General features: G+C 37.7%; 6 protein-coding genes across 6 annotated transcripts in view; 1 reads left to right on the top strand and 5 right to left on the bottom strand.

The window, feature by feature from the left end:
* Positions 1-1,497, bottom strand: part of LOC121786800 — a 2,017-nt gene extending 520 nt beyond the window's left edge. Inside the window, exons 1-3 of the mRNA XM_042185418.1 lie at positions 1,308-1,497; positions 942-974; positions 111-856 (exon numbers count right to left, since the gene is read on the bottom strand). Of these exons, the coding sequence (XP_042041352.1) occupies positions 111-856; positions 942-974; positions 1,308-1,497 (969 nt within the window). The remainder of the gene's footprint in view (positions 1-110; positions 857-941; positions 975-1,307) is intronic.
* Positions 1,498-31,122: 29,625 nt separating this feature from the next.
* LOC121788087 (grpE protein homolog 2, mitochondrial-like) lies at positions 31,123-34,557 on the bottom strand. Its single transcript, XM_042186960.1, has 6 exons — positions 34,328-34,557; positions 33,651-33,840; positions 33,383-33,570; positions 33,136-33,303; positions 31,744-31,872; positions 31,123-31,560 (listed from the first exon to the last, which is right to left on the bottom strand). Exons 1-6 carry the CDS (start codon positions 34,457-34,459, stop codon positions 31,477-31,479), a joined length of 891 nt encoding a protein of 296 aa, XP_042042894.1. The 5' UTR covers positions 34,460-34,557; the 3' UTR covers positions 31,123-31,476.
* Positions 34,558-36,222: 1,665 nt separating this feature from the next.
* On the bottom strand, positions 36,223-38,378 carry LOC121786471. The gene is made up of 4 exons (XM_042185114.1): positions 37,814-38,378; positions 36,967-37,416; positions 36,612-36,891; positions 36,223-36,524 (listed from the first exon to the last, which is right to left on the bottom strand). Exons 1-4 carry the CDS (start codon positions 38,228-38,230, stop codon positions 36,388-36,390), a joined length of 1,284 nt encoding a protein of 427 aa, XP_042041048.1. The 5' UTR covers positions 38,231-38,378; the 3' UTR covers positions 36,223-36,387.
* A 3,624-nt stretch (positions 38,379-42,002) lies between these two features.
* Positions 42,003-43,075, bottom strand: LOC121785727 (ethylene-responsive transcription factor 3-like). Its single transcript, XM_042184145.1, has one exon. The coding sequence runs from the start codon at positions 42,919-42,921 to the stop codon at positions 42,271-42,273; it is 651 nt and encodes a 216-aa protein (XP_042040079.1). The 5' UTR covers positions 42,922-43,075; the 3' UTR covers positions 42,003-42,270.
* Positions 43,076-55,190: 12,115 nt separating this feature from the next.
* Positions 55,191-58,929, top strand: LOC121786799 (endoglucanase 11-like). Its single transcript, XM_042185416.1, has 5 exons — positions 55,191-55,385; positions 55,452-55,664; positions 56,142-56,342; positions 56,641-56,895; positions 58,291-58,929. The coding sequence occupies exons 1-5, from the start codon at positions 55,191-55,193 to the stop codon at positions 58,927-58,929; spliced, it is 1,503 nt and encodes a 500-aa protein (XP_042041350.1).
* A 6,058-nt stretch (positions 58,930-64,987) lies between these two features.
* LOC121787388 (GDP-L-galactose phosphorylase 1-like) lies at positions 64,988-67,283 on the bottom strand. Its single transcript, XM_042186098.1, has 6 exons — positions 66,826-67,283; positions 66,608-66,735; positions 66,463-66,522; positions 66,114-66,356; positions 65,593-66,027; positions 64,988-65,518 (listed from the first exon to the last, which is right to left on the bottom strand). The coding sequence occupies exons 1-6, from the start codon at positions 66,929-66,931 to the stop codon at positions 65,177-65,179; spliced, it is 1,314 nt and encodes a 437-aa protein (XP_042042032.1). The 5' UTR covers positions 66,932-67,283; the 3' UTR covers positions 64,988-65,176.
* Between the last annotated feature and the right edge of the window lie 4,806 nt (positions 67,284-72,089).

Below are 72,089 nucleotides of genomic sequence, written 5' to 3'. Positions count from 1 at the left end.
CAACTGAATACACAAGCCCCTTAAATAACTAATGTCAACTATAGTACAAGCTATCAACTACACATACAAGTCATTTCAATAAGTAATGTAATGCAAAATGTAAAACATACCATGAGGAAGGGAAGTGGTCCTGCAAAGGCGTTCTTCTCTGTCTTCGACCAATTATCAATAGCAAACTTGAGCACAGAGATTGTATATGAGCACCAGTTGATATTTCTAACATTATCCAAATCATCAACTATCTCTCCAATCTTAGATTTTATCATTCCACATGTTGAAGGCTCAATCAATGCAGATTCTAATAGGACCAAGAACAATCTCTTGAACTGTGGTCCTCCTTCCTTATCTGCTAACATAAGTTGTTCAACAGCTTTATGGTTCACATTTCCTGGTTTTGTATCGCATTGTTCTGCTAACTCCCTCATGAAAGGTGCATTACTTTTCCACTTCTCTCTATAGTAAGTAATGTTACCTCTTGGAAATCCATACACAAGCTCCACATCCTCTTCCGTGATATGAATTTTTTTCCCATTATAAAGCTTTATCTTACACTTTTCTTCATCAAAGCTCTTCAACAAAGAAAATGCTAATCTACTAGGAATGTATTCAATTTTGTAATGCAAGACACTCTCAAAACCAATCTCCTTCACAGAATTAATCTGTGCCTCATTCAATTGGCTTATTGCTTCAACAAAAAACAAAGGCTTCCTTTTCACTAGAAGCCTTTGAGATACATTTTCAGCATTCTCACTCTGTTTTTCATTCTCTATGCTTTTCTTTTGTTTTTTCTCAATATTCATTAACTCTTTCTGTGATACCGAGGTACGCCTTTTGCGCTTTGATATTTTTCTGTTTTCTGGTTTAAAATGAATCACAATTAATCTATATCAATAATAAGTTCAAACATTAAGTATACTCTGTTAATGAATCTATGTCAATACCTATGTCAATAGCCATGTTAAACAAATCATACTCTGTTCAAATAAGCATATACTCTGTTTTATAGCTATGTCAATAGCTATTGTATGAAATGAAACACAATAAATCTATATCAATAACTCTTTCTAGTTTACTCTACAGTCATCCTAACAGCTATTTAAACAAGCATATACTGTTATTATAGCTATGTCAGTAGTTATTGTATGAAATGTCAATAATCTTAAGAATTTAACCAAATTCCTAACTGGTAGGAGGTGATGCTTCCAAAAAAATCAACACAAATCAAATTCATAAGAAAACAAATCCAGATTTAATTTAATAAACTAAAATCGAAGCAATATATTTCAAATTTGAATCAATTGGTAAACCTGAAGAAGTCGGAACCACCGCGGAAGAAGACGGAACCACCGCGGAAGAAGGCGGAACCACCACTGATGTGGAACACCGATTTCCTTCAATTGGCTCTTCAATCGATTCAGCTACGGTCGGCGCTTCAACCGATTCAGCTACAATCGGCGCTTCAACCGATTTTCTTCGAATTTCATCTTCAATCGTCATTGTAGAAATGTATGTTTGAAGGAAGTTCAGCAAATTTGTGTTTGCACAGAGAAACCGAGTGTTTTAGAGAGTTTTGGAAAATGATTTGAAATAGAATTTTTTTTGCACCATTTGATTACTGAAATGACAGTTATACCCCCGTGTTGACATAATGTAATAGCTGTTGACATTTAGTTAATCTTGTGGATTAGTGGCTGATATTGCATCTCATTTCTCAATTTAGGTAAATAATCTCAACCTAACAGGACCCTATATATATATATATATATATATATATATATATATATATATATATATATATATATATATATATATATAACCCTATAGGGTTTTGATCTATGCAAAACTGGATTTAAATACAGAAACGCAGAATAATATCATAATTAGGGCACTTTTAGGTCATAATTAGGTAATTTGTAGGTCATGCTAACAAAGCATGACCTAAAACGATCTTAGTATGACATTAAATCCAAATATTATAATATGACCTAAAATTGCTTAATTATGACTTTCCGTGTTTTTGGTTAATTATTGACCATTAGATCATCTAATCCTAGGGCTGAGATTTGGTCTGCATTTCTGGATTTAAACACATACTTATTTTGATCATCTCCCTAACCCTATATATATATATATAAACTATTAAAATGGAAAAAGAAAAAAAAAATCGTTGTTAGTTTTTGTGAACCCTATATATATATATATAAACTATTAAAATGGAAAAAGAAAAAAAAATCGTTGTTGGTTTTTGTCCAACACAAATTTATTTAACATCACAAATCAATACAACAAGACTATATGCTCTAGCTAGTAAGGTACTATACCACACTTATACATTATGGGTAAAGATAAATTTACAAAAATTGTATACACAAAATACCCTTCAAATTTAAAAAAGGAAAATACTAATTTATTTTGACTAGATAGCATCATTAATTACATATTTTTGTGACAAATTTGACCTTATTTATATTTTTTTTGTTTTATTCATTTATATTGTTGTACAAATATGTAATTGAGTTTATTCTCACCCTTACTAAAAGATAAAATTTCAGATAGAATAATCATTCATAATATTTTAATAGAATAATATTTTATTCATTTTATCACAATGATAAGAAGATAAATAACTTGTTCTTTTTTTACAAAGTATAAATTAAGAAAACACTTCTATTTGGAAATTCTCTTGTATTATTTTTTAAACCATTAATATTTTATTGTTAATTTCGAACTTTTAAATTTTGCAAATATTATTATACATATTTGTTAATTATTCTATCTAAAATTATTAACAATAAATTATGGGTCATTCGATGATGGGACATTGTTGGACTAAGGGCATCATTAACCCCGGCCCGGTTTCAGGCCCCAAGTCTCATCCACGTCATCATTCATCTACAGTTGCGGCCCAGGCCCCAACAGCTCTAACCCTGCAGGCCACAACCCGGGCCGCAACTAATAAATGACACTATTCACAACTTCAACCTATTTGACTCGTAAATGCAATACGTTGAACAATAAAAACCGGGAAATTGCATTGTTCAGTAGAAATTAACATTACAAATCCTAGAGAAAGCAAATTAAAAATACAAGTCATAGAAACCCGGGCCACAACTACTACTTCTTCATTTGGGCGCAAAGGTAGGCGATCATCTCACGGTGCAACTCGAGATCGAACTCCGACATCGTCGAGGTATCCCTCGATGTCAACTCCGTCAGCTGGCTCATCCGCCATGTAATACTCATCTCCGACAAAGAGTCGGACATCTTATCCAGAGACGGATTGATCGGCGGTGGCACCATAGTGAAGTTGCTTGCAGTTGCCTTCCCCTTTGCTTTCCTCTTTGCCGCCTTTGTTTCCATCGGACGGCTCTGAATGCTAGGAGAGGAGCCGAAGACGTCGCTGTCCGTCACGTTGAGGTCGATCGCCGGACCTCCTTCGCTCGAAGAGTAGTTTCCGGAGGCGGAAACTTTGGTTCTCTTCGCCTCCCCAGTTGCCGTCGGCTCAGCACCGCTGGTGTACTTCGGGCTCTTCTCGACGAGCTTCCAAACGTCGAAGTACTTGAAGGCCTTCTTCCCGTCAGCGAAGAACGCCTCCTTCGCCTTCTCGACGAGGTCCGCCTCGCTGTGCCCGCTTGGCCACATCCGGACTACGTTGGCCCACTTTCCATTCCACTAGCTTATATCCGCCTGGACTCGACCCCAATGCTTACGCAGCTTCACGTAGCTACGCTTGATCGACCCTTTAGGACGCCCAGCGTTATACTTCTCAGCAATCCGCTCCCAGAAAACCTTGTCGGACTGTTGGTTGCCGATGATAGGATCTTCGGCGACGTTTCCTCGCAAGCCACATTGTCTCTTGCGGACTGTACTTCTTCGGCCCATCCTCCTCGCCGACCTTGCCCCACCCTTGAGTGGGCTCCATCTCACTGATCTCGCACTCCCGGCCTAGGCGTCGGCTGCGATGGTGGCGATGCCGGTATGTACCAATTGTTCGAGTTGACGAACTCGTCCATCTGACGTTCATCGCTGTTGAACCAATCCATTGACGCCGAAACAAAGGATATAATAGATGATTGAAATGGATAATGCACGTAAGAATGATGCACAATAGTCTCGTATTTATTGACACAAAATCGAAAAAAAAAATTAATTTTTGGGGACTTGCGGCCCGGCCCGAAGAGCATGTAACGCTGGGCCGGGACTCGCGGGATGCGGCCCGTGCGGGATTAACGCCGACCAGGCCGGGCCGCGGGACCCTCACCGAGCCGCAAATGCAGCCTCAGGACCAGCCTGGGCCATGACTCTCCTCCATCCAACGCGTGGGACGGGCCGGGACTCGCGTTTTGCGGCCCGGCCTCCCCCGTTAACGATGCTCTAAGCACATACTATAATCCAACCTTCAAGTGTATAGCACTTGCTGCATAAATTGATAACATCATGAAATATTATTATTCTATGATAAATAACAATATTTTCAATATTTTAATTATTGTATTATTTTAATAATAATTTTATACTTATTTTCATAGTGCGTTTAATAATATCATAATAGGGATAGTCTGATGATAACAACATGTGGAACCCAACCTGTAATAGATCCTTTAATTATATGACTACCAGATAAATTGATATATTTAAATTATATGATAAACCCCCACAAATTTTAGACCTATATTATAAACTTAATTTATGATTAATAATTTGTTACTATATTTTATAGTGCATCAAATGATACATAAGAGGAAATTCGATGATGGAAGGTCATCGCAGTCGACGTCCACCTTAGCCCGTGACACATTCTTCAAGTGTATTAGTTAAAATATTCAAAACATATAATTATATCTTCATTCATGCAATTTCGATAATAATATTAAATGATCATGTATTGACCCTTCTTACATATTTCTCCATGTGCTATAATATAAAGAAAATATTTGAAATTACAAGCTTCAAATTATATTCCAAATCACAAAAATTAAAGCTGCTGAAAGAAATGAAGTAAATCCTATGTACGTGAGAGATCCAAATGAAAAATAATATAAATCAATTAGTTTTTAGAATAAAAGAATAATTTGAATAAATTTATGAAAAATAAGTTTATAAGAGTACTAAATTGTTTTATAGATTAAAAAACGTTAATTAAGATATAATGTACTAGCAAAATTAATCTACAAATAATTTTATAATCTAAATTATTACTATTATATTCTTTTTAATTCGATTTAATAAATTTAATTTAATTATTATTTTTAAATTTTTTATTTTGTTCTTTTTACATCTTTTTGTTCCAATAATTTTTTTTTTGTTAAAACTAGAAAGATCATGATGTAAAATATTTTTGTTAAAATTATTTAAGCATTTTCTTTTTGAATTCTACCTGAAAGTATTATTATTCATTCTTTAATCAATATAAGGGGTTATAATGTAAAATTGATGCTATAGCTAAAATAGGTAAATTCATTAATTTTTGCATATGATAGAAAATGACAAAGATACCCTAATTTTGTATACACAATTTTGTTAATTTATCACTACTCATACATTATACACTACACCATGCGCTTCGTCACTCACATGCTTTATTTATTGATAACTTGCACTTAATTCTTAAATTATCACAATTAAGCCTCTATAATTACCACAACAACTTATTAATATCTAGTAATAATGATGAAGTTGATTGTTTAGATGTTTATGCCTTTTTTGTTTATTTATTTCAGGAGATATTTCGGCGACTACATCGGATGTAAAGCACTTATAAATCCCAAGACGTTACTATTAAAATCGATAGATAGAATAATTTTTAGTAACAATTTCGACTAAATAATTAAGGAAAACTAACCATGCGTTAGAGCATTCACAATGGAGGATGTCCCGCCATCCGCCGTGCTGGACGTCCGCCATTAGGCATGGGAGGGACGGATGCGGACGTCCGCTGCGGACACTGAATATCCACGGCTTTTCGATGACGCCCGTTGTGACGTCCGCCATTGTGGGTTCCCGATGGACGTCCCGATTTTTCATTTTTTTAAAAAAACTCTATATACGGCTCGTTGAACTTCATTTCATTCGCACCACTTGTTTTAATGAGTTTCTCTCTCTCTCTCTACGTTTCTTTTATATATCCAGAATGACTAGTGGTAGTGGTAGTGGTAGTGGTGCGGGTGGTAGTGGTGGACTTTCTGATGACGTATGTCGGCAAATTAGAGAACAGTTGCGGGCCGTTACGTCCAGTGAGATAAATCGCACGATACAAACGACCTTGCAGCAGCAGCAGCAGCCGGCGGTACCTCGACCCATCTATTGTCGAACTATAGTACCCCGGGACCACATCGCTGCACACAGTCGGTTGTATGGGGACTACTTTGCTCCGGAGCCGCGGTTTGGGGAGAACATGTTCCGGCGACGTTTTAGGATGCATCGTCCGCTATTTCTGCATATCGTGGGCGCTTTAGAGCGTCGATACGAGTATTTCAGGATGAGAGAGGATGCAGTTGGTAAACCTGGCCACACGCCCATACAGAAGTGCACTCCCGCAATCAAGCAGCTAGCATACGGAGGTGCGGCCGACATGTTCGATGAGTACCTCCACATCGGCGAGACGACTGCCCGCGATTGTCTGAAGTATTTTTGTGGGGGCGTTAGGGAGATATTCGGGGATAGGTATCTTCGGAAGCCTACCCCCGAAGATTGCCAGGCTCTTATGGATATGCACGGGAGTCAGCACGGGTTTCCAGGAATGTTGGGGCAGCATAGATTGTATGCATTGGGAGTGGAAGAACTGCCCCGCCGCCTGGAAAGGGGTGTATACTACCGGTTTTAAGGGCAAGAATCCCATGATGATCCTTGAAGCGATAGCTGACTACCGGCTGTGGATTTGGCATGAGTATTTTGGAGTAGCCGAGTCGAACAACGACATCAATGTCCTCCAGTCATCGCCCCTTTTCAACGACCAGTGCAAGGGTGTTGGTCCGGCTGTCAGTTTCGTCGCCAACGACAACCAGCACAACATGGGCTATTATTTGGCGGATGGGATATGCCCTATGTGGCCCGTCTTTGTGAAGACGATCAGATGCCCCACAGAAGAAAAGAAGGTCTATTTTGCGGGTCGTCAGGAGGTAGCGCGCAAGGATGTGGAGCGGGCATTTGGGGTGCTCCAGGCTCGATGGGCGGCAGAGAAGGGTCCATCACGACTGTGGTATATTGACAGCATCGCTGATATCATGTACGCATGTATTATCATGCACAATATGATTGTCGAAGATGAAGGTCCAGCACTGACTGATTGGGCCAATGATGATGTTGATGCTGCCGGTCCAAGCCACGGCGTGGCCACCCCCAAATCCCAATGTACGTATGTGGATACCCCATGAAGAGGCCGATCGAGTCCGTGCATTTTCCGACATGCACCAACGACAAGCCCATATTCGACTCCATAACGATATAATTGAAGAGCTATGGACGCGGAGGGGTCGTCGTTGATATTTAGAATGTAATTTGTTTAGACTTTTTTTTTGTTGAAATGTACTTTTTTTATTTAATGAAATTATCATTGCACTTTCTCCGTCCGTATTCGTGTCGAAATTTTAATTCCGTAAATTGTTTAATTTGGTGAATTTGTGAATTTTTATTATTGTGGATGTCTGTCGGGATGTCTGCCATTGTGCAATGGGATGTCCTTATGACGTGGCAGTGCAGTGGGATGTCCTTATGACGTGACATGATGTGTTTTTGGGAAGTCCGTCGGGATGTCCGCCAGGACATCATTCCCACTGTGGATGCTCTTATACGCCTCGTCCAATGCACATAGGAGGAGATCGGTTTATCATAGATATATATTGTGTTTGATTCAAGTGATAGACACGATTCCTGACCAACTGGGCTAATGACTTCATACATAACAACCTATCTACATATACAATATATAGGCAAAACAAAAATTGATGGGGACCATGGCCCCTGGCCCCAACGTGGCTTCGGCAGTGCACATAATTATTGAATTTGTTTGTCCTCAACTGATATACAATTTTAAATGGGATTATAAAAATTTATATATTTTTATTTTAAGTCATATACATCTTTAATTAATCACACAAATAAATAATTAATCCATACACAACACTAGTTAATGCAAATCATCTAATCTCAATCTATGCTATTGATCTTATCTATCTACCACATTCCCAAATTAGGCGTTCCAGTATATGACCAGATTTTTTGTTGTTTTATGCGTATTATTTAGAGTAAAAGTCAATTTTGATCCTAAATATATGACCAAAATACGAATTTGACTCAAAACATTCACTTTTTAAAAACGGTCCATAACAAATGAAAATGTCACCGAAGCAGTCATTTTTTTGACCGTTTCATCAAAAAACTAACGGTCAACGCTGATTGCAAAATGGCATGACCGTTAGTTTTTTTACGGAACAGTAAAAAAATGACCACTCCAACAATGATTTCATTTGTTATGGACATGTTTATCAAAAAGTGAATATTTTAGACCAAATTCATATTTTGGTCATGTGTTTAGAACTAAAATTAACGTTTACTCTTATTATTTATGGAGTGAAAAGTGGAATAGAACAAAAACGAGCAAATTCAAAGTTGATGGACTATTTACTCTTATTTATTTATTGAAGAATAGTCGACAAAATTAATCGAGGAAGATTATGTGTGGAGCCGTGGAGGTGTTAAAGTTGCAAAAACGTAGCCATCAATCAGCAGATAGAAAGAGGGGAAAGAAAGATTTTGGGGCAAGCGTCGCAGTTGTGCTAGTTGTAATCAACAACTACCTTCACATTGCAAATGGATGCTGCCCCTGCCAAATGTGAAAACATACTCACATCTCTAACATAATTTAGCTGCCGAGTGCACTATAAATTTATTAGCTACTCTTGTTGTTAATACAACACAAAGGAAAACAAAAGGAAGGAGTACGCACAAAAACTAAACTAAAAAACAATCGAACTGAAACTAGAAAACCATAATTTAGTTGAGTCAGGGAAGGTCTATGTCCGCGAGACGAGATACGCTCTGGTACTGCTCTCGGATCAGGAGTGTCGTCTCCAAAGATGAGACAGCTTTGTTTTGATCGTTGTAGCACCTGCACACAGAACAGGTTCCGGTGAACTGGAAGAGGCCAGGGCTGAGGGGAGAACTTCAAAAGAAGAACGATGAGAGGGTCTGAGGGAGTGTGTATGAATCAGTGTGTTTAAATGTATGGAATGACGAACATATTTATATCATTATATGCGTAGTCCACTGTATTGGAGTCAATGAAGAGTTAAGTTTGCCACTATTATTGGCATCTTTCAATTGTGAACTTAACTCAAAGCTATGTTGTTCAATAGAGCACGTACTTAGTATTGGATGATATCAACTAAAATTAGACTTGTCTAAATTTCAACATCTCCCATGACAAAATTAACAAAAAATAAACTTTAACCATTTAAATCAATCTTAAACAAAATTTAATTGCGACTAACTAAGTAATAGTAAATTTGAAGCATATAACCGGACCAAGCAAGTACAGTTTTCTTTATTTTGCTTTTGCATTTTGTAAAGAGTGACTACGTTTGAATCCTGATTAATTTATAAATCGCTTATTTTTAAGAAATACTATTAAGTCATTTATGACACCATGAAAAAAATATATTCATTTTTCATAGCATTTTAATAATTTATAAATTGGTGTGAAGTTAGGAACTCGGTCAAAGTTCATTATAATATTTTTCAATTTCAAATTTTATAGAATAAATTAATATTTTTAAAAGAGGGAACATTTTTTTTGGTACATCAACCATCCCAAATGAGCAAATTTGGTCCATAACATTTAATAATATCTTTTGAGGTTCGTCAACTATGAGTTAATATCAATTCAACTACTTTTTGGCTATTTTCAATATTTTCATGACCAAAGTACCCTCAAGGCAATGAAGGCCATTTCAATCTATCTACTCTATCTTTTTAATTAAAATATACTAATATAATTTATTTCTCCTTCTTTCATCATCTCCTTTCTTCTTTCTAATTTTTTCTTTCCCTTTACCCTAAAAGACCCTATTCCAAAATACCTCAAATATAAAGACCCCAAAATAAGTAATTTACTCACTATTCTTCATTAAAATATGTAATTTTGTACCATTCAAAATTCCGGTCCAAACAAATCGCCGCCTCATAAATCATAAACCTCATTTCAAAGACCCAAAATCTTGAACCAAGATTCCCTAAAAATTCAATCTTTCCATAAGGAATTCCAAAGAGAAGTGAAAGGGCCATGCAGGAGGTAGTATGTTTTGTAGAGAGAGAGAGGGGTATTGAATATATTGTGGTGTGGTGGAGGAGCATTGTGCATAAATTAACATTTGTCTTTAGGGTAAAGAAAAAGAAAAAGAAGAAAGTGGATGAATAAAGAAAGAAAAATAAATTAGTACATACTTTAATAAAAATGTGAGGATAAATAAATTGAATTGTCTTTCATGGCTTTAAGGGCATTTTCATCCAAAAAGTATTGAAAATAGCTAAAAAGTAGTTGAATTGATATTTACTTATAGTTGATGGATCTCAAAAGATATTATGAAATGTTACTGACCAAATTTGCTCATTTAGGATAGTTGATATACTAAAAAAGATTGTAACATCCCAAAATTTTTGTGACTTTTTTTATATGTCGATTGGAAATTTCATTTATGAAATTTAATTGTTGCTACATGATTGAGTTAACTATGTGGAACAATTGTCATGAGTAATGTGGAATGAAGTGTTGTATATTTATATTATCCAATGTGGGGGATTAATTAAGTGAATCATGCATTTTTGTTCTAGCCAAAATAATTGAGAACTTTTGGCCCCCTTCAATTATTGGAATTAATATTTTCTTCTTGGATTTAATTAATTGTTTTAGGATTTTTATCCAAATTAAATCCAAATCAAATTATCCATAAATTGTGCTACATGAAATTCGAACTCTAGCCTATTATTTTTGTGAGTGTCGAAAATCCCCTATTTTAATTAGGAGGATGGATTATTTTCTTTGAATAAATTGGTGCCTTGTTGATTCCCTTCTTTTATTTTAAATCCAATTAAAATCATGCCACATTTTGTTTCCTCACCATAATTAAATGAAGATTTGAATTATTTCCTTGTGGCAATTAGAGCCAATTTTCGGCCCCTTCCTTATTGTAGAGGAAATTATAATTGTTTCCTATTTTGTGGAACCCTTTTTATTCAAATTAATACCTATGTCTAATTAATTGGGGATGTGAATATTTTCCTTCTATTGTGTCTCCATCCCACATGCCTACATGCTTTTGTTTTGCCTTGTGGAAATTTATTTATTTGTTACCTATTTTATGAGAGTCTTTTCCTATAAAGAAATTTCCAAATTTAAATCCTATTCTTATTTAATTGAGGATTTAAATAATTTCCTTGTGCACCCTACTAATTTTCGCCCCCTCCCTTTTTATTTCCTACTTGGAGATTTAATTTATTTTGTTCCCTTGTTTTATGGAATAGTCATTGTTTTATTTCCTAATTTGTGAATCTATTTCTCTCCAAGTAAATGCCAAATAAATTCTTGGCTAATTAATTAGCAAAATTTTTGAAAAACACACCCCAAGTCACACGCCTATTTCCTTCTTTTAATTGTGGAATTTTTGGCCTCTATTTTATTCCTCCACAATTAATTAATTAATTAATTTGTGGGATTAAACCTAGAACTATAAAATCACCTAAACTTAACCCTAGCCCCCATTCTTCTCCCTCTCCCACATGTCAATCTCTCTCTCTCCCTCTCCCTCACACGCCTCCCTCCTCCCTCTCTTCATCCTCTCCAAAATTCCTTCCATCCTTGTTCTTGCATCCATTGGAGTTGGATTTTCAAGAGTTCCCGACGGATCGCGTCAATACTTGCTTCTACCGTTTGATTTTTTATTCAAGAAGGTATAACTAAAATCTTTTCCTCATATTCTCCATTGAAACCTTGTTCTTGATTCCCTCATGCATATAGTGAGTGTAGGAATCATAGATCGCATAATTAATCGGTGGGAATTTGTGTTTTGTATGAGGAGAATTGTGAATATGCGATTTTGAACGAATATGTGTGAAGTTTGAATGATTCATTGGTGAATGATGTGTGATTATAAGGGAACATTATTGTGAAAACCTTTTGAAGCATGTTTGTGTGTGGGGAGCATGAAAAATTTCGTTTGGATGAATGCGGAAGAAACCCTAATTTCAAAATTGTGAAACCTGAAAACTGTGGTGTACGGATAGTGGATTCCGACGTGTGTTTGACTGACCAAACGATCTTATTTTGGTGCGAATTTTTAACTGAGTAATCTTCAAGGTGTTTCTGTGTTGTGTGTAAATTTCAGCCCTTTTTTCACGAAAGGTGAATTTCTAATAAATATTTGAAGTCGACTGCGCAATTCTGCCAGATACTTGTATTCTCGCCCAGAAAGTTTTGTTTTCTATTTGACCAACCAAATGGCCTCTTTTTGATGTGAATTTTGAACTGGAAGAAATTTGAAGTGTCTTCTGTGTTGTGTGAAAATTTTAGCCTCATTGGACATCGGATGAAGTTTTGACAAGTTGTTCAATTGAACTGCGCAGTACTGCCAGAGTTTTTATGTTCCGACCAGAGAGTTGCACTTTTGTTTTGACTGGCCAAATGACATGATTTTGGTGTGAAATTTTAACGGAATGAACTTGAATGTTTCTACTGTGTTGTGACCAAATTTTAGCTTCATATGAGGTCGTATGGAGTTTTGGTGATTTTTACAAACCAACTGCACCGTTCTGCCAGATTTGTTATTATGTTGAAATATCACTTGTTGCCAAGTTTGGGTGAATTATATGATGCATGTATGATTAAGGGATGTATCCTATGACGTGATTATGTGTGACACGTTGAGAAATACTATGGCATGTTTTCCTTATGTTGACGAATGGTTGGGATGGGTAATTTAAGAGAACGATGAAAGGAACGATATGACATGCATGATAATATGAATTGATGGAAGGCTGATTTGTGTTGTGATGTGGCAAGGGTTATTGTGTGTACGTGAGCACGAGGAACGAGGGTTGCCTTAAGTTGGATATTGAATTGTTTAAGCAAATGAGGTGGGCTTTCTTTTACAAATCTCTTTACCTTTCGAAAATATGATGTGGTGTTATAAGGGTGGTTTAACTTGTTATGTCTGCCATGTTGTTTTTGTTTATGAGATTGTTGTCTGATGCCTAGTTCGTCTGAGCTTGCTCCGTTAGGCTATATGGCTGTGTTGTGAAACGAATTCGGGTCTGAGTAGGGCCGCAAACCCTATCAGGCTGTGTACACTGGTGGGATCGTGAGCCGTCCTTGCTAGTCGGCCGGTCTCGTTGGCGAATAGTGTGGCCACACTTTTGTCGCACATGGAATGATGGTTGTGATTGATGGATTGTTGAGAAAGTGGGGAGATTATTTGACTGGCCAGTCTATGAAATATTTTTGTGTTCTTGATGATATTTCTTAACTACATGTAAAACTCGAGATCACTGGTATGGATGACATAACTGTATAAAATGTTTTCGGCATGATCCCATTGAGTACAACAAGTACTCAGCCCTGCATATGTTTTCCCTATGTGCAGGTTGAGCGGGATGATGCGATGGATGTTGAGTCGGCCTAGGGAATTTGGATGCGTTGTGTCTTCATACATAGGCGTCATCCTTGACTCTCTTTACAACCTTATTCCCGCTGTTATATTTTTGAACTATGCCTCAAGACTTTATTTTACTTCGTACTACTTTTGGCATGTCAAATACTTTTAGACGTTAATCCGCTGTTTACTTCGTTACTCTAAAACGGTTTTTCGTAAATTAAAACCTTTGTTCTTTCGGAAATTAATTGGATTTTGATATTTATTTTTCCCCGCCGCTTCCTTTGAAAAATCGTTTACTATAAGTCTTTGCTAATTAATAATGAATTTATGACATTAAGTTTCTTTAAACTAAAATATTATTCTTTTAAGCTAATGAGGTCTTTCTTATGAACTGTTATCCTTAAATGCTATTCTTAATGTTTGTCCCTTGGTCACGATCGCCTCGTTTGTAGTACCCCTAGTATGGGCGGTCGTGACAGAGTGGTATCAAAGCTTCGTTCTTTCGCTCTGGTCCGAGAGTCTTCGTTTACCTAAAGTCTAGATTAGTGAACCCTTATTGACTAGAAGTGTCACGAAGGCTCATCATCCAAAGCATCGCGCTCAACCAAAGTAAGTGAGGTATGTTTTAAGTTGTTGCAAGCATGTGAGATCGATGCATGAAATTGACGATGATATGATGATGATGTTTTGGCAAGAGTATGCATGCGAATGAATGTTATACGTGAAGATGAATTGTGATGATATGATTATGTGGAATATGAGTATGATTGACATGATAATTTAAGCACGTGTTATATATGTGAATACGATGTTGTGATAGTATGATTATGTGAAGTATGAGCATGATTGACAAGATGACCTAAGCACGTGTTGTATGTTGATTATGTATTTGTTATGGTGTGATTATATGGAGAATGAGCAAGATTAGTATGATGACTAAGTATGTGTTATATGTGTGAAAGTACTATGACGTGAGCATGTGAACATAGGATGATGGAGTGTTTTACATGAATGATGAAGGTAGATAGATGAGTTGTTTTGAGTATGTTGAAATTTTTTTTGAGAAAAAAAAGAGTAATTTAAAAATATTGTTTCAAACATTTATGTGAAGTGCATGAGTGTTTTGTTTGGAATACAAATGTGTTATGAGTTTTGAAAGATTTGCATGGTTTGATATGTAGGAAAAAAAAAGAAAAAGGATTTTGTGGTTAATGTTTTGTAATATTAATGACTAGTTGTTCTAGTGGAGTTTGATTGAGGAAAAATGTTTATGTTTTGCAATGTCGTTGAACTTCAAATGAAAACATGTTAGTTCTTTCTTTTGGGGAAAATTAATTGATCAATGGAAAATGTTGTGTTTATGAATTTTTCAAAAAAAAAATTAATTACCTTTTCGTTTGGAAAATTGAGCCATGGAAGTGTGATGTTATGTATGTTATGAGGTGCGAAGTATGATGCGTTATTCTATGGAGTGTTTTATACGAGTGATGAAAGTTGATGCGAAAGTACACTTTAGTTTGAGTCAAAACTTTTACTTTAAAAGTGAGATGTGGAAAAAAACTTTTTTAGAAAAGTATGAAAGTGTAAAGAAATTTTGTTTCAAAAGTTGTGAATATAATTGTGAAGTTCGAAAGTGTTTTGCTATGGGATGTGAAAATATTGTGTGTTTAACTGGAGGTCTGAATGACGTAAATTGTGGTAGATGATGATCTATGAGATGATGAATTGTGTTGTGAACTTAGAGTACCTAAAATATAAGCCTAGTTGACCGCGCGAATCATAGTTCTAAGTTGAAAACTTAATTATTGCTTCTCTGAGCAATGAATCGTACGAGAACATGAAAGAAGAGGCAAACCCTTAAGTCAAAGTGCGGGACAAGAAGAGCTGAAGCTAAGTGATATTTTCATGCAACGACGAGCGGTCATACTCGCGATTTAAATTAGTATAGTGTAATCTTGCGTAAGTGGCAACACGATGGAGATGATCTTCATACACTGCTAAGGAGCACGAGGATGACAACAATATCCTACGAGGATAATGATTATGACATGCAGAGAACTGTAAGAATATATGGACTCCGACTATCATTATTAGTGGCATTGACACGAAGAATCTCAGCGTGGAATCCACAGTTCTTAGAGCGATGTTACTAGTCTCGGCTTGCGAAAGATGAACGAGGTGGTGAGACTTTAATAGCTATAACAAATTAATTTAATCAACAGTTCTTACTTGGATTCTAAGAAGTTATTTTTCAGGACCTTTCAAATAACCGTGAGCCCTTGTCTATTTAACAGCTTGTTTCATTCACCCCTTGCAAGTGATGCACATTATCTCTTTTCTTCCACTGAGTCATAACTCACTTTCAATTCTTGGAAAGTGGTGTTGCCTTCATAACTTTGGACAATTGGATTGATTGTAGTCTTCTTTGACTTATTATTTATACGAACAATATTTTGACTTTGTGAGCCTTTGCTATTGAACTTCATTCCTAAGGCTGCTTGCAGTCATGTCCTTCAATATAGGCACGTTTCACAGACATGTTTTCTATGAGATATTCTTCTTTGAACGTTTGTTCAGCTTTTCATTTTGTAACCATGTCTGTGTCAAGTTCTTTCTCATAGAGTGAAATTTTTTTTGGTTCAGTTCCACTATATGTATTCTTCCCATAATAGAGCCATTCTTTTTACAAAACAAAGTTAAGGCCTACATTTTGTATGTGGCCTTAACAAACTTAATCCACTTGATTTTTTTTTCTCAAAAGCCCCTTTGACTTTGGTTGTCTTTCACAAACATATGAACCCATTGATGTGATTATATTATTCCACATTATGATTTTCGTTGAACCTTGATCAGTACCGCTTGGTGACAACTGCCTACATTCCTCAATCCTCATACAACTGATCATTTTTTTTCTCAACCCTATAAGTCATTATCCATTGATATGTGGACCTTTCAAATTTGGTCGAACAACTGAATTATGTTGTTTGGTAGCCTACTATGAGAATTGACTTTAATTCGATTCCATCCCATATTCATGACCTATCTTATGTTCTTTCAAGCTCCGTGGGGATGATCATAACCAATTGTTATAATTCGAAATCGGTTCATATCCAAGTTAAGACTGTTTGATTAAACTTTGAGTTCTTGATACATATTCAGAGTTCTTGATGCAACATTTGCAAGGAGAGGCAAATTTCTTTTCAAGCCCCTGGCGACGAGCCGACTATCTTGTATGCAATTTCTTTAAATCGACGAACCTCCATAATCTCTGCTTTGCAAGCAACCACCATGATCAGAAAAGGGCGTCCGGCGTATCTTGTGTACTTGAATGGAGAGGAGAAGAAGGACTTGAAAGTGGAAGACGTAGCAGTAGTACGAGACTTTCCCGATGTGTTCCCTGAAACCTTACCTGGACCGCCACCCGACAGACAATTAGAGTTCACTATTGATTTGGAACCAGGGTCTGCGCCAGTATTGAAGGCGTCATACCGAATGGCCCCTAAGGAGTTGACAAAATTGAAGATTCAGTTGCAAGAACTGTTAAACTTGGGTTCCATTCGACCTAGTGTGTCACCGTGGGGAGCGCCAGTGTTTTTTGTTAAGAAAAAGGATGGAACGATGATGATGTACATCGACTATCGTGAACTCAACAAGATGACCTTGAAGAATAAGTACCCACTGCCGAGGATTGATGATTTTTTTGACCAACTTCGAGGAGCGGGCAAATTTTTGAAAATGCACTTGAGGTCAGGATATAATCAACTAAAGGTCTGACGCGAGGATGTGCCTAAGACCGCTTTTCGCACTCGTTATGGCCATTATGAATTCATCGTGATGCCATTTGGGCTGACCAATGCCCCAGCCGTCTTCATGGACTTGATGAACCGAGTTTTCCATGAGTATCTCGACAAGTTCGTGTTAGTCTTCATCGACGATGTTTTAGTATACTCGAAGAACGAGGAGGAACATGGAGGACATTTGCAAACGGTGTTGGAAACGTTACGAAAGGAGAAACTTTATGCCAAGTTTAGTAAGTGTGAGTTTTGGTTGAGTCGAGTGAACTTTCTTGGTCATATTGTGACGGCAAATGGGATTCAAGTAGACCCAACAAAGGTCGAGGCCGTGCAAAATCCGCAGTTTCTTGGGATTGGCGGGATACTATCGACGCTTCATTGAGGGATTCTCTAAAATCGCGAGACCAATGACACAACTGTTGAAGAAAGAAATCAAAGTGGTTTGGACGCCGGAGTGCGAGACGAGTTTCCAACTGTTGAAAGAGAAGTTGACTACAGCACCTGTTCTAGCTGTACCGGCAGCCGATAAGGACTTCGCCGTCTATACTGATGCATCGAAAGTAGGACTTGGATGCGTGTTGATGCAAGATGGGAAAGTGATAGCATACGCTTCCCGACAGTTGAGACCGAATGAATTGAATTTTTCGACGCACGACTTGGAGCTAGCAGCAGTAGTGCATGCACTGAAAATTTAGAGACATCATCTCTACGGAGTGAGGTGCGAAATATATACGGATCACAAGAGTCTCAAGTATTTCTTCGAGCAGAAGGAGCTAAACATGCGACAACGATGTTGGTTAGAGATCGTGAAAGATTATGACTGTGGTATTCACTATCATCCGGGCAAGGTGAACGTAGTAGCCGATGCTTTGAGTAGGAAGAACCACCGCAATTGGCTTATTTCCTAACGCAAGAGGAAGCGTTGATTCGCGAATTCGACAGAATGAGATTGGAAATAGTAAAAGCGCCAGGGACAGTAGGAGGAAGAATCGCGACGCTAGTGATTGAGCCAGATTTGAGAACCAAGGTCATATAAACGAAGTGATGAGAAGTTGGAAGAGTTACGTGTGAAGGTGAGAGCCGAGAAGCTTGATCATTACCATGAGGAGACGGATAATGCTTTGACGTACGATGGACGATTGTGTGTGCCGAGCGATGAGGCGCTAAAAGATGAGATTTTGAGTGAAGCGCAGGACACGCCTTACACTGCTCACCCCGGAAGCACGAAGATGTATCGAGATTTGAAGCAACGTTTTTGGTGGAATGGAATGAAAGGAGACGTGGCGTAGTATGTAGAGCGATGTCTAGCATGCCAACAAGTGAAGGCCTTACACCAACGGCCATATGGAAAATTGCAACCACTTGAAATTCTCGAATGGAAGTTGGAGCATCTAACTATGGATTTCGTGACGGGTGCCAAAGTCACAGAAGGGCAACACTGCAATTTGGGTGATCATCGATCGACTAACTAAAAGCGCGCACTTTTTACCAATTCAAATTACTTATGGCGCGGACAAGTTAGCAAAGCTCTACGTGAATGAGATTGTGCGTTTGCATGGGGTGCCAAAGACCATTGTGTCCGACCGTGATACGAAGTTCACATCAAAATTTTGGATGAGTTTGCAACGGGAATTGGGCACACAACTGAACTTCAGCACTGCTTATCATCTGCAATCAGACGGACAGTCAGAGAGGACGATTCAAACGCTCAAGGATATGTTGCGAGCCGTTGTCTTAGATCGAGGGGAAAGTTGGGAAACTGTTCTACCATTGGTTGAATTCGCCTACAACAATAGCTACCAAGCGACGATCGATATGGCTCCGTATGAAGCTTTATATGGCAGGAAGTGTCAATCCCCACTATATTGGGATGAAGTTGGCGAGAGAAAGATGTTAGGACCCGACTCTATAAAAGAAATGACCGAAGTTGTGCATCAAATCCGCGCAATGATCAAGGAAGCTAAAGATAGGCAGAAGTCGTATGTTGACGTGCGTCGAACGGAAATCAAATTCGACGTTGGTGACAAAGTGTTCTTGAAAGTATCCCCGACGAAAGGAGTTGTGAGGTTTAGAGTGAAGGGCAAGCTGAAACCGCTCTTTGTAGGACCGTACGAGATTATCGATGAAGTAGGTCCTGTAGCGTATCGTTTGGCGTTACCTCCCAGTTTTGGGAATGTGCACAACGTGTTCCATGTGTCGCAGTTGCGCAAGTACGTGTTCGACCCCAAGCATGTGATTCATCAAGAAGAAGTGATCCTAACCCCCGACATGAGCTACGAGGAAAGGCCAGAGGCAATCCTAGATCGGAAGGTGCAAGAGTTGCGAAACAAGTCGATAGCATCCGTGAATTGTGTTGTGATGTTGGCAAGGGTTATTGTGTGTACGTGAGCACGAGGAACGACGGTTGCCTTAAGTTGGATATTGAATTGTTTAAGCAAACGAGGTGGGCTTTCTTTTACAAATCTCTTTACCTTTCGAAAATATGATGTGGTGTTATAAGGGTGGTTTAACTTGTTATGTCATGCCATGTTGTTTTTGTTTATGAGATTGTTGTCTGATGCCTAGTTCGTCTGAGCTTGCTCCGTTAGGCTATATGGTTGTGTTGTGAAACGAATTCGGGTCTGAGTAGGGCCGCAAACCCTATCAGGATGTGTACACTGGTGGGATCGTGAGCCGTCCTTGCTAGTCGGCCGGTCTCATGGGCGAATAGTGTGGCCACACTTTCGTCGCACATGGAATGATGGTTGTGATTGATGGATTGTTGAGAAAGTGGGAAGATTATTTGATTGGCCAGTCTATGAAATATTTTTGTGTTCTTGATGATATTTCTTAACTACATGTAAAACTCGAGATCACTAGTATGGATGACATAACTGTATAAAATGTTTTCGGCATGAGCCCATTGAGTACAACAAGTACTCAGCCCTGCATATGTTTTCCCTATGTGCAGGTTGAGCGGGATGTTGCGATGGATGTTGAGTCGGCCTAGGGAATTTGGATGCGTTGTGTCTTCATACATAGGCGTCATCCTTGACTCTCTTTATAACCTTATTTCCGCTGCTATATTTTTGAACTATGCCTCAAGACTTTATTTTACTTCGTACTACTTTTGGCATGTCAAATACTTTTAGACGTTAATCCGTTGTTTACTTCGTTACTCTAAAACGGTTTTCCGTAAACTAAAACCTTTGTTCTTTCGGAAATTAATTGGATTTTGATATTTATTTTCCCCGCCGCTTCCTTTGAAAAATCGTTTACTATAAGTCTTTGCTAATTAATAATGAATTTATGACATTAAGTTTCTTTAAACTAAAATATTATTCTCTTAAGCTAATGAGGTCTTTCTTATGAACTGTTATCCTTAAATGCTATTCTTAATGTTTGTCCCTTGGTCACGATCGCTTCGTTTGTAGTCGGCCGTGACAAAGATGTTCCCTCGTTTAAAAAATTATCCGAGATACACGGTAATTAGTTCTTCAAAAAATGATTTCCACTTTTTATTGTATAAGAATTTTACCAGTACTCTCAAATTGTTTTCCTTTTATATAATGAAATATTTTCCCTCTCTCATTGTATAAGGTCCAAAATCGAAGTCTTTAGTTCCATATCACTCAATTCATTTCTTTCAGCGAGCTATTTCCTCCATCATCACCTTACAAGCACAGTACTAATGAATGAAAAATGCTGAATTTTGTGTAAACTTGAATCCTGAAATCAAGATTTTATTACTATAATCAAGAATCTTGAAATCAGACAACATTATCACCTTTTACTTATAACTTATTAAGAATCATTTACGTGTTTACTATTGCTTATTGGAGCTGCAAAATGATGACAAAAAAAATTTATCAGACTAAATAATCTTGAAATTCAGACAACATTACAGAATGACGATTTCGATCTCGATTTTCAGTCCACTACACAAAATGACGATTTTGCCCGTGTAATATACGCACACTGACACACAACTGTATAATCAAGTCAGTCGAATGAAATTATAGACTCCTTCATGGGTTTTCATAATCGATTCTTTCCGAAGTCATATTAAATGAGTTGAATTAGGTATTTAGTTGAGTATTTTCTTTCAATTATGCTTTTTTAAGAAACATATCACTAACTATTTCCCTCATATTTCGTTCTATAGAAATCGTTCTTTTCGTTATTTTGCGTGATCGATGTGTCAATTCCTCATTAATATGGATCTGGAAAGTAGTTTGACCATTGAGATGGATGAGGTCGGAGAGCCTGGCAACAAAGCTTTCAATTGTTGTCGGAGATGAAAATTTTAAGGATTACCCCATTCCCCTATTACGTGTCCGGTTTTTCATTTTGTACATCCCTTATTAATTATTTCATTTTATTTTAATACTTTTTGACAGTAGAGCATGCATTCTAATAAATCATACTCTCATTAGCTTTTTCAATTATTTTGACATTTCTTAAAATTTGTGTCGAATTAAAGTGGGACTCGGTATTGAAAAATTGAAGGAGTACCATTTTTAGACGCATCATTTTCCGATTTCCCTCTACCTATGTTAGAAGAGTCGTGTTACAAGTGCCATGTCACTTTTTTTTCCAAGAAATATTATGAAACATTTATAACATCATCAAAAACAATGTCTAGCTCATCTTCCACGTCATTTTTATTAAGTTGGAAATTGACCAAAATTAATCATAATATTTGTCAATTTGAGAGTTCATGAAAAAATTAGTAGTATTAATATTTTAAAAAACTCGATCAGTTATTACACTCTACTAGATCGCTCATTAATATATTTCGGCCCAAAATAGAGCTTATATACACCTTCAACAAGCCGTTTTCCGAAATCAAATTTTAGGAGTCCAAAATTCTTTTTATATATGAAAATCTTTCTTGGTATATGGAAATCTTTCTTGTCCAATTACATAAAAATTCTGTTAGTAATTATTCTGTAGTATATGGAAATCTTCCTTGTTCAATTACACCAAAATTCTATTAGTAATTATTTTATAGTATATGGAAATCGTTCTTGTCCAATCACACAAAAATTCTATAATTAGTAATTATGTTAGATATATAGTATGAAAATCTTCCATTTCCAATTACACAAAAATTCTATTAGTAATTATATTTTAACACTCCCATTATAAAAAAAAAGGGCACCATTCCTTCTTCTAACATAAACCCTAGTATTCCCAAATTGAATGGAGAGAATACTAGGGCAGCCAGACATTGATGAAGATGATGGAGAAGAGAGCAACGTTTTCGATGAGCTCGATATGATAATGAACGTAATCAACCGAAAGCTCGTCCCTGAACTGGGGAGGATATTAGGGCGTCAATGGACCAAAAATGATCACTTGAGGATGATGAAAAGGAGTCGAGTAGCAGAAGCGGTTAAGATCGCTCATCTTGGAGCCACTGGGGCTGTGGCTGGCGAACTTGAACAAGTTCTTCCCGACTACATCGGGATGTTGAGGCTCGCATGGGAGGTTTTCAACGAACGCCATTCTGAACCACCCAATGATTACGTGCTCTCTCTATTTGAGACGCATCGTCACATGAATGAAAAAGATGAAGAAGAATGTTGCATATGTGTGGAGCATCTACGCAAAGGACTCGTGGTGACTCTGAGGTGCGGCCATGAGTTCCACGGGTTCTGTGTAGGGAGGTGGCTCTGCTGTGGCAAGAATTTCTGCCCCCTCTGCAAAGCTAAGGCTATTTTGTACTTTTTACATTGATATTCACATACATCTGATTAAATTAGGGCTGAGGAAAAATACCGAAATGCCGAAATACCGGCCTTATCGTACCGAAAAAAATACCAAAAATAGCGAATTTTCAGTATACCATGATTTTCGGTACGGTATGATACCTTACTGAAATATTTCGGTAAGGTAAAGATATGAATTTTTATATACCGCGGTATACCGAAACATACCAAAATTCGGTATATACCGTAATATAAGGTATATACAGTAAAATATGAATATAATAATATATAAAGTATTTTATATATTTTAAAATTATAAAATTTATTGTGAAATATAATATAATATGAATAAAATATACTAGTATTTAATACCCCGTATATTATTTAAATTACTATAAAATATAAATGGTATTCTAAAAACTCAAATATTCAATTTTCATTGATATTGAAAGTAAGGTATACCGCAAAAGTATGGTATACCGAACTTTGGTACGGCATACCGAAAATGAGGTACGATGTCGGTATGAAAATTCTCCATACCGAAAATTTTGGTAAGATAAAGGTATGATTTTTTCGCATATGGAAATCTTCCTTGTCCAATTACATAAAAATTCTGTTAGTAATTATTCTGTAGTATATGGAAATCTTCCTTGTTCAATTACACCAAAATTCTATTAGTAATTATTTTATAGTATATGGAAATCGTTCTTGTCCAATCACACAAAAATTCTATAATTAGTAATTATGTTAGATATATAGTATGAAAATCTTCCATTTCCAATTACACAAAAATTCTATTAGTAATTATATTTTAACACTCCCATTATAAAAAAAAAAGGGCACCATTCCTTCTTCTAACATAAACCCTAGTATTCCCAAATTGAATGGAGAGAATACTAGGGCAGCCAGACATTGATGAAGATGATGGAGAAGAGAGCAACGTTTTCGATGAGCTCGATATGATAATGAACGTAATCAACCGAAAGCTCGTCCCTGAACTGGGGAGGATATTAGGGCGTCAATGGACCAAAAATGATCACTTGAGGATGATGAAAAGGAGTCGAGTAGCAGAAGCGGTTAAGATCGCTCATCTTGGAGCCACTGGGGCTGTGGCTGGCGAACTTGAACAAGTTCTTCCCGACTACATCGGGATGTTGAGGCTCGCATGGGAGGTTTTCAACGAACGCCATTCTGAACCACCCAATGATTACGTGCTCTCTCTATTTGAGACGCATCGTCACATGAATGAAAAAGATGAAGAAGAATGTTGCATATGTGTGGAGCATCTACGCAAAGGACTCGTGGTGACTCTGAGGTGCGGCCATGAGTTCCACGGGTTCTGTGTAGGGAGGTGGCTCTGCTGTGGCAAGAATTTCTGCCCCCTCTGCAAAGCTAAGGCTATTTTGTACTTTTTACATTGATATTCACATACATCTGATTAAATTAGGGCTGAGGAAAAATACCGAAATGCCGAAATACCGGCCTTATCGTACCGAAAAAAATACCAAAAATAGCGAATTTTCGGTATACCATGATTTTCGGTACGGTATGATACCTTACTGAAATATTTCGGTAAGGTAAAGATATGAATTTTTATATACCGCGGTATACCGAAACATACCAAAATTCGGTATATACCGTAATATAAGGTATATACAGTAAAATATGAATATAATAATATATAAAGTATTTTATATATTTTAAAATTATAAAATTTATTGTGAAATATAATATAATATGAATAAAATATACTAGTATTTAATACCCCGTATATTATTTAAATTACTATAAAATATAAATGGTATTCTAAAAACTCAAATATTCAATTTTCATTGATATTGAAAGTAAGGTATACCGCAAAAATATGGTATACCGAACTTTGGTACGGCATACCGAAAATGAGGTACGATGTCGGTATGAAAATTCTCCATACCGAAAATTTTGGTAAGATAAAGGTATGATTTTTTCGCATATGGAAATCTTCCTTGTCCAATTACATAAAAATTCTGTTAGTAATTATTCTGTAGTATATGGAAATCTTCCTTGTTCAATTACACCAAAATTCTATTAGTAATTATTTTATAGTATATGGAAATCGTTCTTGTCCAATCACACAAAAATTCTATAATTAGTAATTATGTTAGATATATAGTATGAAAATCTTCCATTTCCAATTACACAAAAATTCTATTAGTAATTATATTTAACACTCCCATTATAAAAAAAAAGGGCACCATTCCTTCTTCTAACATAAACCCTAGTATTCCCAAATTGAATGGAGAGAATACTAGGGCAGCCAGACATTGATGAAGATGATGGAGAAGAGAGCAACGTTTTCGATGAGCTCGATATGATAATGAACGTAATCAACCGAAAGCTCGTCCCTGAACTGGGGAGGATATTAGGGCGTCAATGGACCAAAAATGATCACTTGAGGATGATGAAAAGGAGTCGAGTAGCAGAAGCGGTTAATCGTGAGATCGCTCATCTTGGAGCCACTGGGGCTGTGGCTGGCGAACTTGAACAAGTTCTTCCCGACTACATCGGGATGTTGAGGCTCGCATGGGAGGTTTTCAACGAACGCCATTCTGAACCACCCAATGATTACGTGCTCTCTCTATTTGAGACGCATCGTCACATGAATGAAAAAGATGAAGAAGAATGTTGCATATGTGTGGAGCATCTACGCAAAGGACTCGTGGTGACTCTGAGGTGCGGCCATGAGTTCCACGGGTTCTGTGTAGGGAGGTGGCTCTACTGTGGCAAGAATTTCTGCCCCCTCTGCAAAGCTAAGGCTATTTTGTACTTTTTACATTGATATTCACATACATCTGATTAAATTAGGGCTGAGGAAAAATACCGAAATGCCGAAATACCGGCCTTATCGTACCGAAAAAAATACCAAAAATAGCGAATTTTCGGTATACCATGATTTTCGGTACGGTATGATACCTTACTGAAATATTTCGGTAAGGTAAAGATATGAATTTTTATATACCGCGGTATACCGAAACATACCAAAATTCGGTATATACCGTAATATAAGGTATATACAGTAAAATATGAATATAATAATATATAAAGTATTTTATATATTTTAAAATTATAAAATTTATTGTGAAATATAATATAATATGAATAAAATATACTAGTATTTAATACCCCGTATATTATTTAAATTACTATAAAATATAAATGGTATTCTAAAAACTCAAATATTCAATTTTCATTGATATTGAAAGTAAGGTATACCGCAAAAGTATGGTATACCGAACTTTGGTACGGCATACCGAAAATGAGGTACGATGTCGGTATGAAAATTCTCCATACCGAAAATTTTGGTAAGATAAAGGTATGATTTTTTCGCATATGGAAATCTTCCTTGTCCAATTACATAAAAATTCTGTTAGTAATTATTCTGTAGTATATGGAAATCTTCCTTGTTCAATTACACCAAAATTCTATTAGTAATTATTTTATAGTATATGGAAATCGTTCTTGTCCAATCACACAAAAATTCTATAATTAGTAATTATGTTAGATATATAGTATGAAAATCTTCCATTTCCAATTACACAAAAATTCTATTAGTAATTATATTTAACACTCCCATTATAAAAAAAAAGGGCACCATTCCTTCTTCTAACATAAACCCTAGTATTCCCAAATTGAATGGAGAGAATACTAGGGCAGCCAGACATTGATGAAGATGATGGAGAAGAGAGCAACGTTTTCGATGAGCTCGATATGATAATGAACGTAATCAACCGAAAGCTCGTCCCTGAACTGGGGAGGATATTAGGGCGTCAATGGACCAAAAATGATCACTTGAGGATGATGAAAAGGAGTCGAGTAGCAGAAGCGGTTAATCGTGAGATCGCTCATCTTGGAGCCACTGGGGCTGTGGCTGGCGAACTTGAACAAGTTCTTCCCGACTACATCGGGATGTTGAGGCTCGCATGGGAGGTTTTCAACGAACGCCATTCTGAACCACCCAATGATTACGTGCTCTCTCTATTTGAGACGCATCGTCACATGAATGAAAAAGATGAAGAAGAATGTTGCATATGTGTGGAGCATCTACGCAAAGGACTCGTGGTGACTCTGAGGTGCGGCCATGAGTTCCACGGGTTCTGTGTAGGGAGGTGGCTCTACTGTGGCAAGAATTTCTGCCCCCTCTGCAAAGCTAAGGCTATTTTGTACTTTTTACATTGATATTCACATACATCTGATTAAATTAGGGCTGAGGAAAAATACCGAAATGCCGAAATACCGGCCTTATCGTACCGAAAAAAATACCAAAAATAGCGAATTTTCGGTATACCATGATTTTCGGTACGGTATGATACCTTACTGAAATATTTCGGTAAGGTAAAGATATGAATTTTTATATACCGTGGTATACCGAAACATACCAAAATTCGGTATATACCGTAATATAAGGTATATACAGTAAAATATGAATATAATAATATATAAAGTATTTTATATATTTTAAAATTATAAAATTTATTGTGAAATATAATATAATATGAATAAAATATACTAGTATTTAATACCCCGTATATTATTTAAATTACTATAAAATATAAATGGTATTCTAAAAACTCAAATATTCAATTTTCATTGATATTGAAAGTAAGGTATACCGCAAAAGTATGGTATACCGAACTTTGGTACGGCATACCGAAAATGAGGTACGATGTCGGTATGAAAATTCTCCATACCGAAAATTTTGGTAAGATAAAGGTATGATTTTTTCGCATATGGAAATCTTCCTTGTCCAATTACATAAAAATTCTGTTAGTAATTATTCTGTAGTATATGGAAATCTTCCTTGTTCAATTACACCAAAATTCTATTAGTAATTATTTTATAGTATATGGAAATCGTTCTTGTCCAATCACACAAAAATTCTATAATTAGTAATTATGTTAGATATATAGTATGAAAATCTTCCATTTCCAATTACACAAAAATTCTATTAGTAATTATATTTAACACTCCCATTATAAAAAAAAAGGGCACCATTCCTTCTTCTAACATAAACCCTAGTATTCCCAAATTGAATGGAGAGAATACTAGGGCAGCCAGACATTGATGAAGATGATGGAGAAGAGAGCAACGTTTTCGATGAGCTCGATATGATAATGAACGTAATCAACCGAAAGCTCGTCCCTGAACTGGGGAGGATATTAGGGCGTCAATGGACCAAAAATGATCACTTGAGGATGATGAAAAGGAGTCGAGTAGCAGAAGCGGTTAATCGTGAGATCGCTCATCTTGGAGCCACTGGGGCTGTGGCTGGCGAACTTGAACAAGTTCTTCCCGACTACATCGGGATGTTGAGGCTCGCATGGGAGGTTTTCAACGAACGCCATTCTGAACCACCCAATGATTACGTGCTCTCTCTATTTGAGACGCATCGTCACATGAATGAAAAAGATGAAGAAGAATGTTGCATATGTGTGGAGCATCTACGCAAAGGACTCGTGGTGACTCTGAGGTGCGGCCATGAGTTCCACGGGTTCTGTGTAGGGAGGTGGCTCTACTGTGGCAAGAATTTCTGCCCCCTCTGCAAAGCTAAGGCTATTTTGTACTTTTTACATTGATATTCACATACATCTGATTAAATTAGGGCTGAGGAAAAATACCGAAATGCCGAAATACCGGCCTTATCGTACCGAAAAAAATACCAAAAATAGCGAATTTTCGGTATACCATGATTTTCGGTACGGTATGATACCTTACTGAAATATTTCGGTAAGGTAAAGATATGAATTTTTATATACCGTGGTATACCGAAACATACCAAAATTCGGTATATACCGTAATATAAGGTATATACAGTAAAATATGAATATAATAATATATAAAGTATTTTATATATTTTAAAATTATAAAATTTATTGTGAAATATAATATAATATGAATAAAATATACTAGTATTTAATACCCCGTATATTATTTAAATTACTATAAAATATAAATGGTATTCTAAAAACTCAAATATTCAATTTTCATTGATATTGAAAGTAAGGTATACCGCAAAAGTATGGTATACCGAACTTTGGTACGGCATACCGAAAATGAGGTACGATGTCGGTATGAAAATTCTCCATACCGAAAATTTTGGTAAGATAAAGGTATGATTTTTTCGCATATGGAAATCTTCCTTGTCCAATTACATAAAAATTCTGTTAGTAATTATTCTGTAGTATATGGAAATCTTCCTTGTTCAATTACACCAAAATTCTATTAGTAATTATTTTATAGTATATGGAAATCGTTCTTGTCCAATCACACAAAAATTCTATAATTAGTAATTATGTTAGATATATAGTATGAAAATCTTCCATTTCCAATTACACAAAAATTCTATTAGTAATTATATTTAACACTCCCATTATAAAAAAAAAGGGCACCATTCCTTCTTCTAACATAAACCCTAGTATTCCCAAATTGAATGGAGAGAATACTAGGGCAGCCAGACATTGATGAAGATGATGGAGAAGAGAGCAACGTTTTCGATGAGCTCGATATGATAATGAACGTAATCAACCGAAAGCTCGTCCCTGAACTGGGGAGGATATTAGGGCGTCAATGGACCAAAAATGATCACTTGAGGATGATGAAAAGGAGTCGAGTAGCAGAAGCGGTTAATCGTGAGATCGCTCATCTTGGAGCCACTGGGGCTGTGGCTGGCGAACTTGAACAAGTTCTTCCCGACTACATCGGGATGTTGAGGCTCGCATGGGAGGTTTTCAACGAACGCCATTCTGAACCACCCAATGATTACGTGCTCTCTCTATTTGAGACGCATCGTCACATGAATGAAAAAGATGAAGAAGAATGTTGCATATGTGTGGAGCATCTACGCAAAGGACTCGTGGTGACTCTGAGGTGCGGCCATGAGTTCCACGGGTTCTGTGTAGGGAGGTGGCTCTGCTGTGGCAAGAATTTCTGCCCCCTCTGCAAAGCTAAGGCTATTTTGTACTTTTTACATTGATATTCACATACATCTGATTAAATTAGGGCTGAGGAAAAATACCGAAATGCCGAAATACCGGCCTTATCGTACCGAAAAAAATACCAAAAATAGCGAATTTTCGGTATACCATGATTTTCGGTACGGTATGATACCTTACTGAAATATTTCGGTAAGGTAAAGATATGAATTTTTATATACCGCGGTATACCGAAACATACCAAAATTCGGTATATACCGTAATATAAGGTATATACAGTAAAATATGAATATAATAATATATAAAGTATTTTATATATTTTAAAATTATAAAATTTATTGTGAAATATAATATAATATGAATAAAATATACTAGTATTTAATACCCCGTATATTATTTAAATTACTATAAAATATAAATGGTATTCTAAAAACTCAAATATTCAATTTTCATTGATATTGAAAGTAAGGTATACCGCAAAAGTATGGTATACCGAACTTTGGTACGGCATACCGAAAATGAGGTACGATGTCGGTATGAAAATTCTCCATACCGAAAATTTTGGTAAGATAAAGGTATGATTTTTTCGCATACCGAATTTACGGTAAGGTATACGGTATGATGGTTTTGGTAAGGTATACCGTACCTACCCCTAGATTAAATTGTACTACTACTTTTTTATATATATATACAAATTTAGACACATCTTATTAGAAAATAGGACAATGTTCGTGGACTAATGGAGTATATTATGTATCTCTATGTAGTACAACAAAACACGCTGCACACTACATTTCATAATATACATGCACACACAAACAATTCAAAATGTGTATAATATGTATTGTTGTATTGTGTGCAAAATGAGTATTGTGTGTGCGCATTAGGTGTTTAAAATTTGATTATCAAAATTCAAATTTTATAAAGTAAAAGGATTTGAAATTGGAATTCAAATCCAGATTTGAAGACTCCAATTTTCGAAACCATAATTCTTTTTCATAGTACCAAATGTATCCTTGGGTTGATGCAACCAAGATGGCATTTTAATATTTTTGCAAGAGATATACTAATTATAATCCCACAGCTTACAGAACCAATCTCTACCAACACCATCCCTCTCGTTATACAAGTTGCATAATTAGCACCCAATTTTGAAATAGGGGGCATTCAATTAATTACACAAGCACTAGAAACAACCCAAAATCGGATCCTTCTACGCCTCTCTCTTCACTACAAAAATTTCAGTAGCACTCTGAATTCGCGCACACAATATTTAGACAACTAGGGAAATATTTCTATCTAGATAGGTTGAAGAGTGCATCCAAATGAGTATAACAGTAGATCATTTTTTCTTTCCTTCGGAGTCTGCATTGGATACTTATTCGGCTTCCTCTTTATCTGCAGCCACCGTGACACCAACATCAGCAGGCCTTATAACTCGGTCATGCAGCTCGTATCCAGCCTGAAAAAGGATCCAAAGAGGCATACGTGAGGGAAAGATCAATAGCTAGAATAGACGTTCCCTAACTATTTGAAACTAATAATAGCAACCCTTCCCCAGATGTTTCTATTCCAGCTTTCTGAAATAAGTACATATCTTTTGTGAGACCGAGTGCATGCAACTGTTTCACAGCTTTTCAGATACCTTTAGAACAACTGCAACACGACCTGCCGGCTTTGAAGCATCTGGTACTTGGAACACTGCATTATGCCTTGCTGGATCAAACTCCTCATCTGTTGGGTCATATTTCTCTAGTCCAAATTTTTTAAATACCTGCAAATGGAAAAGAGTTGGTACACTAATTAACAATGTTTACATGCAGAAACACTTAATAATAATGGGATACACTATCGGGTACATGCCAATGAATAATGAAACTGAAAGATATAGGATACATTGAAATAAAGTAAGTACACATGCATCATAGTCACCAAGTTAATCTGATAGAGTTCCTGCCTGCACATTGTTGCCTCTATTCATTTATAAACTTGTAGAAGAGATTGGAAGATCTTCCTTTATCAAATAGTCCAATGAAACCATGAACTTGCTGACCTCTGTGTGAGTTTCGGGAATATCCCCATTCGTGGGTACAAGATGTACATTTAATAACTATTTCTTGCTACTCACCCAACCGAGAAATTTCCAAATCAACAGTAACTTATGACAGTACATTCCCTTTTAAAAATCATTTTCACAAATTCATGTTCAATGTCTTCTTTTTTGGTTTTCTTTTTTATGAAATTTCTAGTAATCCAGAAATTCCCTCACGGCATTTTGGAAAGTCATCAAATATGATACAGAATTATGTATATATTACAAGAGATACTCCGCAAAATCTTCGATAAATTAATCAATAAACATGCCTAAAATCTTTATTCAGAACTTATAGCTCCATCAGGCTGTCAGGTTTTTCAGTTCAGGTTAGTGACATTATAATTAAAATTTTCTAGTCATAATCCTAATGTTTCAGTTTATTAGCCAGTCTGTTATCGCAACTTTACAGAAGAGGCGTGTTGTATGAGTTCCCTATCAAAATGGTCGTTATCTCTTATTCTTATTTCTTAACCAAACAACTATACATGCAAAACAATATTCCTATATAAAGAAACTAGAAGAGTGTGAGCATCAACTTCATACATTAATTATAACTATCTTCTTATTCTTGCTCATCAAATTAAAAAATCACGACATTAGAATAAAATACAATGGATACTAATAAATTTAACAAATAATTAATACTATCATTTCAAGTCATAACTGATAAGGGAGGAAGAACAAGAGGAAAATAAATGAACCAAAGAACAGTTTCAAATTCAGTTTCTAGGTAGAAACAAAAGGATCAATTGGAAAGTGATTGAGTTGGCTTTATAATTTTAGCAAATCCCATTCTTATTATCATTCCATCCATGCCTAGCTGCTTTTCTTCATAACAATCACATCCTAAGTACAGCTAGACAAACAATAAATTTGCAAAGCACTTTACATGCATACCAGAGAAAATCTACTGAAAGAATGAAAAATCAGAAACTTAAATACCTCTGCTAACTGCTTTTCAGTCATTTCAACACCTTCAAGGAGTGTTTTAAGTTGCTTAACAGCTCCAGTTGCATATTCAGGGGTATCAACTTTTGAAAAACCGCCTTTTGCAGCAGAAGAAGCTCTTCCCAGATTATCCGCAACATCCAAAAGGCTCTTAGCAAAATTCTGCATCATTGGTTAATGATATTTAAGCCCAGGAAAAAGAGGTATCCATAAAGCAAGTCACCTGAACAAATACACATACCTGAATCGCAAACTTCTTTACATTTTCTGATTCACGCCTTGTACGCTCTTTCACGTTTTCCATCTCCGCGAAGGACCTTAGCACCTTATCCTTCATTTGATCAAACTCCTCCTGCTTTTTCACCAGAAGTTGTTCCTTTTCCACAACAAGTTTCACCAGCTCATCTCTAGAAAGCTCACTCTCCAAATCTGAATCATAAACAGAAAATTCAACTTAATTAGTATATATTCTGCTTTGGAAAGTCCCAAATAAATGGGTAAATCAGGACCTGATTCACTTTTATCATCTGTATCGCTAGAAGCTTCATTAGAGTCCTTAATTTCCTTTTGATTTCCAGAATGAGCCATTGTCTCCTTTTCACTGGGCTCTGTGGATGCAGACGATGAAAATCCAAACAATTGAAAGCCTGTTGAACTCAACGCGGAATGATGCAGTGATGAAACCTGAGCAGGCACCACCTAAAATGGAAATAGCGCACCTCTTAATTCTACTAACCTTTACACAAAGTAAAATTCCATTTTACAAGAGTCTATAAAACAATGCAACACAAAGCACACAATTAGAAGCCATATATGATCCGTTAATTTAAAAAATCTCAGTATCTATCTCTAACAACAATGTAGCCTGGTATGCCTGAGATAGAATCTGTTCTCTACTCCTCTTTTGGGTTAACAAGTCATTGTTAATTTTTGAAAGTCACTGCCTAGACAGAGATAGATGATGGACAGGGTTTCAATCAAATCTAGACTGCACACATCTGGATTCAATGGTGGCAAATTAAGCGAACGATACAGTGAAACAGATCAACATTCAATCATAATTGAGCATGGATGGACAGTAATTTCAATCTCAGAAGTTCACCCATCCAAAATTGCGAAAATTGAAATAAAATACACGGCGGAAACGAACCGATCAAAACGTAATGCGGAAGGAGAAGAATCATACCATACGATTAACTAAGTAATTGGACGAAGTTTGAAATTGCCTACTTCCACGGCGGCCGGAGAGGAGGCCCGAGTTGCGGGACTGAGTTAAAGCGAATGTTGAGAACCGAGTAGTTATCCTTCGCAGGGACATGACGGCAGTGGAGGATGATTGGAAAACGCCGGTGATGGTGGCGGTGGAGCGATAGAGGCAGAGAGGGTTTTAGAGGGATTTTAGGCTTGTCCAGCAAGAAATGCAGTAAGAAATGAGATGGAGTTTGTTGGTGTATATTGACTTAATTACCCCTGAAAATACGATGGAACTACGATTTGTTGGTGAAGCGATAGCAGGGGTATTGGCGTCTTCGGAAAACCAAGTGGAATGAGGTTTAGAAACGACCAAAGCTTCAATTCCAAACTGGATTTTTCTCCCCCACTCAAAATATTCACATTTCCTTTTAATTTGTCTCATATTTATTTTTTATATTTGAAGTATATCTCTCCCCTCATTCAAATATTCAATAACTTTTTTCTCTTTACAATTCCATCTAAAATCTCGTGCCACTCAAAAATATCGACATCTTGAGTGAGACAGAAGGAGTAATTTATTTATTATTAAAAACTTTATCTACTACTGATTATCAAAAGTTGAGTTGGTCTGAATTTTAAGAAATACAACTCTCTTTGTTCCAATAAATACTATTCCCTCCGTCCCAACTAAGTTGAGTCGTATTTCTTTTTGGGATGTCCCGACAAAATTGAGTCATTTCCTTTTTTGCCTAAAAATAAAACATTCAATCACTCTTACTTTATTCCATCAACTACTTTACTCTCTCTTTATCTTTCCTACTCCCCTCTATCCCAACTAAGTTGATACAAAACTTTTGGGTACGGAGGTTAAAAAATTGTGTTGAAAAGTAGGAGAGATGAAAAAGTAGGAAAGATCAAGAGAGAGTAAAGTATGTGATGGAAAAAAGTAAGGTGTTTTGTTTTTAGTCAAGAAAGGAAATGACTCAACTTTGTTGGAACATCTTAAAAAGGAAAACGACTCAACTTAGTTGGGACGAAATGAGTACCTTTTAACATAATTTCTTAACCTCTATATCCAAAAATTTTATATCAACTTAGTTGAGACGGGGGACGGTTAATCGTTTAAACACTAAGAAAATGGTAATAACAAATAATGTGTTGTAGGAGTACAAAACAAAAATCAAATAAAATTAGATATGCAAATAGCTTCTTAAGGTTCTAAAAACCAGTAAATTTGACTTTGGCAAAATAAATGTAGATGAAAGAAAAAGTGTTCTAAACAATGCACTCACGTCAATATGAATTTAATGCATAAGACTCATATCAAATGTTTGCTGTGTCAAAAATTATCAGAAATTTATTTTATTTTAACTAACGATACAAGTTACTACTCCTTCCATGCCATAGTACGAGTCACTTTTCCATTTTGGTACATCTATAAATTAAGATTGGAGGATGATAGGATTGATAAACTCTTTATGAAGAAATAGTATGAATGCCATTAGGAAAATTTTAAAATTATGTCATAACGTACATTGAAATTATTTTCAAACTAACTACATTGAAATATTTTTGTTCCATATTTAAGCACATTTATCAATACTATCAATATATAATAAAATTATTCTTTATCCCAATAAAATTTAATTTTTGTATCAAATGTATTATTGTACACGTTTATTATTAAATACATTTATCATTTTTAGACCATATAATGAATGATATTGTTTCATATTTCAAATAAATATTTCATAATTTGATATAAAATAAAAATGGATAGTGCACGGCACGGATGTATTACTATTTCAAACTAAAACCAAACCACCCTACATCGAAGAGAAGTATAAGGAAAAACATAAACTACTAGTGGTAATATACACAATGAAAATCTACGTAGTCATTATATTCATACAAAATGTTTTATTATTGTTTTAGAAGAAATTTCTCCACCCGCCATGATATCGGTGGCGAGATACAAAATGTTTTATCATTGTTTTAGAAGAAATTTCTCCACCCGGCATGATACCGGTGGCGAGTAGTTGAAGCCGCGCATCAAGAAATGCCTACAGTCTTCCCGAGCAGCCATAACACGAGAGACATTTCTATACCGAATATTGTATGCAGTGTAGTTCTATCAATCATGAAGCCGTATATCGTAATCCCAGCTCTATTGTTCTCAAAGTATGTCACTACAACAAGAAATTATTCAAAATAAGCACCCAAAACTAACCAACTTGAAAAAAAAGGGTTAGGCTTAGGCAGTAGTATCTTCTTACCCAGCGCCTGCCGTTTCTGAAAAGAGATTGTGCTGTAAACGTAGGAAGGATCGAACTTGCAGTTGTCGAGCTCGTCATCTTCGTCACCGGAATCCTCTGTACCTGAAGCTCCATCAATAAACTGCTCATCAGATGCTGGAGTCTTTGTGTCAAAGGAGTCCACTGTGGCACACACATGCCACTTGGCTGCCAGGCACGTCACGGCTTGTGCCTTGTGCGTGATTCTAGTCGCGCTGCGCAGCAAGATCAAGAGCCCTGCTAGTAGACTAACGCAACATACCTACACATTCAATTTATAGTCCCTTCATTTTCAGTCACAGTTATATATATAGTGTTTGAATATTGAATCACACACCGCGAGCTCTCCAGTGTGGTATACGTTGACATCTGCGTTGGGACGTGTGGTCATGAGCAGAGACGAGAACTGGCTAGCTGTGATGAAGATCAAGGACCACAGGATGAATGATCTGTATCTGTGGCTTATGATGCGGAGGTGTCTTCTGATTCTGAGATGCTCTTTGAGGACGGATTCGACATCCGAATAGGCTTGGAAGACCTGCGCAAAGTCCTGGAGCCGGAGGATTTGGAGGCAGCAGATGAGCCGGAACAGAACACACACTAAGAAGAACACCATAGTTCTGTAGAACCACGAGCACAGCTCCAGGATGCACGCGACTGTGTTGCTCACCACGGCATTGCCTAGGAAGGAGATGCGCGTCCCACCTGATCCGTACCACCACATCTTGTACGCGCTCTCAGCAGCGAAGCAGGGCAGCACGAAGATGAACAAGAGCTTCAATGATCTCTAGCAACATTCAATATGCTTTGTCATTTCACAAAATCATAAACTGCAAGGTCTTATCAAATCTATATCCAAACAAAAGGATTGGAATTGAATGTGTTTGTTTCATTCAGTTGATTCATTTCACAAAATCATGTATACTGCAAAAGGTTTTATCAAATCTATATCCAATGAGCATGCTAAAGGATCGGAACTGAATGTGTTCATTTCATTCAATTGATTCATCTCAAAACCTAATCAGCGAAAGGATTGGAATCGAATGTGTGTGTTTAATTCAATTGATTGATTTCCAAACCTAATCAGCGAAAGGATTGGAATCGAATGTCTCTGTTCCATTCAATTGATTGAATCCAAAACCTAATCAGCAAATAAATTGAAGAAATAAAGGAAGAGAAAATACATTGAATTGCTTGGTGTAGCCCTTCCTGACGATCTCGCTCTCATCGCGAAGCTTATCGAAGAACAAAAACCTCCGGAGACCGTACTTGCGGACGAAATGCGAGAGGCAGACGAAGGAGATGGCGGCGATGCCGCTGAGGGAGAGCTGCGCCACAGCGTCGTAAGGCCTGCTGTGGCGGGAATCGCAGTAGGTGCAGGCGAGGACGAAGTGCGAGAAGGCGGGGATGACAATGGTCATGGCGATGAAGACGAACCATGAGAGGCAGGAGGTCCATGCATTCGATTGATCCACGCACAGCCATTTCAGCCACCGCCGGAACGCCTGCAGCTCGTCGTGAACGTTCGACGACATCCGCATCAGCGTCCGCCTCTTCTCGGTATGGCTCATCAACGGCGATTCCCTTCCCGATTCCTCCATCGAAATCGTCCGATTTCTTTCTTCTGTTTCTCGCGGTGTCAAAATTCTAATTTGGATCTGAGTTGTACATTCGCCAAGTTTTTCGTATGAGATTGCCGATTTGATTGGAGATGATGAGATTAATGAATTGGATTCCGCAAACCAGAGGTAAAAGAGATGATTTTCTGAATTTTGCTTTTGATGATTTGTGGAAAATTCGAGAGCTATTTGGAGGGAAGTATCGATTAATTTATTTAAAGATTCATTCGATACAATTGATTTTGATTATGCTATGTATGGTTTACACATTTTCTGAAACTGTTAAAACATTACAATACATGTATACAATTGTATATTTTGAGAATCTTGTACACAAATACTAACTAGGTCATGAAATTAATTGTTGTGAAGCAAACATTCAAAATTTCTTATGTTTAATTGTACAATTTGAATATTATGCCTAGTCCATGTAATTATTTTGATTTTCCTTGTGCCTTTACGCTCATTAGATTAGTTATGTTGTGCATGAATCTTAGCTTTGTTAGTAGCAGTATAATATTTGAGAGATGACTAACTTCATTCTGTCAATGAACTCATCCCATTTTAGTAAGTCTTTTGTTTAATAATTTCATTCTTAGTCATAGAACCCAAACTCATTATTGGATTGTTTACAAATTGATTAAAATTGATTTGTAGTACCTAAGAGCATCTATAACCATGGATATTAATTCATTTTGTCCACTAAATTATTTACGTGTCTCACATCATTTTTAACTATTTTTTTTATTATATTCCTTAATTAAAGGACAACACATGCAAAATCCATCTCATCCCTTAGCTATTTTTTTGATCTCACTCATTTCTTTATTTAATTTAAAAATACAATTACTTAAAAATATATTTTATTAATAACACTTCATTATATAATTCGAAAACTACATTACAAATTCCTAAAATTAAAAATTACTCCCTCTGTTCCTGAAAAATATGAACATGATTACTAGTGTAGAGTAATGATATAAGTTATAAATAAAATGATGTGAAGAGTAATAAGTTGTTTACCTATTTCAAAATTAGAAAGTTCATACTTTTCAGAGATGGATTAAGTACATAATTAAAATCCTAAAAGATACCATAAAACGATTACTCTTCCGGCGGTGGCGACGACATGTTCAAATGAGACATGAGGAGCGCAATCGTTTGGTTATGTATCGCTCATTCTGACCGTGTCACAGGAGAAGTGTCGGCCATTATAGACTTACAGAGGCAAGCAACATCCCATTAAAAGAGTTGTGGAACTTTGGGGGTTGTTTGGTTTTGTCCGTCTTATCCCTGCCTCTAGACATACTATAATTAAAAATGAAAACGACAATTTTTATGAAGAAAAATGAGTGCGAGATAGTTATTTAAAAAAGTAAAAAAGAGGGTAATGAATGAGGTATTTATAGATGATTTATAGATGAATTGGAAGTTTAAAAGTGAAAAAAGTGTAAAAAACGGTAATACTTGGGGAAGTGAGATATTTTTTTATTTTTTCCAAATTTTTTAAAAAAAATTTAAAAAACAGTCATAAATCGACACAGCTGGGAGCGCACCACGTGGTGACAACGTGTGTCCCGCTAGTAAGAGACAAGCCCTCCAGAACGAGCCACAAGCAAATGCGTCATGCCAGGGCGACTCGTCCTGACAGGACGGGCCAGCCCACCACGAATTGCACCGTTGTAAATGTTCTAAGTCTAATACATTACTCCTTTTAGATAAAATATTTTTATTTGTACTTGATGGTAAGAAAAATTATTTGATTATTAAAAAAATTTGGATTGCATAAGGTATTTATTGTTGAGAATACAAAAGTTTAAAGATTAAAAAATGAAGAAATAAATTTTGTTGAGTAATAAATATATTCTTTCCGTCCCACAAGAATATGCGCTATTTTCTTTTTAGTTCACCCCACAAAAATATGCAATTTCTAATTTTGAAAATTCTTTTCTCTTTAATGAGGTGGTACTCATTCTCCACTAACAATACTTTAATTACTTTTTCCTCTACATCTCTCTTACCTTACTAATTTTGCATTAAGACCCATGGCGAACCCAAAATGCATATTCTTTGGGGACGGAGGGAGTACTAAATACTCCTTCCGTTCCATAATAGATGACACACTAGGATAATAACACGGAATTTTAGGAGATATTGTTTTGTATATATTGAATGTAGAGAGAAAATAATATATTTATATTAATATGAGAGATAATTTTTTCTGAAAAAAGAAATGTTACATCTTTTATGTGACAAACTAAAAAGAAAAATGTGACATCTATTATGGGACAAATGGAGTAGTATTATTAAAGTAAATAATTATTAAATTTTCATGACAAAAATCCACTAATTCCGTGTGTGATTGTGTCGAGTTTTTATTTCAATGTCAAAAATTTACCAGCCCCTCCCCCTCACTGAACCCTATTAACACGAAAACTGGAAAATGTGTTTCTAAATTCAGTCATTGTTGAATATATGCCTAGAGCCTGCTTCTTTCTCCATGCTATCATCATTAATCACCAAATCTCTACCACATAAAAATTTGGAGCAGAAGCGAACAAGACAAGCCTACTCTCACTAGTGCTGAATTTTTTTTTGCGATTAAAAAGCATCCAAACCTATTCCATCCATTAGCGTTGATTGCTAGCAACCATTCTTGCAGTTGCAGCTTCCATTTTCATTTCATTTATCGGTGGAACCCTTTTTTAATTAATCATTAGAAAAATCCAAAATTGACCAACCATTATAGTCAAACTCTCTTTAATCCGCTGAAAAGTCAGGTCATTGCATTCAAACATCACAATAAAACAAAATTAAAGACAACATTAATCAAAGGTCAATAAAAAGTAAAAACCACAAAACACACGTATTAAGCATTGGCTACAGCAGCTTTACAATGTAGTGGAAATAATGCAATTATTATGCAGCTGCCCACACTTTCGAAAAAGGGTGTACTACCTAAAGACACATACACAAAATACTTAGATGCACACAGATGATGGTAGGTACTATAAATTAATGATGGGTGTCAACTTACTTAGGCCTCCAATTTTTCTATTCACACACAGTGAATTTGTGAACCATAACAAACTTACTTCTTACCACAAACTCATCTAACTACTCCTCCTAAAGCCAATTCAGGCAGCAATTGATATCAATGATAAGTTTCTCTTCAAGCCACATCTTTTATCACACAATAGAGGGAGCAAACTTGATCACTATACAGATAACCTCAAGGCTCAATTAACAGATGTTATCTCTCTTCTTCATCTTCAACAACATGAACCCCCCAACTCAGCAAACAACTACAGGATAGCATCACCCTAATTCGAAAACAGAGAGAACAAACTAACTCGAGCGAGCAACAGAGGGGAATTTAGTACCCTACTCATTTATTTGCGCTATTACACAGCCATAACCATAAAACTCGCTGTGAATTCTGCTGCAGCACAGATAGCAAGTTTAAACAATCCTAAGCACGATCAAAAAACGCAACTATATGCCAACCAGTGTTCTCAAGAAGCTATACACCTAGCATCAATGTAGTTGCAGTTTGTGAACAATGCATATCATCTCCAAAACATCCCTTACTTTTATTTTATGCCACTTATCCCAAATCAATGAAATTCAACAACATATAAACTGAATTCACCAAAAAAATCAGTGGAAATGCCAAAACATATCAGAAATGACATCTCATCTTGAACATGGAATTCATATTCAACTACTAAAAAAAACACTGAAACAACAGATATGGAACATCAAAGAAGAAGAACACAGTGATATACCAATCACAATATCCTCTATGTATCAATAACATTAGGGATTATAAATACAAAAAAGTAAACTCTCTCCAAACAACATACACTCATAGAAGACACCCTCAGTCTTCACCCAGCATTCATCTCTCTCCTTTTTTTTAGGTTTTTTGGGGGATTTTCCGGAAAATAAAAGCAAAAAAAGAGAAAAGGTGAAAAAATTAGTAATTAAAGCAAATAGGAGAATCACTGGAGGGGAACCGGTCAGAGCCGGAGAGCCGTGCAGGATAATTCGTCAGCGTCTCCCTCCGGCGGCATGTTAAGATCGAAAGGCATGGGGTTTTTACAAGAGGAGGCGATGTCACAGGCGGTGTCATCGACCACGGACGAGGACGAATCGCAATCGCTGTGACAATCATCGGGCGCCACCGGCGGATGCCTCCTCTGCTGCTGCACGATCGGCAGCTGGCGCGGCGCGCTGAAGGATTCCACAGTGCTGCTCATGCCGCTGGAAGTCGGCCGCTGCTGCGCGATTATGTGGTGTTCCTGGGGATAATACCGGCAATCCATGAACGGATCGCTGGGGCTATTGCTAATCCGCGGTGGATAAGGGTTTTGAGAGTTGAAATCGGGATACACGGCACCGTTTTGAGGTAAGGGGAAATTCGTCTTCGCCTTGGGGCCGCGGAGAGAGAGCGCGGCGCCGTCATAGGCGCGGGCGGCGTCCTCAGCGGAGTCGAAGGTGCCTAGCCAGACGCGCGTCTTCTTCCAAGGGTCTCTGATCTCGGCGGCGTACCTCCCCCACGGCCGCTTTCTGACGCCTCGGAATCTGATCTCCTTAGATCCTCCCGATCCGTTGGCTTCCACGCCGGGAACCGCCACAGCGGGCCTCGCCGCTGCTCTGCCTCTCCGCATGGCGATTAACCACCGAATTATTGGGGGGAAAGAATAAAAAACACAAAATTGGAAGTTTTCTCAGGCGATGAGAATTGAATTTAAAGAGAGAAGGACGAACGCATATTTACAGAAGCAGCAGAAGAAGAAAGAATAACGCCACGGAGAAGATGAGATGAAATTGAGGCCATCCACGACGGTGTCATTATACCGTCCCTTAAAACACTATTTGCTGCAACACTATACTTTTTTTACTTCATTCCTTACTTAAGAGACGGAACCTACAATCATCCGTCCGTTAACCGTGACTTAAATTACTATTCATTCAATTTTATTTTTTTTATTTTTTTTCCAAACAAATTCAATTAATAAAAAACACATTTCATTAACAATAAAATAAAATTACAACATAAAATAAAAATACAACTTAAAAGTTAAAAAATTAAAAAAACACAAAATTAAAATCCTAAAAAAATAAACGTGGCATAATTTAAAATACAATTTTATAGAAAATAAAAAAACTACTTCGCCGGCGAATCATCCTCCGAAGGCGGTGGAAGTGCATTAAAGCCGGTAGGAGGCGGAAGGCCAAGTTGTGCTGCCATAAAGACAATTCCGTTCCACCAGGCTTGGTACTGGGAGGGCGTAAAGCGGGAAGTGACCGTCATTGGGGCGGTCATGTACATGGCCATAAGGGAGTTCGAGCCTCCCCCGAGCCAGCTTGGCTTGATTCGCCTCGGCCCTTCCTCGCTCTAGCCGCCTTCGCCGCCATGGTCCCTTGCGGCCGACGGCGCCCATGGGAGGATCCCCCAGCATCGCCGGTCGTGCCCTCAACCTCCTGCGAGACACCCTCTTGTGCGCCGCTGCCCTCACCCGCTCACCAGACGAGTATTGGCCACTCGCCGTGTGCTTCGTGCTCTTGGAGGTTGAGCCCGAGCTGGAGCGGACACCGCCGACCCACCTTTCCTCGTCCTTGACGACCTGCCAAACATCAACAAATTTGAATTGTTTGCCGGTGTCGTCGTGGTAGACGTGCAAAGCCGACCTCAGAATGTCGGCGCCCGTGGATCCGCTTTGGTACTGAGCCGTTTCGTCCGTGTAGATGCCGCAGAATCTTTTGACCTCTCTGTCGACTCGGTCAAAGTGAGCGCGAAGCATCTTATATGTGCGGCGGTGGGACCCCTTCGGCTTAATTTGGTGGTAGGCCTCGGAGACCTTTTCCCATAAACACTTCCGGCTTTGTTGATTCCCGACGATAGAATCGTATGAAACACGGATCCAGGTGTTATACACCGCCATCGTTTCTTTGCTGTTGTACGGATGCCGGCCTAGATCCTCCTCCTCGCCCGCCTCCGCCTCTGCCTCTGCCCTGGAGCTTCCACCGCCTCGGCCTCCTCCACCGCCTCGGCCTCCTCCCCCGCCTCGGCCTCCTCCCAGAGTGGGTTCAACGGAATAATCCTCCCGAATCTGGGATAATCCCTGCGAATACCGCGGGGCAGAGGGACAGGCGATCTATCCACGTCAAAATTGGGTGGTTGGTACCCCCCGGCGTCGACGAACCCTGGGTGTCGGGCGTCGACTAACCGGAACCACCCAATGTGTTGTACATGCTCGCCCAATCGCTGAACGCGTTGAGATCCCACCCGCCGGAGTTTCCGTCGCCGGAAATTTTGTGATGAGATGTTAGATGAAAATTGGAGAGGAAATGGAGATGATTTGAGGAGAGAAGATGTGTAGTTGTGTGTGAAATGAGGATGAATTAGGAGTATTTATAGAGTAAAAAAAATAATAAATAAATAAATAACGGCTAATTAAACGGTAATATTACCGTTTACATTTTTTATTTTATTTTTTTTTTTAATTTGAATTTTTCAAAAAAATTATTTATTGCGTCAGCGTGACGATGCTCATTCGAGGGCCGGCGAGTGGGCGTAACGCTTGGCGCCTGGGCACGCCACATCGCCTCGGCGCGTGGCGAGAAAGCTCGTCACTCGTCACACTGTGACGTGACGCGGGACGAGATCGGGACAGGCTAGGGACGAGACGGGGCGCCGCAACGAGTCGCGCCGCCGTCTCGTCCGGCGTTCGCCCTGGGTGTCCGGCGTCGACGAACCAGAACCACCCAATGTGTTGTACATGCTCGCCCAATCGCCGAACGCGTTGAGATCCCACCTGCCGGAGTCGCCACCGCCGGAGTTTCCGTCGCCGAACATTTTGTGATGAGATGTTAGATGAAAATTGGAGAGGAAATGTAGATGATTTGAGGAGAGAAGATGTGTAGTTGTGTGTGAAATGAGGATGAATTAAGAGTATTTATAGAGTAAAAATAAATAAATAAATAAAAAATGGTTAATTAAACGGTAATATTACCGTTTACATTTATTTATTTATTTTTTAAAATTTGAATTTTTCAAAAAAATTATTTATTGCGTTAGCGTGATGATGCTCACTCGCGGGCCGGCGAGTGGGCGTAACGCATGGCGCCTGGGCGCGCCACATCGCCTCGGCGCGTGGCGAGACGGCTCGTCACACTGTGACGGGACGCTGGACGAGATCGGGACAGGCTAGGGACGAGACGGGGCGCCGCAACGAGTCGCGCAGCCGTCTCGTCCCTCCGTGACGGAATGCGGGACACCCGCGTAACGCGTTGCGGGTGCCCTGAGACAATAATTTTCCGCCCTTTTTTCTCTCTCTACTGTGTATTGTTTGTGGAAAAGAGAGAGGTTGGGAAGCTAGTGAAAATAAATTATTTTTTTATTTTATATTTTTTTGTGATTATTTTATTTAATTCTTCTATCAACTATAAGAGCATCCCCATTCATGCTTTTGCCAAAGACGTGGGCTCGACTCTACATTTATTAATTTTTTACTCCCTGCTCTTCCCCAAGAGCACAACATTCACATCCATGCTCTTCTGCAAGGACACGCTCAAGGGTCTCACCATTCTATTATTTAATTTAAATACTTCAATTACTAAAAACATTTCTACAATATAAAAATACATTAAAAATACTCGAACTACTATTACAAATTAAAAAAAAATAAAAATCATATACTTAAATCCTAAAAAATAAAAATTACATAATTAAATCCTACAAATTAAAAATTACATACTTAAAATACCTTGTATCAGGAGACATGTGCGACGTATTCAATCCCCAATGTTTTTCGGAGACCTCGTATCATTGCATAATATGCATCAAGTTGCTCAGGAGACATGTGCGACGTATTGGCCATATTGAGTTGAGCCAAAAGGGTCTACAACCAGTTGGTGGGCGGTTGAGGTGGCACAAAGGGAGCGGGAGCGGCAGCGGCGCAACGGCGGTTGGCTGCCGCCTGTTTCCTTCCTTGCGGCCGGCTTTGGGAACTACTCTGGCCGGCGTCGGGGGCTACCCATGTTAGTTGCGACAAGCTGGCTAGCCACATCATCCGAGCCGACGTCGGATAATGACCTCGACCGTTTGTTGGAGGAGCTGGAGGAGGATGATAAGTCTCCCTTATACTTCGAATGCGTACGCACCTCCTGCCAAGCGCTGAGGTAATGGAATGCTTTGTAATAACAAGTTTGGTAGGTCGCCATGAAGGCATTGATGATGTCGAGCTCGCTCTTGCCGCTCCCCGCCAACTCCTGTTCCTGGAGGTAAATCCCCTGGAACTTTTATATTTTTTCGTTGGCTCTGAAGATGGCATTCCACACCATACTCTCATTGGGCTCGATGGTTCCCTCCGGTCGGGTGGCATTGTACCGGCGAGAGACGCGGAACCAAAACCTATCCCCGGTTTGGTTCGTGCTAACCTCCGGATCTTCGGAGATTTTCAAATAGGCTTTGAACATCATATCCATCTCCCTCGGAGTGTACGGGTGCGGACGTGAGGATCGCCACTACGAACCATGACACGAGTGCTACAAGGAGGAGGAATATGAGGAGTTTAGGAGCCGCCGCTCCCTCCCGATCCTTGTTCGGGTGCCCACCCGTATCGCCCATCGGGGGCATCTTGCTCGTCGACCGGGTAAGGACAGTAGCCACCCTGAATTTGAGAACCTTGGGTTAGAGGAGGGGGCGAGAATTTTGTTTCCGGACTAGGGAACCATTCGTGGTTCCAACCACGGGAGCCGGAGGGGTGATCGCCAGAGCTGGAATTTATTTTTGCAAGAGTGAAGTGAAAGATTGAGAATTGATGAGAGAATTTAGATGAGAATTGTATAGTGTAGTGTAAAATTTTTTGTGTGGAAATGGGGGGTATTTATAGATGAAAAATGTGAATTTTGGGGGAAAAAATTTAAAAAATAAATTAAAAGTGGTGAGAAAACGAATATAATTTACTGGGAAGTGGGAAAATATTTTTTTAAAATGATTTTTAAATTAAAATTCGATTTTAAAAAAATGAAAAATGCCAACGGCTAAGCCGTTGGCCAATTGTGTGCTGTCACGTCGCCCTGCTCAGCGGAACGGACGTGCTCGATGTATCGAGCTGCGCCGTGCAGTCGGCAAGAGTGCAACGGCGGACGAGGCGTTGTCGCGCCGTCCGTCCCAGCAATCACCGTTGGGGATGCTCTAAATAGTCTCGATTTATCATTTTAGGTGTAGTTGATGGTGTAGTTGTGGAAGGATGCATTTTCTTTTGGAAATTTAATGAATTTTTTGTTTGCTCCTTCTCAATGATAATTGTTTCAGCCAATTTTCGACAGTAAAATAGACGGATTGAGCTTGATTTGAGTTAGGAATGTCAATTTTTTTGGATGCATGAATTCTGATACTGGAAAAGTTGTTGTGATTGGAGAACAGAGCTTACTCTGCTGTCTCTCTTGGTGGTTTAGTAGGATTCTTGAAGAAGGTAGCCCCTGATTCTCGGTCTTCTGTGGGGCTCCTATCATATTGACAAGAGATGTTTGCTCTTACTTTTAAAGGAATACGCACTAGGTCCACGCTTTGTTGAACCCCGAAACTGAGCTTCTTTCTTCAAAGACTTTCTTAATTTGGGCAAGAAAGACGCGTTGATTCTCCTAAATAATAGTCCTATGAAGACATGATCTCAAGTCGATACTTGACATGTACCCCCTCTTCCAGGCCTATCACAAGGAAAACGAAAACCATGATTTGCTTTATCCGGTATCAACCGAGAGCTGCGAGTAAATAGAACACCTTTCAGGAGTATCAATACCGTGACATGAATCGTAAATGCATGGATATGATGTACCACAAAATCTGCGGTTCCTAACGGAATAGGTAACAACGTCACTTTGTCGCCCACTGCTACTAAATCACTCCCCCTCCAGGTTAAACTGGTACTTGCCGTTGCACCAGGAGCCGTTGCATTTATATATAATATAAAACTAATAATACATATAATATGTATTCCCTCCGTCCCCCAAAATTAGTCACCATTTGACCCGGCACGGGTTTTAAGAAATATAATAGAAAGTGGGTTGAAAAAGTTGATGGCATGTGAGTCCTACTTTTATATATTAGTTTTATAATAAAATGTGAGTGTGAATGAGTTAGTGGAATGTAGGGTCCACTACCAAAAATGGTAAAAGTGAAAGGTGACAAATTTTTAGGGACGGACGAAAAAGGAAATAGGTGACAAATTTTCAGGGACGGAGGGAGTATTATATAGTAGAATATATTAAAAGAATATATATATTATATATAATATAATATATTAAATTAATAGAATATATATAATTCGATTTTTCATTTTTTCTTCGCCCGAACCGAACCGAAAAATCAAAATTTTTATATTTTCAAAACCGAACCGAACCGAAAAATCGAAAAAACCGAACCGAATTTCAAAATTTCGGTTTGGTTCGGTTCGGATATTCGATTTCCGCTTTTTTTTTTATCACCCCTAGGTGGAGGTGGTGATTTGTATTTGTATTTCCTTTTGCAACAGAAAGAGTTATAAGTAGTTAAGGTTTGAAAATTTTAGTTTGAAAAAATGATGTTGATATCAATGGTGATTCCACTGCTAATGTTATTTATAAATAAATAACTATTTCAATACTTATAAACTACTGATTTATAATTATCATTCTAACTTATCTTCCTATTTATGTTTTTGTTTTTGAAAACTTGTGAATTACTTCAACTTCATTGAATACTCCTATTATATAATCCATCTTTTCCATTTTAAGCAATACATTTTTCGTTTTTAATGTCTCATTCTAATTAACACATTTCTAAAAATGGAAACATCATTTTCTTCACTTTATCACCTCTTTAACTCACAACATAAATATGTATAAAATCTTATGCCGAATGCAAAATATTTTACTTAGAGTGAGGCTGAGGAACTATATTTCTTTGTTTTTTTAAAATGTACATAGTGATATTAATTCTTATTTTGTTGTTTGTTTACACTTGTATTCATTAATAAGTGAAAATCACATGACCCGGTACATAGCAAAGATGATGATACTAGTTCATTATAAATATAAAGTAGATGTCACATTCCATTAATTTATTCACTCACATTTAATTAGTAAAACTAATAACATGCACATTTAAACTATCTATTCTATCTATTTTCTCGCATTTTCCTATCTGATATATTTTTAAAATATGTTTCAAGCTCGACGGGGATTCCTAATGTCAGACTTCTTCTCCTATTTTGTTTATATTTTTTAAACATGTCTCAAACTCGACCAAGATTCCTACCAATGTTTTAAAAACCAGACCAGTCGGCGAACCGACGAAGCTACTAGTTCACGGTTCAACCGGTTTAATCACTGGTCGAACCGTTTTACTGTTGCAAATACATATAATTAAGTATACAAGGTACAAAATATATTAAATTTACATATAATTAATAATATATCAAAAATATTAACCATATATTTAGTTGTAATATAAATATTAAAATTTAGTAGTAAAGACTAAATTTCATAAATATTTTTGTTGGTAAATAAAATTAAATATATGATTCATTAGTTATTGTAGATAAAAAAAACTAATATTTTATATATAAATAGATAAATTTCATTGTAACTAAAAAAGTGTATTGAACGAAATAATATTATATTAAGCAATAATTAAACATGAATAATTAGTTATTTTATGTAAAAATATTAATATCATTGGTTAGTGTATATAAATTTAATATATAGTACAAGAAAAATATTAATATTAAGTAATAATAAATTATATTTACATATAAAACATATTAAATTTATGTGTAATTACAAACTCATATATTGTAAAAATCTAGTGATTATTAAAGCATGATTAAAATATATTATAATAAACAATTTCTTAAAAGAATATAAAATTAAAATCAATTATTATTTTATGTGGATAAAAATATCATTTTTAGTGTATAAGAATAATTAATGTTCATATTATTTCAAAATGGTTATATGGTGGAGTGGTAAAAGTGTTGGTATATAAAGAAGAGGTCATGGGTTTAACTCTAGCCAACAACAAATTTAAAAAAATTATTTTGTAAAGTAAAAAACCGGTTTCCGGTTCACAGTTGAACCGGTTTCACCGGTCAGCAGCGGTTTAAAATGTTGGCGGTTTCTAGGGGTGAACTGGACCGGACTGCCTACCGGTTCGCGGTTGAACCGGTCGAACCGGCCGGTCCAGTCCGATTTTTAAAACATTGATTCCTACCATGCAAACAAATTATAAATTAAGTACTATTTCAGTTCTTTAATAATAGCCACAATTTTTTATTTATAAATTTCATTCTCATAAATAGTAATTCAATCAAGTATGTTTAATATTTTTACTATTATTTACTAATTTTATATTAGAATTTTTATTATCACCAAAGCTTTTATTTTTTATTTCTTAGGGACAAAAGGTGATTCGCTCACCCCAGGCGCCCCCATAACCCGGCCCGACATCGCTATGGAGGGGTTCAAACACGGTACCTCAGCGGCCCATTAGGTGGGAGGAACTTACACTGGTAACCAGCACACAAGGAGCCACCACAGTGGTGAAACTCCCACACTGCGGCTGCCAGCATTCGATCCTGTCTGCTTAGGGACAATCTACCACCCAGGAACCAACTGAGTTAAGCCCGTTATGAAATGGGTAGATTATAATTTTACTTTTCCTTGGTAGGAGTGATGGTATATAGCTTTATCGAATTATCTACTTCACAAGCCCCCACAAACCAACCACCGACTGCATCCCTTAGAGCATCCACATCCGTGCTCTTGTCAATAAGCACGGATGTGAGCCCAGTCCCACTTTTACTCCATGCTCTTAGGCAATAGTACAACACTCACATCTGTGCTCTTACGCAAGGACAAGCTCAAGGGTCCCACCATTCTATTATTCAATTTAAATAAAAATATATCCACAAAATTAGAATGCATTAAAAATACCCGGAATAATATTACAAATTACTAAAAATTAAAAATTACATAATTAAAATCCTAAAAATAAAAAATTCCATAATTAAACACCTAAAAATAAAAATTACCCCCGTGGATGACTATTCATCCGGCTCTACCCCCAATGTTCTTTGGAGACCCCGTATCATCGCCACATGCGATCGAAGTTGCTCGGGGGTCATAGTTGACCTATCGGCCAAATTGAGTTGGGCCAAAATCCCCCACAACGAGTTGGTGGGGGGTTGAGGTGGCACATAGGGAGCGGGGGCGGATGGAGTCGCAGCGCGACGACGGTTGGACGCCGCCTTCTTCCTTCCTTGCGGCCGGCGTTGGGAACTGATCGGGCCGGCATCGGATATGGATACTGACCTCGACCGTTTGGAGGAGGAGCTAGAGGAGGATGATACGCCTCCCCTGTACTTCGGATGCGCCCGCGTCTCCTGCCAAATGTTGAGGTACTTGAACGGTTTGTAGTTCATGGATTGGTAGGTCGCCAAGGCAGAATTGATGATGTCAAGCTCGCTCCGACCGCTCCCCGTCAACCGCTCTTCCTGGAGGTAATGCCCTTGGAACTTTTGGATTTCTTCGTTGGCTCTGTATATGGCATTGCGCACCATACTCTCGTTGCGCTCGATTGTTCCAGCCGGCCGGTTTTGATTGTACCGGCGACAAATGAGCCACCGATAATGGTCACCGGATTGGTTCGTGCCAACCTACGGATCTTCGGAGATTGACAAGTACGCTTTGAATAATTGCTCCATCTCCTCCGGAGTGTACGGGGTGCGGACACCACGAGTAGGAAGAGAAAGAGTTTGAGAGTGGCCGCTCCCTCCCGCTCTAGGTACGGGTGGTTCGGGTGTCCACCCGTATCGCACTTCGGGGGCATCTTGGTCATCGATCGGGTAAGGCCGGTAGCCACCCGGAACTTGCGAACCTTGGGTTTGAGGAGGGGCCGAATATTCTGTTTCCGGACTAGGAAATGGTTGTGAACCGAACCAATCAGGGTTCCAATCGCCGGAGCCGGACATTTTTTTGTTGTGAGTGAAAGAAAGATTGAGGATTGTAAGAATAGAAATGAGAGAATTTAGATGAGGATTGTGTAGTGTGGTGTGAATTTTTAGTGTGGAAGTGAGGGTGTTTATAGATGAAAATGTGTATTTTTTGGGGAAAAATTGAAAAATAAATTAAAAGTTGGTAGAAAATGGATATAATTTTTTGGGAAGTGGAAAAATATTTTTTTATTTTTAATTAGATTTTTTAATTAAAATCCATTTAAAAAAAATCAAATTGCCAACAGACGGCTGACACGTGGGCTGCTCGCTGGCACGGACGTGCTCGGTGCATCGAGCAGCGCCGTGCCAGCGGCAAGAGCGCAACAGCGAGCAGCGGGTGCCGCGCCGCTGACACGGACGGCTGCGTCAACCGCTGTGGATGCTCTTGCATTGATATAATTTCAGCGGTTGCTCTTGCATTGATATAATTTTGCTCATCTATTTTCTTGATTTCTAGGATGAAATGCTACAATTATTATTTACCTACCATATTATATACTCCTATTTATATATGATAATATGAATAGGTAACACAGCCATATCTTATGGTTGCAAATGGTAGTAGGTAGCTGTAACCGAATGGACAGAGATGAATTTGGTGTTGTTTGGTTCGAGCGGTGTAACGCCAAATGAATTAAATAATATAGGAAAATTAGGGTAACAACCTTCTAAATTGCACCCTTTATTTGGAAAGAATCACGAAGGGATTAATCTCCTTTTTTTTTTCTTGATTGTTTGATTTAAAAAAAAGGTATCAACTTTTCTTAAAACATGATTTTGTTTTAATTGTAGATAGGTAATTAATAAATAAATCTCTGCTTATATTGATTTTTTAGAAAATAAGAAAAGAACATAATCGCACTTCTATTTAAATTCAAATTCAAATTCAAATTCAAATTCAACTTCAATTTTCCCAGAGCGCATAATCAATTCATAGTGATTTTTGCATTGAATTTGATTTCACAGTTATGAATGCGATATCTACTTGATGCAATATTTTTAACTAAACTACTATTGAACAATTAAAGTAAACAAGAATATCGTATTCATATGGATTCATCGACTTATACTAAGCACTCACCATTAACCAACATATATTATCTACTGGAAATTTGTGACTTTTATAATTGAAAAAAACAAATGATTGATATCAAACTCGAAGAAATAAATTGATGGGAAAGAGATGTCTAAGATTTGATTTTATTGTATACATGGAATGGAATGAATAAAATAAGAGTAAACACCAAATATAAAATCAAATAAACATTATAATTAACTATTTTGTCACTCTATAATTCTAAAATGTAGTTAACATAAAAACAATATTGGTATTTGCAATGGTAGATTAGCAAATCAAATAGAGTAACGAATTCATTTGGTGAATTAAAATCTTTCCCTAGAAATTATTCTGTAGACACTTTCCAACGTGATTTTAAATTCCGTTCTCTTAAGAAAAGTGTTCAGAAAATTTTACTACAAAAATTTTACCAAAATCTTTGCTTTGAAAATGAATTTTCAATGTGTTCTTCGCAAATATTTGTCCTCTCTTATTTGTCCAAAGTCTAATAGTACTTTTCTTAGAGATTAATTAATTATGAAGAACAAGAAATCGACTCGTGGAGAAGGAGCCAACCATCCAATCTTTGGAGATCTCTATTTGAAAGGTAGTATATCCCATTTCTCTTAACAAACATGCATATGCTTTCTTCGTTTTAACTTTATTTTATCTATGTGTTCTAGCTTCTAGGCAGTGACGAACCCAAGATTTTGATACTATGACCCAAACTAATATTAACATTGTGTGATCCAAACTAATGTTAACATATTAATATTTTAGTACTCTCTTCGTCCCACAGAAATAGGTTATTTAAAATTGACACGAGTTTTAATGCGTAATTGATAAAGTAAGAAAGAATGAGAAAAATAGTTAAAATTGTGTAGTGGATGGGGGCCGATAAAAAATAAAGTAAAAGAAAAAGAGAAAAATGGTTGCCATAAATGGATATGAACTATTTGTATGAGATGGACGAAAAAAAATATGGATGGGACATCACATAATTTTAGAAGTTTTGTTTTGTGTGTTAGGTGAAAAGAGGAAATATAATATTTATATTATTATGAAAGAAAACTTTTTCTAAAATTGGGAATGTGGCATCTTTAGTAAAACAAACTAAAAAGAAAATAGAAACATATTTTATGGGACAAAAGGAGTACCTTTCACACAATCGAAATAAGGCCCAACTTAATAGAAATACTAGAAACATTTAAAAAAGGGATAGTTTGTATACATATTAGCAAAGTACTAGGGTATAATTAGAAAAAAATCAAACCAATCTTCATTTGCTAACAAGTCTAATATCAACATGCAAAACACACCATTTACTTATGATATGATTTTCAGATAACTATTCCCTCCGTCCGCTAATAGGAGTCCCGTTTTTCTATTTTAGTCCGTCCGCAAATAGGAGTCTCGATTCACTTTTACCATAAATGTTAATAGGGTCTCACATTCCACTAACTCATTTCACTCACATTTCATTTAAAACTAATATATATATATAAGTGAGATTCATATTCCACTAACTTTTTTCCAACCACTTTTCTTAACATTTCTTAAAACCCGTGCAGCCAAGAAATGAGACTCCTAATGACGGCGGAGGAGTATAATGGTGTAGGGTATGTTTTTCTAGAAACTCGGTCCTCTCTCTATATGGAAACTTAATTCACTTTAGCCACATGAGAAATACAAAATTATGTATTTTGGTATTAATTAGGAAGTTTAGTTACGACTAGTTGAGATCTTTTCATGTGTATATATATTAATCAGTTAAATAAACGAGGTGTGAAAGTTATACTGTATAAGGTTGATAGGAAAGAATGCAAGAGTTGAGGAAATGCCTAAATACAACTCTTTAGTGGTGGTGATTTTGATCCTCACCACTCTCGCATTTTCCGAATCCTTCAACTATGGGGACGCTCTATCGAAGAGCCTCCTCTACTTTGAGGCGCAGCGCTCTGGCAGGCTCCCTCACACCCAGAGAGTGAAGTGGCGCGACAACTCTGGCCTCCTTGATGGCCTCGAACAAGGGGTTTGTTTGACAATGAATTACTTTATGTTGCGATCTCGTATTTTATCTCATTGCAATTTGAAATAGGTGGACTTGGTGGGAGGCTACTATGATGCCGGCGACAATGTGAAGTTTGGGCTGCCAATGGCCTACACAATTACTCTGCTTTCATGGAGTGTTGTTCAATATCGGGACGAAATAGGTGGCGCGGGCGAGCTCGATACTGCCCTTGAAGCCATCAAATGGGGGACTGATTATTTCATCAAAGCTCATCCTCAGCCTCATGTTCTCTGGGCTCAAGTACCTCTCACCTTCTCTTTCTTAACTTCCATTTATTCTCTTTTTTTTTCTAATGAACTTTTCCCAAGTCCTCAAAAGGATGAAAAGAGTAACTTGATCTTGTAGATCATGCTTCATGTGATGAAATATCCGACTATATTGGTAAATAGTTAGACATTTACTTATATGCATCGTCATTAATACTTATGTTAAGGTACTTAATAATGAGAAATTTATAGTATTTCATTAGCATAGCATATTTTTGCATGTGGGGTCATGGTGGGGTTCAAATTATGCCACATGAGGGAATTAGTAAATGAGTAACCTTCTTCCATTAATATAAGGTCTTTTAGGGAATCTCTTAAGGATTTTGTTCAAAGTGAACAATATCGTACAAATATGAAGTTCGAGTGTGCATCGCCGAACCCTCACATACCAGTCTAGTCCAAAGCAAAAATGAGTTTTAATATGACGGATAATAATCGAAAAGATATCTAGGTGGGTGATGGTGATACCGATCACCTCTGTTGGCAGCGGCCGGAGGACATGACGACATCCCGGCGCGCGTACAAAGTGGACGAGGAGAACCCCGGCAGCGAGGTGGCAGCGGAGACGGCGGCGGCTATGGCTGCAGCCTCCATTGTGTTCAGTGAAACGAAGCCGCACTACTCCCGGCTTTTGTTGGAACACGCGATTCAGGTAATTAGCAAATCGTCTTATATATGGTAAGGATCATCGTTTGTATTCGCTTGCCATGATTACTTGTGATTAAAGTTCATGACTGTCCCTTGTCCCGTTGCATTTTCTTAAAAAAATTGGCCCACTAATGTATCTTGGTCCGCTTACAAATTGTCAAGATTAGATCATATCTCATGATTAGTCATTTCAGCTTCATCCATAGACTAATTTAATTCTAGGTAAATACTATTGTATTTTAGTAGTATTATCTTGTGTAACAAACTGAACGCCGTTGTAGTAGTGACAGTTTATTTGGCAGTTGTTTGAGTTTGGTGATAAATTTAGAGGGAGATATGATGAGAGCATTCCAGTAGTGAAAGGGTACTATCCATCAGCGAGTGGGTACAAGGATGAGCTGCTGTGGGCAGCATTGTGGTTGTACAAAGCCACCAACAACCTCACTTATTTTAACTATGCCATTCAAAATGGGGACTCATTTGGTGGAACCACATGGGCCATTGCTGAGTTCAGTTGGGATGTTAAATATGCTGGCGTTCAAGCCATTGCCGCCATGGTAATCTCTATTATTTTTCTTCTCACCAAATATTTATTTTTACTATTTTCTTATATATTGTGTTGTATCTATCATCATGATATAAAACAAGAGTTTTTTGAAAATTTATTAGAATGTCATTTTGGAGGAAATTATGGTTTTTTGTCAAATTAAAGTAAAAACTATTGGGTAATACTATTGTCCAATACAGAGTAGAGAAATTAGCTTTCCAAAATAAGTTTAAATGCTTGACTGCCATTGTTTCCTCTCATACAACATACCTATACATTCAGAAACTTTTTAACCATAAATTACACTTCCTTCGTCTACTATTTAAATAATTCTTTTAACTCTACGAATTTTAAGAAATTATTTGATTTGGTGAAGAAAAGTAAAGGGAGAAAATGAGTGGAATGTTGGACTTATTTTTAGTACTTATTAGTTTTATAGAGGATTGTGAAGGTAAAAAGTTAGTAAAATGTGAGGTCCGTATGCTAAGAGTGAAAAAAAGTAAATAGTTTTATAAATTGTGGACAACCCAAAATGACATAATGACTCTTTAAATGGTGGACAAAGAGTGAAATTTTGTTACATGATTTTCTCTCTTTAACTTGATTTTTTCTCATTGTACTCAAGTAAATTATCGAATTCTTTTCCTAATTTTGCATCAATCGATTAAATGTATTTTATTTTCTTAAAATGCTACTCCCTCCGTCCATGAAAATAGGACACGTTGTGAATGACACAGATTTTAATGTAGAATTGGTAAAGTAAGAGAGAAGAGAGAAAAATAAGAGAAAAATAGTGTTAGTGAAATGTGAGGACCATATTATTATTAAGAGAAAAGGGAGAAAAGTAAGGGAGAAGTTGTTGAAAACTTTCATTTTCTAAATATGCTCTATTTTTTTGTGGACAACCAAAAATGGCAAATGTGCTCTATTTTTTGTGGATGCAGAGAGTATTTTATTTAGTAATATCCAAAAGTGTGGTAATTAACCCAAATATTTGTATTGTTTTAATTTTAAATTAAATTAATGTTATATTTTTCGTTGTCCAAATGTTTATTATATAGAAACTACATTTCTTAACTTTATATTGTGCAATGTTGTTTCTCATTTTAATTGGTTGATTGACAATGTAAAGTTAGTAAGAGGAAAATAAATTGTATCGTGCATCGCATGGGCGTGAAAACTAGCTTTATTAATAGGGACGTTTCCTTTAACTAACAGAAAACATTCATAAAATATGATTATGTCGCAGCCACTTTCTTGACACTTTCAGTTCGTTCAATACTTACATTACTTTTCTCAATAATCAACAAATGTAACAATGGTTTGGACTCACCTTCAAATTCCTTGCTTCACTACTGGTTCACAATGTGTCTAGTGACTTAACATTGGCATATATATGTTGTAGTTACCAACGGAAGGGAAGAGTGAAGAAGCAAAGAAAATCCTAAAGCAATACCGATCAAAGGCAGAATTCTACATATGTGCCTGTTTGAACAAGAACAACTCGACAAACGTGAAGCGCAGCCCGGGCGGCCTACTCTACACCAGGCGGTGGAACAACTTGCAGTATGTATCGAACGGGCTGCTTGTGCTGACAGCCTACTCGGACCACCTCAGCTGGATCAATCAGAGCCTTGAGTGCGAGGGGGGTGTGGTAGGGTGGCAAGAGATCCTGTCCTTTGTAAAGTCACAAACTGACTATATTCTGGGCGCGAACCCCATGGGAGTGAGCTACTTGGTGGGAGTGGAGCCGTCGTACCCGAAGAGAGTGCACCACAGGGGAGCATCGGCCGTGTCGTACAGAGATAGCAAGGTTTTTGTTGGGTGCATGCAGGGCTACTATAACTGGCTCCTCCGCGAAGCTCCCAACCCTAATGTACTGGTCGGGGCCCTTGTAGGGGGCCCCGATCTATACGATCACTTTAGAGATAGCAGATTTAACTTTGCACAAACAGAAGCGTGCACCTACAACACCGCATCTCTTGTTGGAGTTTTGGCCAAATTGAATGGACCTACTCCAAATAAATCCCTCTCTCACAAATAGACACTTGGAATTCTCCAACTAAAGAATAAAAATCATTCTTTAATTATTCTCATAAAGGATTGATGATTTCTAAAAATTATATCATGCAAAAGAATAGTTCGTGGCCTACATTATTAATTCTCTTCTCCATTTACTAAGGATGGCCTAAATTCATATATGCTTCCATCCGATTTGAATGACAATTTATTTTAGTTCGATTTGGAAATGAAAGTTCATTGAAATATTTGATTCAATTTGGACCCTTGTTTACCTCAAATTAAAATTGAGTTGAGACCTAGTACCTAAAAAACTGTCCGATTCAATGCCTCTGGCTTCGGTCACTTTGGTTCTTTAAAATTTTTGTTGGTTGTTAATCAATTTGATCGATATTAATTAATACTAGTAGGTAATATTATAGTATATTTTATATTTTATTTGTCTATTATAAAATTTATATTGTACAGGAGGAAAGAAAAAAATGATTAAAATATCTATAATTGAAACTAAATAAATAAGAGAGAGATAAACAAATAATTGGAGAAGGAAAGACAGAAATGGTTGAGTTAGGTTATCAAATGAGCCTAATCTTTGGAAATAAACCAAAAGCAAAAGCAAACAATTCATTTGATTATCCCCTAAATTTAAAGATATTAGGAGAGTAAGAGTTCTAATATGAAATTTGTAAATATAACGGTGAAAAGGTAAAAATTAATTAAAGTAATGTTATTAAGACTCACGTGTATTACTTATATGAGTACAAAATTTTAAAAATAAAATTAGAGTAATTTTATTAAATTGAGTACAACTACCATTTAGAATTAAAATTAAAACAAATACGTAGTAAAAATAATAAACCTAGCTGCACTTTCTCACTCTCACCTCCGTCCTCTCTCGGCTGTGCCTCTCATCTCGGCGCCGCTTCTCCGCCTCCCGTTGGCTGAGCAATTCTACTTCCAAGCACGCCGCTCGCACATCTCAGGATTGAAAGGTAATCTGTCTTGTCTTCTTCGTGTTCAGCCCGTACAATACGTAATCAGTTTAGATTATTACTTTTGCAGCGTTAATTTTTGAAATCCGTTCAATTCTTCTGGATATATTGTCGCAATGCCGTCGGTCATCAAAACCGAACGATACCTTTAGATTTTTCGGTTCAATTTTAGATCGTGTTGGTTGATTGGCTTCGGTTTAGGGTTATACTGATATTTTGGTCGAAATCCCCAAATTAATCTTGTAATTTAATTGTCCAATAGTTGAAACACCTAATCTGGCTAGTCATTTCTTCAAAATGTATGCAATCTGGTGTAGAACTGAATATTCGATTGGTGGTATGCTTTCAGTTCATTTTCATATTGATAGTCAGCTCTGATCCGAAACTGAAACCGTGAATTAGAGAATCTGGTTTAGAACCTAACTGGTAACAGGATTTTACTTCCTAAAAACCCTAGTAGCGTAAGATCGAATTCGAGAATATGCGTAAAAGACACGCCTGTTTTTTTGTGTGTTTCGGTACATTCTATCACATTTGATTTCGGCCTTTTGATATTCATTGTAGAGGGGTCTCGGTGTTTTTTCAAAATTGGTAATACCCTGTAGTTGTTTGATGATAACTTTCTAAGGGTTTAGCATTTCCATCCATCATCAATTGGTTGTATTTATGGTGTTATCGATTGTGCCTATCGACAGGGAGAGATGAAGAAAGGGATTCACCCTCAAATGCAATGGATATCCTATGTGACCCAGAGCGGCAGGCTTATGCCTGTGATGATGACCAAGATTCACGAGACTGGTAAAGTATATCATTTGCGAGCAAAGCGGCAGATGGCTCAGAACTTAGGGCAGATAGCCAAGTTCAAGCGTAGATATGGAGAAAAGGAAGGGGAAGGGGAACCTGTAAAGGAAAGCGAAACCGGAAATAAATGAATCCACTGAGGTACTAAATTTATGGTAGACAGCCTTGTTTTCTGTGTTGGGACTTAGTTATGATGGTTACTACTCCGCCCCATTAAGATTTGTACAGTTCTGTACTGATGCATGCACGTCATTATCGATTTCTAATCATAATAAAATGTGCATGTTATATCTGTTTGCTCTTCATCAATCTGGAGGAATATAATTTCTGATTATGTTTTATTGTGACCTCATTTTTTAATCTGGTTGTGTTGTTTCTGTCCTCTGGTATCATTGATATTGCATCTTGAATTTTATTGTACTACATTTTAGTTGTTGACATGTTTCATTGCTTAATAAAACTATGTAATTAATATATCTGACTAGTCATGTTAATTGTCCTGGGATACTTATACTTAGAAATAATAGGAAATGACCTCAATCCTCTTGCTATTTGGTGCTCAAAATGAAGAATTTGTTCCGTGAAGTTGATAGGTTAACTCTCCTTGGTTCTTGTGAATGCTTGAATGCAGACGACAAACTACTGAATTCTGGATTTTGTCCTCGGTTTATTATCATCGTTATTATTTCAGGGATTTAGCCTCAAAATACACGAACCTTGCGATGTTTTTGGTTTTGCACACGAAGACATGAACTTCAATCTATTTTGGATGTTCAATCAAAATTGACATTGGCAGCCACCTGAAAATCAAGATTGTTGTTATGATTTTGGTGTTAGTTTCAAGTGAAGTTCATGTGTTTAGTAATGTTTCATGTGTACAACCAGAAAAAAAAAACAAAAAGAAAGGAAAGTAAACTGTGTATTATGAGGCAAATTTTAAAGTTCGAGTGCAATATAAAAAATGACCCTAAGGTTCGTGCCTTTTTATGCAATTAAGTGATTAAACCTTATGATTATTAGAAGAGGAATAATAAAAGGGATATTGCTCTCTAAAAGCCCAAAATTTTGTATTTCTCATGAACTTTGAAATTGGTCTATAATATCACAAACTTTGCATTTTGTTTGGTATTTCTCAAATTCACTCAAATAAGATATTTTTATCAAAATCTTATTTTACGTAGGTAATCGTGATATGTTTGATGATATTTTAAACCACTTTTTAAGTTCATAAAATGTAGGATAAAAAGTCACGTTGAAAATCACGTTGAATTAATTGTATCAAGTATGATAAAAATGACTGTAAGTTAGTCAAATATAGTAATAGACATGTTGTGGGAAATACCAAACAAAGTGCAAAGTTTGTGATATTATGTACTCCCTCCGTCCCATAGTAGATATCACACTTTCCTTTTTATTTGACCCACAAACGATGTCACATTTCTTCTTTTGGAAAAAGTTTCATCTCACATTAATTATAAAATTATATTCTCTCACCACTTAACACAAAACATCTCCTAAAATCTTGTGTCATCTCTCAAGTGTGCCATCTTCTTTGGGACGGAGGGAGTACAATTTTAAAGTTCGTGGGAAATATCAAATTTTAGGTAAAATTTATGGTTTTAGGGACCAATTTCCCATAATAAAATGGGAAGGTTCTTAAATGAGCCCATTGTTCCTGGTTTTTTGGTGTGGAAAACAGAATACATGGTTGAGGTTAAGATTTATAGGTATTGTTTTCAAAAAAATTGGTATTGTCTCTCTGCAACTGTACTTTCCCTATCAAGAATCAATTTTCTGCTTGGAATATCCTAACGAGTGGATGTGGAAAATGCTGCATTTGGAGAATTTTCTACTTCTTTGCTTTATATAGACAAAGTGTGACCCTTGTTTCAATGTGAAGGCATATAGTACTATATATCAAAGCACAAGCCAACTATTTTTTAAAGCAACCAGTTTTTGTGTGGAACTCAGTCCACTAGATTGAGGTTGAACCAAATTAATACTTGGGGTTGCATTTGAACCATATTTTGTCACTATGACCATGAAATAGACATTACTTTCTTTAGATTCTTAACTATTAAGATTTACTCTCTCCGACTCCAATAAAATTGTCTCATTTTGTCATTAGTCTGTCTCATAAAATTAATTTCCTTTCTATTTTTAAAAAGGTTTCAGCACGCATTATAACTAATATATATGTGATCCCAATATGTCTACATCAATTATTTTTCTTTTCTCATATTTTACGGATTTTGCATTAGGATTCATGCCTTTTTAAAAAATTTTATTTTTAAGGGATGAAGTAGTATGATGCAATTGCAGGTCCTCAAGTTTAATAATACGTTAAAATATAGAAATCCATTGTTGAAATAATTGAACTAAGGACAAAAAATTAGTGTTTTGAAGAAATTGAAATATCAATGTTGGATTATAAAATCATTGACTTCAACTGAACTAAGAGCATGAATAACGCGGAGGGCCGGGCCGCAAATCGCGAGTTCTAGCCCGTCCCGTGCGTTGGAGGAGGAGGCGGCACGGCCTGGGCCGGTTCCCGTGCCGAGATCCCGGCCTGGTGCCCGTCCCGCGGCCCGGCCTGGGACGGCGTTATTCGGGGGACGGGCCGCATCCACGAGTCCCGGCCCAGCGTTACACGCTTCTCGGGCCGGGCCGCAAGTCCAATTTTTTTTTTTTGATTTTGTGTCTATAAATACGAGCATTCCATTTGTGCATCAATCTTACGTGCATTCCATTTCAATCTCTATTATACCCTTTATTTCGTCGTCAATGGATTGATTCAACAGCGATGAACGTGAGATGGAGGAGTTCGTTAACTTGAACAATTGGTACATACCGAGGTCGCAACCATCGCAGCCACAACCTAGTCCGGGAGTCGGTAGCAACGTCGACGTAACATCGCCGGTCAACACCGAAGAGTTCGAGCTCAGTGAGATGGAGCCCGCTCAAGAGCGGGATAGGAGAAGGTCGGCGAGGAGGATGGGCCGAAGAAGTACGGTCCGCAAGAGACAATGTGGCTTGCGAGGAACTACATCGACGTCGCTGAGGATCCTATCATTGGCAACCGGCAGACCGGCAAGACTTTCTAGGAGCGGATTGCTTAGAAGTATAACGTTGGCCGTCCTAAAGGGTTGATCGAGCGTAGCTACGTGAAGCTGCGCAAGCATTGGGGCCGGGTCCAGGCGGATATGAGCAAGTGGAACGGAAAGTGGGCCAACGTAGTCCGGATGTGGCCGAGCGGGCACAGCGAGGCGGACCTCGTCGAGAAGGCGAAGGATGCGTTCTTCACTGACGGGAAGAAGGCCTTCAAGTACTTCGAGGTTTGGAAGCTCGTCGAGAAGAGCCCGAAGTACACCAGCGGTGCCGAGCCGGCGGCAACTGAGGCGGCGAAGAGAACCAAAGTTTCCGCCTCCGGAAACTACTCTTCGAGCGAAGGAGGTCCGGCGATCGACCTCAACGTGACGGACGACGACGTCTTCGGCTCCTCTCCTAGCATTCAGAGCCGCCCGACGGGAACAAAGGCGGCCAAGAGGAAAGCAAAGGGGAAGGCAACTGCGAGCAACTCCGCTATGGTGCCACCGCCGACCAATCCGTCTCTGGATAAAATGTCCGACACTTTGTCGAAGATGAGTATTACATGGCGGATGAGCCAGCTGACGGAGTTGACATCGAGGGATACATCGAAGATGTCGGACGACGAGCTCGAGTTGCACCGTGAGATGATCGCCTACTTTCGCGCCCAAATGAAGAAGTAGTAGTCGTGGCCCGGGTTTCTAGTATTTTAAATTTGCTTCGTCTAGTAATGTAATGTTAATTTCTAATGAACGATGCATTTTCCCGGTTTCAATTGTTCAACGAATTGCATTTACGAGTTAAATATGTTGAAGTTGTGAATATTGTCATTTATTAGTTGCGGCCTGCAGGGTTAGAGCAGTTGGGGCCTGGGCCGCAACTGTAGAAGAATGATGATGTGGAGGGGACTTGGGGACGGGGTTATTCATGCCCTAAGGGTCAGAAATTGAAATATCACAATCTAGTTCACAATTCTGTGCCTCAACATTCCTAGTTAAATTATTCAATATTGTTTACAGATTAAAAAATCATTGACTTTGCTAATCCGTCTAACTTCTAAATCAACGCCTGGTTCTAGATATGCAAAACTGAAACAAAAAATCCTTCGATAAATGAACATTTCGATTCGATTTTAACATGCTAATTCGATATAGTTCGGTTTGAGGAAAAATAATATTTTGAATTCCGAGTAATTCACTTGTGTAATGTAATCCAATATTCCATAAATGACAATCAGAATTTGCAAGTAATCACCATAACAAACTGAAATACATCAACATATAATATAGCAAAACAGAGTTCGCCATGATTTAATGTCAAATAGTACAATAGAAAAACATTGTGCTGCATACTGCCACAAATATCCAGTTCGCAGAAACATAAGCAATTTTTCTACACAGGCTGCACCATAGCAGGCTGCAAGGCCTTAAGGGCATCGATGTCTTCACGAGACTTGGGGCCAGAACCCGACTCATCAGGCGTGATGGGAGCGACAACTTCGTCCTTCACTTCTAGGCAGATGGCTTCAAATATAAGCTCCTTCACCTCTTCCAGCCTCTCTTCAGAGAGGGAAACCTCTGCCAGCAGCCGCCAGGCATTCTCTTCTGACGCCTCCTCATAGTCCACCTTTCGTTTCAACACCATGTGCCCGCTTATCTCCCAAACGGCCGGATTCACTTGAGTGTCGAGAAGCTCAGAGCTCACTTCCCCTAGAGCCTGTTTCTCTGCATAACACTGTTTGTTTCACCCAAATATTAGTATAGGCCAACAATATGTAAATGAGAGTTCAATTATGACAAATTCTTCACCTGTGGGAACAGGAAGATTCGTTTTCCGCAATCAGCAATGAGCACGTTGTGGGGAATGTTGTTCTCTTGCAGGCAGATGCACGCGTCCGATACAACGTTGGATAACTCTTCCATAGTCTTGCCACCCTCGAAAACAAACCCTCTGACCGGATAGTTGAGGATATTAGAGATTTCAACGCCACCATTTGTCGTGGTTATCTTCTTAGAAGACACCTTTTCGATTGGAAAAGGCGTCTCCAAGTAATAGGCCTGAAAGTGGAGGTGGTTGATGGTTGCAAATGCGCCTAAGCTATTGTAACCCAAGCGGAAGAAGGGGTTTCCGACTTCAACAGCCATGTAGAGCGCAAGCATGAAGCTCTGGCGGTCAATCCTCTGAGGCAAGCATTCAAGAATCCGAGGGATGAGCAGCACGTGTCCATATTCAATTGGACTCACCTGTTGAAACATACACAACATCCATCACGAAACTACACCAAGCCAACACAACAAATGCAATTCAAACACAGAGACATGAAACATACGTTGATGGCAACAACGCTGGGAGAGTTATCAGCATCAATGGGCGCGTTTGGAGAGAAGTGAACTTCGTTGTCCTCACTGGCCTCAAACTGAAACAGCACCTCCTCTTGCCCGACTTTGGTGAAGTTGAACTTGCTCTCATCGAAGGGCTGGAGGACCTTGTCCACACGAAACTCAGTCGGCCTCTTCTTGAGATGCCGGCCCTCATTTAGCTGCGCCACAAATCCATACTTCCCCGGAATCACCTATGAATCAAATCATCATAATCAATTAATCATCATCATCATCAACAACACCGAAGACTCAATTCCTGATTTAAAACGAGACCGGTTTTCGGATAAAAGAACACACCTTTGTTTCACAGGCAGTGACATCATAGCGAAAGAGGCCTCTCTGCATCCGATCCTCCCACTGCCACCAAGAAAATCATGAATTCCTCTTCTAGTAAAGTAAAACAAACAATTAGTAGAAGTATAATATGTAGTATGAATTACACCTCTCCAATAAGAAGAGAATCCAGGAAATCTGGTTGAAGCTCTTTCTTCTCATCAATGGAAATAGACTCCTTTTCCACAACAACATTGCTACTCTCCTTCTTAAAAGCATAGAGAGGTAATTTTGCCCCTAATTCCACAAACCAAATCAGTAAATTCCACAAAATTAAAATTAAAATTAACATTAAATTAAAATTCAATTGGACAAAAGATCAAACACCTGGTAGGCAACAGCTTCTGAGGCAATTGCGGCCGCAGCCCTCATCGGAATCCTCCTTCTGGTAGTTAGAGACGACAGTAGGAACCCTCTTGATTCTCAGCATCATCTTGAAAGATTACGTTTTTTTTTCTTAAAAAAAATTGAATTTACAGAAGAGCAGAAAGAACTAGCAACCGCCGCCGGCGAGAAAGAGGAGGTCGGAGGGATTGCCGCCTTCGGCGGGGGAAGCGCCTCGTCCGCCGTTCGGCGAAGGGTTAGTCTCTGTCAAACAGCCCTTGCGACGAAGTGGACGGACATGTATGAGAAGCGGGTTTGCTTGTGATATAGCCGTGATTGGTGACAATGTGAATTCCTGGGGTTTAACTGTAAACCAATTGAGAGAAGGAGAAAATTGGATTGGGAATTGAATTTGAATGGTGAATGGGGAAGAAGGGTGTTTGAGTTTAAGTAGTGAATAAAATCGGCGAGAGTGTGGCTGTGGTTTGGTCTTTCAATTTATGTGGTCTCTTATTTTTCCGCCAATATCGACATCATAATTATATATTTGAAAGATACTATTTAGATTTTTTACTACAAAAGGACGAATACATTAATTTATTACTATACAAACGCGTATGCATTAAATTTACTGTACATTTGTAAATTAATTATCATGAGATCTATTAATAAGAGAGAAATTAGTTTAAGATGGAGTAACATATGGACTTAACATAACGTGGTGGTGATATTAGTCATCATTAATTACAAAGGATTATATTATTAATTTTAAAATGAAATTATATAAATAATAAAATTGCATAGGTAACATAAGATATAAAGTCATCTAGAAAAAACATAAAAGACCCACCTAGATACACCAAAAATCAGCATAGGGAAACGAAAGTAAAAAATTGAATTCTAGATTTTCCACTACAAACTGATCAATTTTACTTTTTACCTAATTTTTTTTAACTCTCTCTTAAGTTAATTTCTTTATTTGTCTTTCTACTATATTCTCTTTTATAATTTATTTTATTTTTACTTAACTCAATAAATAATATTTTCATAAATTTCTTGTCAAAAAGAAATTAATCACTTAAGGTAGGATGGAAGGAGTATTACTTTTTACAAAAATTAGTCTCGCTAGTGTGCCCCAACTTGTCCAAGTTGCATTGAAATCTCACTTCCCCCACCCATATCCGATCGTTCCAATGGAGATCCGTGTGCCCCATGCCCCAGGCACACTCATGAGGTGTTAAAAATATCGATTCTGGTCTGAATATAATACGATATTGTTCTAATATGACAATTAATCGATTACCCTAGTTGATTGCCAATCAAATTTATGATACAAAGTAATTAGGATGAATTTTCTAAATTATTTAAAATATTTCGATTGATTCAGAGGAACTTTCTGGACAACAATTTTTCGTAAAAATTGAATAAATGTAAAAGTCTATAAACGAAATTTAACCACTAATGCAAGAGACAATGAAGAAGTTTGTGTCTTTGTCACAATGTTCTTTCCGCAAACTTTCACTGAAACTTTCAATTAACGACTAAAGCCGAAATTCATAATTAATTGAATATCTTCCATGGTTCTTTGATAGTGCAAACATTTAATTTTAACTACCAATATTAAAAAAAATAATTAGAATTGGCTCGTTAGCAACTTTTCCATTTAATTTACCATTATTTTATTGTTTGAATATACTCATATATACGGCATGTACTATTCGAACTATAAATTCACAAAAAGAAAAAAACAAAAGAAAAGAAAAGAAAAGAAAATAATAAATATCCATATGAATAAATGAAGAACCACGTCTTCCATTTAGAAATCACTAAATAAAGAAATTTCATAGCCATGGAGTTTGATCGACAATGCGTGATGGGGACCAAGCATTTGGATACGAATATGCAATCTCCACTATATTGCATCACTAGTTTTAGTTGTGGGCTCTATTTGTTTTTTCTTAACCATAAATATATGCAAATAAATTTAACAAAAAGTTGATCGATTTGGACAGGGCACGTGATAGTATGTTCAATGCAACGAAATTATTATTGGCTTCACGTGTGGAATCACATAACTTCATGGTTACAAAAATATATAGTATATAGTACTACTTTTTTTTAAAATTCATTTTAGAGGAAAATTATCTAAGGTGTTCTTTAAGTTTTTAATAAAATTAAACAAAATACTTTTTTCTTTTCTTATTTTCTTTTCGAAAAACACATATTGTGAAGATTTTTTTCTTTTCTGTTTGAAATGGAGTATATTTTTCGAATGTCATGCACAACCATATCACCATTAGAATCTCAACCATAACCGACATGAGCATAAATTTAATTGTCACATTTATTGGTCTGCAAAAGGAAAGAGTGGTTGTTAAAGTGATGAATTTGAATATTCTCTCCATCTAACTAAAAATAAACGTTTTTCTAATCATCTTATTAAAAATTTCTAAATTTTTTAATTATCTCATTAAAAATGAAAAGTTTCCTAAATTAGAAAAACATAATTTATACATTTTATTTTCTCTTACCTTAATCTCTTTTCATTAACTCACAAAACAACAGTACATAAAATTTTGTATCGGAAATTAAATATTTCATATTTATTAAGACGGAAGAAGTATAATAGAGAGTTAACATGGTAAAACATTAAACAAATCACATAAAATTATTATGCACAATAAAGAAAATGACATCGAATTTATGCCTTGTGACATGGTTGAAGAAATCTAAAGGGTAACGCACCTAACGTTGTATAAACATTACAATATTAGATTAGAATTTTTAAAAACTAGTACATGTTCTTAGGACACGGTTGGAGATAGATATGCTTGACGACACAATTTCGTTTTTTAATTCAGGCATATTATAGTTGTGAATTGTGATTTGTAATTTGTGAAATATTATATTTACGTCCATCACGGTTAATTAAGTGTTTAAGGCATGGTTTAGGGCATCCGCAATGGGCGACGATGGCACGCCCGATGGCGCGCATCGTCCGCGTCATCCATCGTCCGCACCCTATGACGATAGTCGCGCCCTATACTTCGGTAGCGGAGGATAGCGCGGACGATGGCCATCGTCCGCCCCATTGCGGCTGTCGCGGACGATGACCATCGTCCGCCCCATTGTGGAGGTCGCGGACGATCAACCGCGGACGATGGCACTCGATTTCGTTTTTTTATAAATACCGTTCATTTGTAACATTTCATTTCACTCTATTTCATTTTCGAAACTTACAATTACATAATTACTACGAAATAGATTCAAGCCTCAATAGTCCTACGTTTAGCGCAGGGGCGCATTGGCCGGGTACAGAACCCGACGATTATCGTTCGTTCGACACCAACACCCATTACGATCCCGATTTCAGTACGGAATCATATGGGTTGTCTGACATGGAGCCATCTCCGCACCGCCCAACCGCAGCGGCCGATCCCGACCCCGCCGCGACCTCTTTCGCCCCAGCCAGAAAGAAGCGGAACCGGCAGCAGGCGCAGAAGTTGCCGCCTCCCGGTGATTGCGATGAGTACGCCCCCAGCCGTACGAACTACAACGACGACGAAACTCTCACCTTGGCCCGGTGTTGGGTAGATATATCGGAAGATCCGATATTCGTGAACAACCAGCGACAGATCGCGTATTGGGAACGCATCGCGGACCTCTACAATTCGGTCAAGCCGCCGACCGCGTACAAGCGCAAGCGTGAGCAACTCCGCAAGCACTGGGATCAAGTCAAGAAGCAAGTGAACTTGTACGCGGCGGAGTTCGAGAAGTTCACGCGGTCATAGGGGAGCGGCGAGAGCTTGAGCGGCGTGCGCGCTAAAGCGCTGTTGTCGTACCGGTCGATGTACGGCGACTTCAAGCACGAGGCCATCTGGGCGCTCTTGAGGGACAAGCAGAAGTTCAAAGGTGGAATTCTACACACTGGTGCGCCGAAGAGGACGAAGACCACTGAGGCTGGTGATTACACGAGCAGCGGCAGCGGCAACCACTCGGTTGACCTCAACCGGACGTACGTGGATGAAGGGAGTTCCGGCACACCGGTGTTCTTCCGGCGTCCTCCCGGCGTCAAGGCTGCGAAGGCCAAGGGGAAGGCGACCGCGACCTCATCGTCGACCGCTGCAACCCAAGCTCCGGTCCCGGTAGAGCTCCCGATCCAGACGGCCACCGCGTTTGAGTCGTTAGCAACAGCGTCGATGGCAAGGACGATGTTGTAGACGCACAGGGCCCTCAAGAAGTGTACCGACCCCGACGAAGCCGAATATCTCCGGGCGTTACTCGATGAGCTGTGTCGGAAGTTGGGAATTGGTCCGACTTAGTTTTTTTTTATTAGTTCAATGATGTAACTTTTTTTTATTAAAACTTCGCCGTTTGTTATTTAGACCGTTTTTTATTTACTCGTTACTTGTTATTTGAAAACAGTTAAATTAATTAAACAAAACAATAAAATGATGATGTGGCGCACCTTAGGGCGCCCCATTGCAGGTGGGGAGGTAGGAGGATAAAACTGCTGAGTGGTGCGCCATACCTTATGGCGCCCCCATTGCTTATGGTTTACATGATGCCACGACTAATTTTAGGATTTATGGATGCATGGTTTCTTGGTTTCTTAAGCACATGATCGTGTCCAACTGTGTCTTGTCATTTCAATCAATGTTTCCCTTTTAAATTTCATTTTTTTACTTCTTCCATTCTAAGTTAATTGAGTCTTACTTTTTTATTGGATTATTCCAAGTTAATGGAGCTATTTCTCTTTTTGACAAAAACATTTTCCTCTCTTATACTTCACTCTTTCTCACTTTATTCTTTCAACAAAGAGAACCGATTCGTGATTTTAAGCTATATTGTGCAAATAAATATGGTAATGGTGGGCATATTTGATGGAGTCAAGTTGCGAAAAATTGATGTTACGTGGGTCTTTTATTACAACAATTCGACAAATATATATGATATGTGTATAGGCGACCTGATTTCATGGACAGATGCCCAATTGATTTCAGTGGGTAATTGGTAAATCTCGTTTTTTATTTTGATCATTCAGTTTGTGCATGTGCTACTGTTCAGCCAAGCTGCTTGCTTTATTTCGGACGGGTGGTGTATTAATATTATATACTCCACAAATTTATTTTCTTTCAGCACTGTTTAAATTTTGTTTGTGCAGTCAATTGATCCTTCTGATTGTATTCCGATTTGTGCTGATCGCCCATCCAGTTTATTTATCATCTGCCGTTATCCTCATGATAGAAGATATATCGATTGTCATT

The sequence above is a fragment of the Salvia splendens genome, chromosome 22, assembly GCF_004379255.2.
Source record: "Salvia splendens isolate huo1 chromosome 22, SspV2, whole genome shotgun sequence".
In the NCBI taxonomy this organism is placed as follows: domain Eukaryota; kingdom Viridiplantae; phylum Streptophyta; class Magnoliopsida; order Lamiales; family Lamiaceae; genus Salvia; species Salvia splendens.
Note: the sequence above shows the minus strand (reverse complement) of the source record. Positions and strands in the feature narration are given on the sequence as shown.

Excerpts from the sequence above, each read along its gene's own strand:
- LOC121787388 (XM_042186098.1), bottom strand. The coding sequence starts at position 66,931 with ATGATGCTGAGAATCAAGAGGGTTCCTACTGTCGTCTCTAACTACCAG. Across the intron at positions 66,523-66,607 it reads ATTCTCTTCTTATTGGAGAG|TGGGAGGATCGGATGCAGAG; the intron begins GTGTAATTCATA and ends TCTTGGTGGCAG. Across the intron at positions 66,357-66,462 it reads TCACTGCCTGTGAAACAAAG|GTGATTCCGGGGAAGTATGG; the intron begins GTGTGTTCTTTT and ends TTTGATTCATAG.
- LOC121786471 (XM_042185114.1), bottom strand. The coding sequence starts at position 38,230 with ATGGAGGAATCGGGAAGGGAATCGCCGTTGATGAGCCATACCGAGAAG. Across the intron at positions 37,417-37,813 it reads GCTACACCAAGCAATTCAAT|AGATCATTGAAGCTCTTGTT; the intron begins GTATTTTCTCTT and ends GAATGTTGCTAG. Across the intron at positions 36,892-36,966 it reads ACCACACTGGAGAGCTCGCG|GTATGTTGCGTTAGTCTACT; the intron begins GTGTGTGATTCA and ends TTGAATGTGTAG.
- LOC121786799 (XM_042185416.1), top strand. The coding sequence starts at position 55,191 with ATGCCTAAATACAACTCTTTAGTGGTGGTGATTTTGATCCTCACCACT. Across the intron at positions 55,386-55,451 it reads TTGATGGCCTCGAACAAGGG|GTGGACTTGGTGGGAGGCTA; the intron begins GTTTGTTTGACA and ends AATTTGAAATAG. Across the intron at positions 56,896-58,290 it reads TTCAAGCCATTGCCGCCATG|TTACCAACGGAAGGGAAGAG; the intron begins GTAATCTCTATT and ends TATATGTTGTAG.
- LOC121785727 (XM_042184145.1), bottom strand. The coding sequence starts at position 42,921 with ATGCGGAGAGGCAGAGCAGCGGCGAGGCCCGCTGTGGCGGTTCCCGGC.
- LOC121788087 (XM_042186960.1), bottom strand. The coding sequence starts at position 34,459 with ATGTCCCTGCGAAGGATAACTACTCGGTTCTCAACATTCGCTTTAACT. Across the intron at positions 33,304-33,382 it reads TAAAGAAGTTTGCGATTCAG|AATTTTGCTAAGAGCCTTTT; the intron begins GTATGTGTATTT and ends CCAATGATGCAG. Across the intron at positions 31,561-31,743 it reads GTGTTGCAGTTGTTCTAAAG|GCTGGATACGAGCTGCATGA; the intron begins GTATCTGAAAAG and ends ATCCTTTTTCAG.